At 37.6% G+C, this 72,089-nt stretch overlaps 3 protein-coding genes across 3 annotated transcripts; all 3 read right to left on the bottom strand.

The window, feature by feature from the left end:
- Nucleotides 1-2,031: 2,031 nt before the first annotated feature.
- Nucleotides 2,032-3,887, bottom strand: CXCL1 (C-X-C motif chemokine ligand 1). Its single transcript, XM_007998875.3, has 4 exons — nucleotides 3,698-3,887; nucleotides 3,476-3,599; nucleotides 3,275-3,358; nucleotides 2,032-2,743 (listed from the first exon to the last, which is right to left on the bottom strand). Exons 1-4 carry the CDS (start codon nucleotides 3,795-3,797, stop codon nucleotides 2,728-2,730), a joined length of 324 nt encoding a protein of 107 aa, XP_007997066.1. The 5' UTR covers nucleotides 3,798-3,887; the 3' UTR covers nucleotides 2,032-2,727.
- Nucleotides 3,888-20,867: 16,980 nt separating this feature from the next.
- On the bottom strand, nucleotides 20,868-22,301 carry PF4V1 (platelet factor 4 variant 1). The gene is made up of 3 exons (XM_007998874.3): nucleotides 21,874-22,301; nucleotides 21,432-21,558; nucleotides 20,868-21,306 (listed from the first exon to the last, which is right to left on the bottom strand). The coding sequence occupies exons 1-3, from the start codon at nucleotides 21,962-21,964 to the stop codon at nucleotides 21,219-21,221; spliced, it is 306 nt and encodes a 101-aa protein (XP_007997065.3). The 5' UTR covers nucleotides 21,965-22,301; the 3' UTR covers nucleotides 20,868-21,218.
- Nucleotides 22,302-37,459: 15,158 nt separating this feature from the next.
- CXCL6 (C-X-C motif chemokine ligand 6) lies at nucleotides 37,460-39,051 on the bottom strand. Its single transcript, XM_007998873.3, has 4 exons — nucleotides 38,846-39,051; nucleotides 38,598-38,730; nucleotides 38,408-38,491; nucleotides 37,460-38,071 (listed from the first exon to the last, which is right to left on the bottom strand). Exons 1-4 carry the CDS (start codon nucleotides 38,952-38,954, stop codon nucleotides 38,026-38,028), a joined length of 372 nt encoding a protein of 123 aa, XP_007997064.3. The 5' UTR covers nucleotides 38,955-39,051; the 3' UTR covers nucleotides 37,460-38,025.
- Nucleotides 39,052-72,089: the final 33,038 nt, after the last annotated feature.

Genomic DNA, 72,089 nt, shown 5'->3' with positions numbered 1-72,089 from the left:
TGTGATCTGTTTTTCTGGACTTCTCTCATCGTGATATTGTGGGTCTGCCACCTCCACCATCCCTTAATGTCTCTCTAGTTACTTCTGGAACACCTGAGAGGGTGGATCAGGAAGACTCACAATGACAGAATAGTGTTAGCCACATCTCCTTCCTTCCTTCTCTAGACCCCATGGTAACATTGCTCAAGAAACCTCAGTCACTGTGATCATTGCTGTCTTCTGCTGATGGCTTCTCAAAACTGTGATGTGTTATGTAATATCCTTTTCCTACTTCCTTCACCCTGTGACTACCACACCAAACAGGCTGTATCCTACCTCCTGCTCTAACACTCCCAACAGGAGACTTCCTTGTACTTGCAAGTTTTCAAAGCAATTTGGTGTGAAAAACACAATTTACGTATCTGCTTGATCTAAGACTGAGACTGAGACAATGTTCATGGAGTTGGCCTGAGGACCAATGGCAAGAACCAGGTTTCCAGAGTCTGCATAACATTTAATTCCTGCAAAACTTCAGAAGCCTGATTTTGTTATTATCCTCATCCTGTAGAAAGGAAATTGAGGTTGAGTGAAGTAAAGAAACTTGCCCAAGATCGTAGTGACAGAGCTGGAATTTACACCAAAGTCAATTTGATCCTTTGAAATCTGTCTTTAACCACCATGTGAATAAAAGAATCTCTTTTGTCCTTTTTTGTCCTTTTTATGTTCCCTGTTCCATGATAGCCAGAGCTAAGTAGCCAGTACAGCAAGCTCCAATGTTTGAGGGTAAGGACTTGTCTTAGGTGTGAGGAGTGGTTCTATTGAACCCTTGGGTGCTGCTTGTAAACATTTTCCAGTGTCCTCTAACTTGGGGTTAGGGAGTGAATCCTACCATTTATAGAGTTCCTCAAATGGTTTGCATTTATTTGCTTATGTACAGTTTATAAATATTATTTCTTATCTCATTCATAATTAACTAATAATGTCGGAATTATGAGAAGATTCTTATTTTTAACTTTTTTAGTTGTGAGAAAAGTTCCCAGAGTTTGTTTCTTGCTATTTATGACCTTTATTTGCCCAGCTTCTTGGGACAATCCAGAACTTGATTTCAAGTATTGAGGCTGCCAGCCTCACCTTCTTGCCTCTGTTAGAGGCAGTTACCCAGGACTCAGGATTTCCTGAATGAGTCCTGAATCAGAAGCAAGTACACACCTCATGCATGCATGAACATCCTTCCTTTTCAGGTTTGGAGTGTGCTTTCTTTTATATTATTGGGGTCTTTCTTACTTAGACATGCCAATTGTGCTTCTGTCCTAAAACCTGTAGTGCTGCTGCCGTCCTGGGACAGCAATGAATACAGAGTTCCCCAGAGGACAACCGCTCTATGAGGTCACATCAAAATTCCACTAGAAAGGATGCGAATGAATGCAGTCCAATCTTAAAACCATTGTATTTGGCATATTGCTATAAAGGATTGAAACACTGCTGATCTTAGTAGTAATTACTTATATGTGAAGGTTAGAAAGCTGAGCCCAAATTTCAATAAGATCTTTTCACAGGTGAAGCATTCAGCCACTCACTTCTGCTTCTATTGATGACACAAATGATTTGAGTTTTGAAAAAAGAAATATTTTAGTCACCATTTCACTGCCACCTTTATTAAACTGTCAACAATTATAAGAAATGTTGCTTAACAAAAGCAATGAAATGAGGGCCCTTATGAAGATAATATAAATGTTTTTAAGGAGGTAAATTTGAGTAGCAAGACAGAAAGAAATTTCTTATAAAAAGGGCAATTTATATCAGTGACTCTCCCATTAGGGGCCAGCCCATAGTTTGGTAAAGCATATTCTTCACTAGGTGAGAGCCAAGGGTATTGGCAGCAATCACCACCTGAAATGAAGCATAACTCGTAGTTTCATTTATCTGTATAGCAAATTGAACACCCAGAAAATAACAAAATAAAAATATTGAGAAATATTGATATAAATCACCAGATTTTCCAGTAAAGATAGCCCTTGTTTCCCCCAAAAAAATCAAACGAGTATTTTCTATTTTTAAGTACTTTATTTTTATATTATGTATGAAAACATCAATAATTAAACCCCTTTGTTCTAAGACAGAATCACTGTAAAACTAACATTAAACAAGGCAGTATGCCTTACAAGAAAGACATAAAATGTCCAAGGGATATTTAGAACATTTTAGTTCTTAAAGTTTCAACATGAGAAATGTTGACCACAAGCTAGGAAATCATTTCAATAAATAACAACTGACATTCATCTAAACAGTTACAAAACAGATGCGCACATACATTCCCCTGCCCTCACAATGATCTCATTGGCCATTTGCTTGGATCCCCCAGCCTCTATCACAGTGGCTGGCATGTTGCAGGCTCCTCGAAATATTGACATAATGGCTGAGAACATTTGAAAACATTCTACCTTCAAATTAAATACGAATCCAGATGGAACTAACTTGGGGTTGACATTTTAAAAAGAATGAATATAATGGGACAGTGTGCAAGTAGACTTAATCATACCCTTAATTATTTTATACCTAAAATATTAACATAGAATCTTCAAAACAAACTAATAAATAAATAAATAGAAGACTTCTCCTGAGCAATGCTCAAACACATTAGGCTCAATCCAGGTGGCCTCTGCAGCTGTCTCTCTTTTCTCTTCTGTTCATATAAGGGCAGTGCCTCCTTCAGGAGCAGCCACCAATGAGCTTCTTCTTTTCTTCTGGTCAGTTGGATTTGTCACTGTAATGAGAAAATGGGTGCCCTGAGTAGGTGCTTGGGAAAGCGGATTGCACAACACTCTGCTCCTGTCCTGCTCTTCCAGCCTCTAGAGTTTTCTGAATGCAGCTTCCCCAGCCTGGCAACCAAGTGGCTACTGCCTGTGACAGCTGTACTGTGTGGCAAGGACCTCTAGGCTTGGGATGCTCATTTAGGAATAGGGGTGGAGTGGGGTGGTGGTATCCACTGTACTATTGGATTAAAAACAACCAGAACCTATTGCTCTTTGTCCTACTGGGCCTCAAATGAAGGCAGTTTTACCTACATTCATTGGAACGAAAGAAGAACCTGGGTGGGGACGCCAGGCATTGGGAATATCCTCTGGCACCAGAGCAGTAATTATCGTAAAGGAAACTTTAATTGTGAAAACAATAATCACAATTTCTAGTCCTTCAATTAACCCCTGAGTTTTCCTGATTTTATTTTTAGGGGGCAGATGCCAGTATTTCTGACCAACGGCTCCAGTCACCTGTGTACATAGAAACCATAACTCACCAGTTCAGCATCTTTTCGATGATTTTCTTAACCATGGGGGTTGCGGGGTTGAGACAAGCTTTCTGCCCATTCTTGAGTGTGGCTCTGCAGAGAGAAAAGGGGAATTCCATGAGGCAGGAGGTCGGACTGGGCACAGGGTTTGGGGCAGCGGGAGAGTCGGGGACTCCAGCGGTTGCAGCAGCAGAGCGGGGCGGGACTTACATGACTTCGATTTGGGCGCAGTGGGGTCCTGGGGCCCTCACGTTCACACTTTGGATATTCTTGGGGTGAATTCCCTGCAGGGTCTGCAAACACTGGCAGCGCAATTCAGTGACCACGGACGCTCCTAGGGAAGAAGAGACTCACTGACTGAGCGAGGCTGTCGGCGCGGGGCGCCCACCCCAGCCGCATCCGACCCGGGGACCCCAAGGCGCCAGGACCCACCTGCTGCGCGCCGGCCGGTGGCCACCAGGAGCAGGAGCAGCAGCGCCACCCGCAGGAACCGGGGATTGCTAGGGGCTGCGGAGAGCGCGGCGCGGGCCATGGGGCTCAGCAGGCGGGTCTGGCGGCTGTGCGAGGAGCTGGAGAGCTGACGAGGAGGTGCCTGCGACCCGGGTTCTGTGGGTCTCTGAGATCCGCGAACCCCTTTTATGCATGGTTGGGGCTGGAAAGCCCGAAGCTCCCAGGCCAGGGAAATTCCCGGAGCTTCAGATCCCTGCTGAGTCGGGAAGGAAGGCGATGGCCCCGCCCCCGGGGTGGAGCAGTGGGTGTGCGCGTGGGGTGGGGGGGTCCACTGATGCAGCCCGCACCTCGCCCTCCAGAGTAACTCCGGTGGACTCTGAGACTCTGGGATATTCGCCTTCTGCCCCGGATTCCTGGAGGGGGGCTGAGTGGCAGCCAGCGCTGAAGATACCACCTGAGAGGTGGGATCTTGGGTGCCTAGTGATCCCAGTGTGTGGGGCTGGGAGCGGAGAGGGAGCTGGGGCGGATCCCTGAGAACCACCACAGGGTAGGCGCGACCTCTTTGGAGGAAGAGAGTTATGTCTCGGATTTGTGTCTGGAGGTTGAGAGAAATTAACAAGGTGCTGGGAGATAGGCTGGAACTATATTAGCCTCTCTGCCTCAGCCTTTCTTATTTTCGGATTAGCCTATTTCCTGTACATCTAACATCAGCGCTCTCTGTGAAAGTACAGTCCATCATGTCAGATTCCAGAGAAGAATGTTCTGCTTGTTCCTTGTGTTGCATATTCTCTAATCACACTTAGAACATCTTCTTTACGTCCTCCATTTGGTGGCAACAGATTTTCAGTGTCAAAAGTTGAATCCAGTGTTAGTGTCAGTGGAAACCAGGGCTGTATAGCATGACCTCTTCTTTCCTATCCTGCGTAACTTCCTTCTTCCCTGTAAAATGTTGGAACTTCCAAAATCCCCTGGAAATCTTTTCCCTGTAGGAGGGGTTCAGATTCGATCTAGAAATACAGTACTGGTTGTCACTCCGGACCTCGGAGGGGCTGGGTCCAGCAGGTTCATGGGCTCACCATTCCTCATTCTGTCTTTGGACAGCATAGCACATGACACCGGGGAGTGGGTACCTGGTGTGCAAGCGCCATTCCCACTGAAGCCGCAGACATGCATCCGGATGAAATAGGAACGCCAGATCCCACATAAAGTCACATTCCATTTACTATAGGACTTCCTGGTATTCAATATTGGGCCCCCTTTCTAGAGGAACACATACATGTTGTTTTCTCTCAGGAATTTCAGTCATTTAACCTGGTAGCTTTGTTACTTTTTTCTCCAGAAGTTCTAGAGAACTTATTTTTTTTCATCATTAGGTTTTTAGAGGGTTTAAGTGTGATTTTCCAAGTGGGATTCAGAGCTCTCTGAGACATGGAGTAACCATGGGAGGCGAGGGAAAAAGCAGAGGCCCCAGACCCAGAGGCAAATGTCTCCACAACAGAGTGCTACACAGCCCAGCTCAATAGGTAAGACCTGTGTTCCTAGCCAAGCAGAGAACACAGGCCAGGCTGCCACCTGCATATAGTAGTGAAGCATCGCCTGCAGGTTGTTTAGCCTCTCTGTTTCTACCCCAAGGCAGTTATGAGAAATGAGTCAACATTTGGAAGAGCCAGCATGGATTTAAGTGCCTTGTAATGTTTGTTAAATAAACAAAATGGAAATAGGTTTTCCAACATTGCCTAAACAGAAACTCATCCTGATGTGAATTCACATATATATATATGATATATACATTATATATATATATATTCTAATGGAAAGGTTCACTCCCCAGTGTTTTTTACATTTAAAATTTTCTGTATCAGTTACTGCTTCCCAACTAACCCTGAATGTATACAACACCATATACAGCAGTATGAGTCTTGAAGAAATAAAGGCAGGTCCTGGAAGACGGAATGTTCATATAAACACCAAAAGCTCAGTTTCCAAAATGCCCTTTTGGTTACTGGTGCTCAGGAGTACTGGTGCTCTCATTACAGTAATCTTAGTCAAGGGTAGAAAGGTGTGCTAGAATGCTGTTTCTTTAAAATGGACACTGTATATAGTATATGTACTCCAGTCTTTTCAATTATTTCCCTTTTCACATCTTCCTGATTACTTATATTTCTTAATATAAAGAATAAATGAAAAAGCATTGACCCAATGGAGACCAAAATACAGTGTCCCAAATGTCTTCATCAGTTTCAAACTGTAATCAACGCTGCAAACTTCTAAATTAAAAAAAAAAAATAAGAAACTCAGTTGAGAATTTACAAAAATTGAAATAAAATTTTCTGTATCAGGTTTTCAGAAAGGAAGACAAATATGTACCCTACCAGGAGGTACACTTAGATAAAATTTTATGTGTTACCATTCAGACAGATCATTGGTTTATTTTGTAGTCCACCTTACAATCACTTCATGTATATAAAAAGGGACTTTGAATGTGACAGTCTCCATCTCATTTATTGAAAAGATGTACTAAAGGAATGACTATTTTTAGAAAATACTCTAGTGTTTATCAATATGATTCTAAGAGAGAAATCAAGAAAATTAGAGGAAGGTTCTAACTGGTAGTGAGGAATAGGAAATGACATATAATCTAAAGTTTATTAAGTGTGTGACTAGCTCATGAATAATTGAAAGTTTGTGTGATTACACCTCTTATTATCACTCTTTTTCTGGGATTTGATGGGAAATTGAAATTTCCAGAAACATGGAAATTATTATTTAAAACTTGAAAAATGTATTGTTTTGTTTTGTTTTCTAATTGTAGTTGTAATACATAATCATTTTATAAAGTTCATACAAGCCAAAAAAGCAAGAAGATATTTTTTTCCCTCTAATATCTCTTCATTTTGTCTATGAAACAAACATTCACAGGTCACTGAAAATTTGCTTTTTTTTTTTCTTCAGCAAAGGAGCTAATTTATAAGAGCTTACAGAATTCTGGTAAATAAAAAATATGCTGCTTCCTTGATTATGCTGCTGCATACCAAGGGCAAATTGCTACACCTCTTCACCCGAGGCAAAGGGCAGAGCATTTATTTTCTGCTCTTCTAAGCAGTTTACAAATATTAACTCATTCAGTCTTCCAAACAAGCCTGTACTTGTACTGATAACTATAGTATCAGTAGATATTGGTACATCTATGAGACTTTAAGTTACAAATAAAGGAACTGTGGTGCAGAGAGGTTAAGTCACTTGCCTAAGGCCATACATCCTTGAGCTCGGAAATCAAACCCAGATAAAATGACATTTAACCACTATACTATGATAAAAAACACTCTGTGATACATAATTAATACTTTCAAGAGTAGAATGATTTTTAAAAATCTGTTATTGCCCTAGTTGAATAGTTCAAATTTACATATTCTTAAATGAAAGCACAGCAAAATGGTCATACATCTCCATAGTTCTGTTTCACTAACCGCATATCTCTCCTGTGGCATTGAAATAGCTTGTTATATTTTCCTGAAGTGCCTAATGCTGAAAAATAAAATAGTCATGTGCATATCATGTACCCCCTTGATATGGTGTCACAAGAACAACATACCTCTTTGGTGCTCTTTCAAAAATTAATAGCCCAAGTCTAATCATGAGAAAGGCATGCTTCAAACCTAAATCGAAGAAACTTAAATGGCTGAGTGGTACTCTTCAAAACTGTCAATGTCATGAAAAATAAGGGCAGATTGAAGAACCATCACAGTCCAGAGGAAATTATGGAGACATGACAATTGGCTACAGTGTGGTACTTTGGTTTGCATTCTGAAACAGAAAGAGGATGTTAATGGAAAAACTGGCAAAATCCAAATAAAATCTGGAGTTCAATTAAAAGTAATGTGTCAGTGGTGGTTTCTTAGCTTTGACGAATATACCATGGTATTGCAAAATGTTCACTTTAAAGGAAAGTGGGTGAAAGATACACAGATACTGTATTAACTTTGCAACTTTTTTAAACTTAAAATTATTTCAAAATAAAACGTTTATTTTTTAAAAAGTTTCTCTTTCTGAATTCATTTAGAATACCTCCAAAATTAAATGGCCATGAATGTTTCATCTGCTAGCTTTTAGAAAGGAAATTGAATTTTTGTTTAGTGACTGTTTGCTCAAATACGAAAATCCAAAATATCTACTGCCGAGTTTGGACACTTCATCATGTTTCATAGGATTAAATAGTTTGCCTTCATCATTAATCATGCTGCCCAAATCTCTCATCTAGTTCTGGCAACTGGAGAAAAACGCAAGTGTTTCTACTATAATCATCTCAGGACTCAACCCAAAACTGACGCAATGAGAGCACTCAGGGGGAGCAGAGCTCCACAGGAGCTGCCAAGAGAATGAAGTGAATGAAGCATGTCAAGAAGCAGTGGGCATCTGCAGATTAGACAGAACTTGACTCTTAGGAAAATTTTCATCAGAATCACTTGTTTTTTGTACATGAATTGGAAAGGAAAGAATTTTTTGTTATTTCCTCCTTATTATGCCACTTGTATCAATGAAATCTGCATAAACCAAAAGTCAAAATTTATAAGCACAGTAATGCTGTAGCCTGGAAAAATAAACAAATTCATTGTCTTGTTGAGACAAGTGTTCCTCCAAGCCAATTTTTTTCAAGAGTTGAATGCCACGATTTTACGCAGTCTCTAAATGTATGCAAGCAACGATTCTTGAAGAAATGGAGGAATCTTTAAACATGGAAGCTTTGGTGGCTAAATTCCATTTTCCCTGAGATCACTATGGAAACTTTCATAATTAGCAGTCAAATCTGCATGCTCATGTTTCCTAGATCTGTTTATCTGTCATTGCTGTAGCACTCTGCTGCCTGCAGATGTCACCTGGCAGCTCCCTGCCTCAGCTGCATCAGGTATTTTTCACTCACTAGCCCAGGGTTTCTCTGTTGCTGCCATGGAACATCCCTTTCTCAGGAGAAACAAGAGGCAATAGATACATGTTTTCCCATTTTTCATGGTTTGGGCAGACATTCTACATCATTTCTCAGAGGATACCCAGTAGGATTGAACCCCAATTGCCCATGTCCTCTCTTCCTATTTTACTCTTTCCAGTTCTTGAGTCCTCTGTGTTGGGAACATTTCCCCAAATAAATTACACGCATGACAAGCCCATGACTCAAGCTCTGTATTTTAGGGGAGCCTAAATAGAGGCAGTGCTCCATCCTGAGAAGTGACCATGCTCAAGGCAGGCAGGAACAGGTGGGGTAGTTCTCCTCTGCCCCCACTTACCTAGGAACTTGTCCCTCACACCTGCTGTCCCTATTTCTCTATACTCATCTCTTCCAGTGTAATGACTCTGACTCTGAGCAGAGAAGAATAAGGATGTGTAAATGTGATGTTAGATTTCTGGATCAGTTCACCCCCAAAGTACAAGGGCAGAGTGGGTTCTAGAGTCAGGTTCAGCCTCTCTAATCAGTCTTCCAAAGACTGCTTGTCTGGCACTCTCTTCTCAGAACACACCCTGGATTACCTGCTCTTAGTCTATAGGGTTCAGATAGGATAACCCATCTCTCAGTTCCTTCCTGTATGCCACCCCCGGCCCTAACCTTGCTGATTGATTCAGATGTGGACAAGTGACCAAAATCTGGCTACATTAGAAATAGTTCCTAGAATTTTTGCTGGAACAAATGAAAAGGATGTTCTGAATTCTCACTGCAGTTGCAAAACTGGTAAAATGAGGGCCTGGAATTTTGTAATGCTTGGGGAGAACATGCCTGAGAGTGAATTTGGCCCAGAGAAAAGCATAGGTAAGACATGAAGGGGACCATCTTAAGTATATTGTATGGACACCTAGGTCCTCCAGCTGGCTCTGATTTATTTATGAACTTTTCAGTCATGTAGGCCGGCAGATTTTCTTTCTTTTCTTTTTTCTAAGATGGTATAAATTAGATGTCTGTCTCTTGCCGGTGAAATAGTCTTGCCTAACATCACTCATCTTCCACATTTCTGCTATAGACAACTTTCCTACACAGTTGCTCTAGTTACTTTATTGTTAATGCATCTGTCCATTCATACATTTAAAATTTATCTACCACTCATGATCTGGGAACTAAACTGGGCTCTAAATTGGATTACAAAGAGGGAAAAGACAGACTCTGCTTCAACTGAATTCACATCTACAGAGTGTCACAGAAAGATACGACATGTGTCGAGGTCCAAGACACTCAGCAATGTGCAGAGTTTCATGGGCACTCACAGGAGGGGAGCACCTGACCCTGTTTCGTGGAAGGGTGGGAGCTTCCAGAGAAAACTTTCTGGTAGAGGGTGCTACCTAAGGTGACTTGGGAAGGGATCCACTTCAGAAGAGGCAGACCAAAAAAGCAAAGGAGTGGAAACTGGAAACAGTGTGGTATGACCTGAAAGCAAAAATCAGCATTTTATTTTTTTAACATGGAATTTAACATTTAGATTGATTCAGCAGAAGCATAGGCAGGGCCCGGCCACTGAAGGCTCCTGTTTATCAATCAAGGACCATTTCAAATATCACTTCCATTAAAATCCCATCTTTCCTTCCAAAGGGTTATCTTAGCCCTTGGATGCAAATCGTATTGTGGGGAGCATAGATTTACATACTTTCATACTGGATTATGTGTTCTGAAAGGAAAACTATCATATCTCATTCCTGTTTGCATCCACCAGACTCTAAAATTCTCTCACACCAGTGACTTTCCTAGGTACCCATCAAAAACTATGAATAGCTGGTCCTGAAAGTTCATGAGAAGCTTTGCGCTAAGACTCTGGATGACAGGCAATTCTGTCAGGGAAAAGAAGATGTAAACATGAAGAGAAGTTTTCAAACAGGGAATTATAAGAAGCTAGGAGTAAAAGTATCTAAAATGAGTCTGGTTCATACTAACCACTCAACAAATGTTTGTTGAAATAATGCATGAATCAGTGGTTTCAGGCCACTGTTTTAAAATTAAAATATCCTGAAGTCAGGACATGTGGAAGCTTCCCTTGATGGACTGTGGAATTTCCTTAGTTTCTTTTGCCTATTTTGACCTCTCTGGACCAGAACAAAAGATGCCAATGGACATTTAATGAATCCAGGTATGACAGCTTGATCAGAGCCAGAGTTTGAATTCTATAGTAAGAGCTAGGGAAGGGGATCCCCTACCTGGGAAAGCCAGAGTAATGAGTCTGAACCAAAATCCTTAGAAAGCACTGATGCCTACGTCTGCCAACACATTTAAAGAGATAGATGGGACCTGCATCCAAAGCCAGAGGGCTCGAGCTCTCCCAAGTGTGGAACAGAAGGGGAACAATGTCAGGAATAAAGCCAGGGAGGTCTTGGTCACAGATGGAGCTGGAATATCTGTGTTTGGTTTATAGATCATCTACCTCAGTGCCGATAGAATGATCTGGGTCATTACAGGATCATGATCTAGGCTGTAAGTGAGTAGCTAATAACTATTCTTCCCACACATTTTAAAATTCATCTACGTGTACAAGGCACAGTGATAGGTTTCGTAGAAGAGGTAAAGTTTGATAAAATATGAATTCTAATGTAAAATTATTTATTTAGCCTGTCTACTTTCTCTTACAATGCTATATTATTTGTTTTTCTGTTCCTAGCATGATAATCTGAAGATATGATTAGTCTACAAATACTTAAAATCATTCAGGTAACACTGAGAATCATTTGATATATTAGCTTTGCCAGATTTTTTTTTTTTTTTTTTTTTGAGGAGTGGTTATTTTTTGTTTGTTTTTTGTTTGTTTGTTTTGTTTTTTTGAGACAGAGTTTCACTCTTGTTGCCCAGGCTGGAGTTCAATGACACAATCTAGGCTCACCGCAACCTCCGCCTCCTGGATTCAAGCGATTCTCCTACCTCAGCCTCCCGCGTAGCTGGGATTACAGGCATGCACCACCACACTTGGATAACTTTTTGTATTTTTAGTAGAAAAGGGTTTTCTCCATGGTGGTCAAGCTGTTCTCGAACTCCTGAACTCAGGTGATCCACCTGCCTCGGCCTCCCAAAGTTCTGGGATTACAGGTGTGAGCCACCGTGCCGGTCGGTTATTGTTTTTAAAAAGGTTTTTAAAAATATTTTTGCATCTCCTTTTTCTTTAAGATTGTTTTCTGACCTATCTGGAAGTGGTATTCACCAAGTAATGACATCGTGAGCATACATTTAAAAAAAAAAAAAAGAATTACAGGATTGCAAAGAATAAGGAAATGAAAAGTTTCTCTTGGAAATAATTATGCAAGAAATTTGTTTTGGAGATGAAAAAGTTATTATGACTTTGTCATTCTGAAAACAAAATTTAGGAAATTGAAGGATGAATGTATAAACCACAAATGAAATAGCATACATAGCATAAAAACACAGATTTCAGCAAAGAAAAGTTTGAATCATCATGATAACTTGATGTTAACTATCTTGTTCATAGTATTTTCCAACATTCATTATCCTTCAATTTTTTGGTAAGAAATATTTGTGTTTTCCTTCTTATCTTCTTGATCAGTCCATTTACTTAGGTAATCTTTGAAGCAGATTCTCCTGAACAACACTGATTTCAAAGGGGTTGCTCTACTGGTGTGTGACTGAGCTAGTTCATTGATTGACATTTCTAGTTAATTAAGTAAGTAGTTAATAGCAAACATCTACAATAAAATAATGTTTAATATGTCTATACCATAGCGTCTGTGTGTGATTAGAGCATGTGGATAGAGAGATGAGGGGCACTCTTAACAAAATCCCTAATAGTTACAAATGCAACTCTAATTAAAACATCAAACACATCACTGATGAGGCCTATAGTATTGGTGTGTTATAATATCTATGAATAACTTGGTGAGATCTGTGAGCCTAACAAGATCGAGAGTTGGGAAAACGGTGTCTTTCTTTGATTTTCAGCTAATTTTCTGTTGGCTGAGTAGCTTATCCTTAGCACGTAACTGCACCATTACTTCACAGCACTAACTGCAGATTTATTCTTCTCCATGTAGTTAATATTTGACACACATTTACTTAACACCTACTCTATCAGCATTTTTCTGAAATCCAGAATGAAGAGATGGAATAGGTTTAATCCTTATTCTCTGATTTAAAGTAGGAAAATAGATAAAGGAATAATTACAGTGAAGCTTAATAGTTATCCTGATGGAGGCATGTGTAAATTGCTTTATTGCTTATTTCCTAATAGTCCCTATAGCTATCCCTAGAATTACTGAGAGAAGAAGACTGATTCTCCAACACAGCTGATAAGTAAGAGCTGGCTATTCCAACTCTGCCTTAACTGCTCTGTTTCAAGTTGCATTGCCTCTCACCACAAATGCTGGATAGTGACATAATCCTCATGTTGGGTCTGCTTCAATGAAGAAGTAAATACTTGGCAAATTTAAGTCTAAAGTTTATTTTTTCTTGTTTTCTTTCTTGGAAAAATAGCTAAGCCAGCCTCCTGTATAAAATATACAAGACATCTAGTGTCCTGTATATTTTGTAATCTTATGGACATGATGGCTGACAAACATTGTGGTTTTGTTATTTAATTTTCTTTTAGTTGTTATCAGGAAAATACTACTTGTGTCTGTCATGCTAAATTTTTTCTTAACTAGCTGTCTGCACCCAAGCTTTGGGTTGTGGTTCTGAGCAAGGGAAGAACTGGCTTGTTGGCTGTATTTTTAAAGAGTTGGTTGCTAGCTCAGGTATTGCGGCTTCTGTTGGAAATGTTATGTGCCCTGAGAGTAGAACTCCAAGGAAAGGAAAGTAAACATTTATTTACTAGATTTCAATTCTGAGTCAGAACCCATACTGGATCCTATTATAAGTATGATTTAATCCTTTTCAATACTCTGTGTGGTGGGCTTTATTGTCCTTGTTTTGGAATAAGGGAACTGAGGAGACCCAGGGTCACACAGAGTCAAAGCTGAGATATAACCCAAACTGTCTTACTCAAAAACCCACTGGGCTAATGCCAGCACGTACAGGAATAATGAGGAAAACCCCATATGAGAAGAAGAATTTTGGATAACAGCTAGTTTAGTTCACTGAGTATGTATATGTTGCTTTTATTCAAGCCCTCCTAGAAATCAATGTGTTTTCTGTTCTTAACTCAATTTACATTTGGGACCAAGCTAGGAGGTACACTGCTGAAGCAGATGGGCAGTGAATATAAATGGTAGTCCTAGCTGAAAAGGACCTAGAATCTCAACAATCCAGACAATATCCTATTTGGTGTGACATCTTTACCACAGAAGCTGTTTTCATGGGTTTCCTTGAGACTCCAACCCCAGATCTGGGATGGAGATTGAGATTAAAGGAACACTGTAGACCAGGAGATTTAACTTCCCAGCTGGGCCTCACTGTCATGCCCCTATTGGCTCTCCAAGCATTTTATCTGGAGTGTGGAATCTAATATAGACCGTCAGAGCTTAACTCTTTAATCAAATAACTGGAAAAGTGTTTTTAAACTACACATCACGATACATCAGTAAGTTATGAAATCACTTTATAGTGGTGTGACCAACATCTTTTTAAAAAATGGAGTGTGGTAGGACAGAGTAGAAGAGAACACAAAATATGTGGACACACAGTACAAAGCAAATGTAAGTATCGTATTATGAATTTGTTTTATGTTTGTGTGTGTATATATCTGTATGTGCGGAAATATATACATACATACACTCATACATACACACACACTGAAGGTAACAATCATAGGATTTACAAATATGTATAAGTGAATGCTAGATCACATAGGTTAGCTATTCATTCTCTGGCCAACGAAAACTAATTATATTACCCTAGACTTGGTTTTCTATTTGTAAAATTGGGACCAGAATGCTCCCTAACTGCTTGCAATGCACTTAAAATAATTACTAAGTGTTTTCTTTATGACTGCATACAAATAATTGATACTTTATTGAAAATTAGCACTTCAACTTATAGCCATGTCAAATGATATCTCCAAAGAGAATAAAAACATTGAGTGGCGAAATTACAAATTTTAAAAATTTGTTTCTATTCTTTTGCCTCTGTTTGCTGTTACTTAGAGTGAACATGCATTGTCTTTTACAATGAGAAAAATATGAATATGTATTTAAAAACAAGTCTTCAATATCCTATGCATTACAGAGGAAATTATTTTACCACAAAGTTCTTAGAAGGAAAAAAAAAGCAATAATAACAAAAATGCAAAACAACTTGCAAGGTCCAAATGTTCTTTGATGGTTTTGTTTCATTGATAGATGCCATGACTATGTGGTAAGTCCCTAATTTGTGGATATTTTATGCTGACTACCTCCATCTAGAGGGGAGTTTAAATGCACTGAATCTTTATTACTCCACGAATGTTGAAACAATAACAGGGAGTTGCTGTGTCATTTGGGATTTTCCAAGGAGCAAACCCTCTCTCCCCATGCCCATTCTGATAAATGCAGTAATTTAATATAGTTTGGACGTGTGTCCCCTCCAGATCTGATGTTGAAACGTGGCCCCCAGTGTTGGAAGTGGAGCCTAGTGGGAGGTGTTTGGGTCATGGGAGCAGATTTCTTACGCATGGCTTGGTGCCCTCCCCACGGTAATGAATAAGTTCTCACTCTGTTAGTGTACAAAACTGGCTATTTAAAGGAATCTGGCACCTCCTTCTTCTCTCTTTCTCCCTTTCTCTCACTATGTGACACACTGTATTAGTCAGGGTTCTCTAGAGGGATAGAACTAATGAAATGTGTGTGTGTGTGTATGTGTGTGTGTGTATTCCATATATATTCAACAATCCAGACAACATTCGATTTGGTGTGGCATTTTACCACAGAAGCTGTTTTTCATGATTTTCCTCGAGACTCCAACCCCAGGTCAGGGATGGAGACTGAGATTAAAGGAACGTTATAGTCCAGAAGATTTAACTTTCCAGCTGGGCTGGAAAAAAACGTATATATATACTTATGGGAGTTTATTAAATATTAACTCACACGATCACAAAGTCCCACAACAGGCTGTCTGTCTGCAAGCTGAGGAGCAAGGAGAGGCAGTCGGAGTCCCAAAACTGAAGAACTCGGGGTCCAATATTTGAGGGCAGGAGGCATCCAGCATGGGAGGAAGATGTAGGCTGGGAGACTAGGCCAGTTTCTCTTTTCACGTTTCTTTTTTTTTTTTTTTTTTTTTTTTTTTTTTTTTTTTTTTTTTGCCTGCTTACATTCTAGTCGCACTGGCAGCTGATTAGATTGTGCCCACCAAGATTCAGCGTGGGTCTGCCTTTCCCAGCCCACTGACTCGAATGTAAATCTTCTTTGGCAACACCCTCACAGACACGTGCAGAATCAACACTTTGCATCCTTCAATCCAATCAAGTTGACACTCAGTATTAACCATCACAAATGCCTGCTCCCCCTTTGCCTTCCACCATGAGTAAAAGCTTCCTGAGGCCTCACCAGAAGCTGAGCAGTGTTGGTGCCATGCTTGTACAGCCTACAGAACTGTGAGCCAAATAAGCTTCTTCTTCTCCTTTTTTTTCTTTTTTTTTTTTTTTTAATAAATTACCTCAGGTATTCCATTACAGCAATGCAAAACAGATTAACATATGACTCAAAAGTGTTCTCAGGACAGTTAGACTAAAGTCATTCTGAAGCAAGGATAAATGAGGCACCAGCATTCCAGCATCGTTTGACTTTGCAAAATTCGTTTTGCTCTTTTGACCCTTTAAAAGTCACATCAACAAACTGTTAAATAAAGCTAAGTATGCTGTCTGAGACAGGCAACAAAAGGGAAATCAGCAAAAACAAAATCACGCCACACACATCTTATTTCCACTATTTTCTCCTTCAAAGTTCATTTGTTTTGAACAATTTCATTGCTATTGCAATATTTTGCTCCTTTTTTTTTAAAAAAAGAAAAATCTTTAATTTTGCCACTCAAAACATTCTGGTTTTTTTTTATATACTTTTTATGTATATACACATTTTAAAAAGTAGAATCACAATATATAGTCTTTTGTCACTTACTATGTTTTGGGCATATTTCTCTTTATTTATATATACTTTAAGTTCTAGGGTACATGTGCACAACGTGTAGGTTTGTTACATATGTATACATGTGCCATGTTGGTGTGCTGCACTCATTAACTCGTCATTTACATTAGGTATATCTCCTAATGCTATCTCTCTCCCCTACCTCCTCCCCACAGTAGGACCCAGTGTGTGATGTTCCCCTTCCTGTGTCCAAGTGATCTTGTTCTTCAATTCCCACCTATGAGTGAGAACATGTGGTATTTGGTTTTCTGTTCCTGTGATAGTTTGCTGAGAATGATGGTTTCCAGCTGCATCCATGTCCCTACAAAAGACACGAACTCATCCTTTTTTACGGCTGCATAGTATTCCATGGTGTATATGTGCCACATTTTCTTAATCCAATCTGTCACTGATGGACATTTGGGTTGATTCCAAGTCTTTGCTATTGTGAATAGTGCCGCAATAAACATAAGTGTGCATGTGTCTTTATAGCAGCATGACTTATAATCCTTTGGGTATATACCCAGTAATGGGATGGCTGTGTCAAATGGTATTTCTAGTTCTAGATCCTTGAGGAATTGCCACACTGTTTTCCACATTGGTTGAACTAGTTTACAGTCCCACCAACAGTGTAAAAGTGTTCCTGTTTCTCCACATCCTCTCCAACACCTGTTGTTTCCTGATTTTTTAATGATTGCCATTCTAACTGGTGTGAGATGGTATCTCATTGTGGTTTTGATTTGCATTTCTCTGATGGCCAGTGATGATGAGCATTTTTTCATGTGTCTGTTGGCTGTATGAATGTCTTCTTTTGAGAAGTGTCTGTTCATATCCTTTGCCCACTTTTTGATGGGGTTGTTTGTTTTTTTCTTGTAAATTTGATTGAGTTCTTTATAGGTTCTGGATATTAGCCCTTTGTCAGATGAGTAGATTGCAAAAATTTTCTCCCATTCTTTAGGTTGCCTGTTCACTCTGATGGTAGTTTCTTTTGCTGTGCAGAAGCTCTTTAGTTTAATTAGATCTCATTTGTCAATTTTGGCTTTTGTTGCCATTGTTTTTGGTGTTTTAGACATGAAGTCCTTGCCCATGCCTATGTCCTGAATGGTATTGCCTAGGTTTTCTTCTAGGGTGTTTATGGTTTTAGGTCTAACATTTAAGTCTCTAATCCATCTTGAATTAATTTTCATATAAGGAGTAAGGAAAGGATCCAGTTTCAGCTTTCTACTTATGGCCAGCCAATTTTCCCAGCATCATTTATTAAATAGAGAATCCTTTCCCCATTTCTTGTTTTTGTCAGGTTTGTCAAAGATCAGATGGTTGTAGATGTGTGGTATTATTTCTGAGGACTCTGTTCTGTTCCATTGGTCTATATCTCTGTTTTGGTGCCAGTACCATGCTGTTTTGGTTACTGTAGCCTTGTAGTATAGTTTAAAGTCAGGTAGCGTGATGCCTCCAGCTTTGTTCTTTTGGCTTAGGATTGTCTTGGCAATGTGGGGTCTTTTTTGGTTCCATATGAACTTTAAAGCAGTTTTTTCTAATTCTGTGAAGAAAGTCATTGGTAGCTTAATGGGGATGGCATTGAATTTATAAATTACCTTGGGTAGTATGGCCATTTTCACAATCTTGATTCTTCCTATCCATGAGCATGGTATGTTCTTCCTTTTGTTTGTGTCCTCTTTTATTTCACTGAGCAGCGGTTTGTAGTTCTCCTCGAAAAGGTCCTTTACATCCCTTGTAAGTTGCATTCCAAGGTATTTTGTTCTCTTTGAAGCTATTGTGAATGGGAGTTCATTCATGATTTGACTCTCTGTTTGTCTGTTACTGGTGTATAAGAATGCTTGTGATTTTTGCACATTGATTTTGTATCCTGAGACTTTGCTGAAGTTGCTTATCAGCTTAAGGAGATTTTGGGCTGAGACGATGGGGTTTTCTAAATGTACAATCATATCATCTGCAAACAGTGACAATATGACTTCTTCTTTTCCTAACTGAATACCCTTTATTTCTTTCTCTTGTCTGATTGCTCTAGCCAGTATTTCTTACCAAAAAAAAAAAAAAAAAAAGAAAAGAAAAAGAAAACTTATCTCCAAAACAACAACAATAACAAAAAACACCCTCTGTTAAATTGTTTACTCAGGCCGGGCGCAGTGGCTCATGCTTGTAATCTGAGCACTTCGGGAGGCTGAGGCAGGTGGATCACTTGAGGCCAGGCGTTTGAGACCAGGCTGGCCAACAAGATGAGACCAGTCTCTACCAAAACCACAAAAATTAGCTGGGGGTGGTGGCACTTGCCTGTAATCCCAGCTATTCAGGAGGCTGAGGCATGAGAATCACTTGAACCTGGGTGGCGGAGGTTGCTGGGTGACGGAGTGAGACTCTGTCTTACAAAAAGAAAAAAAATTCTTACTCAACACTCCAAAGTAACTGGAATGGTGCATTAAGAGAAATATTGATACCAGTAATGTAATACTATAATAGAATTAATAGCCCTTCATTTTTAAGCTCAGACTGTGTATAAGGAACTGTGCCAAATGTTTTGCATCTATCCTCTATCTAGTTCTTAAGATAATCAATCCATAAAGTTAGACACTCATAATGTCCTCATTTCACATATATGAAAACTAAGGCACAGAGGAAAAGTGAGTGTGGCACAGCCTGGGATGCCAGGTTAAGGACTTTGGACCTTGAATATTTTATTCAGGGAAATGAAATATTTGGGTTTTGGAAATATAATTTGGGTAGTAGTGCATAAGTTGTACTGAAGATAAAAAAACACTAAGTGGGCAAAAACTGGTTGGGAGACCTTTTTTCATTCACTCTCCCCATAGATACTCCAACCCTGCAGAACTATGAACTGTTGTTCAAACATGCAAAGGACTTAAAATGATCTTGTGTCTTTCTACTTGTTATTTATCTTGAGGCAGTTCCAGTCTTCCCATTGCCCGCCCCGCCCATCCCCCCAACAAATTTGTACTCCACCTTTAACAGCTAGTTCATGGATTTTGCTAACATGCCACTTTCCTGTGTGAAAGACAGCACAATGTGAAAGCAAGAGCAGGGAGTCAGGAGTCAGAATGATCTGCTCAGCCTCTGACAAGCTGTGTCCTTCCAAAGACTGTCACCTCATCTCTATAACGGGAATAATACTATCTATTATCTTAATTAATTTATTATCTATTAATTTTGTTTATTTTAGTTTGTATCTATTATTTTGTATCTATTAATTTTGTTTATTTTAGTTTGTCATCCTAGGTATCTCCCTCCTTTCCAGCCCACCGCAGAGATTGAATTATACCATCTGTATTTTATCATAGATCTTAATCCTATCTGTACACCTTGTCATATTAAGTCAAACTTGCATTAGCTCATGAACAAGGGTCTGTAGCTTTCTCCTGCCTCAAGTAGGTTCTGCCTTCTGGTCCTTGGTGGTAGGCTGAATAATGCCCCCCACCCCTGAGATCCTTGTGTTCTACTCTCTGGACACTATGAATATGTTGCTTAACATGGCGAATATATATGTATCTATAAATAGATAGATAGATATAGATATAGATATAGATATAGATATATAGATATACAGATGTATTAGAGAACTTGAGTTGGAAAGCGTTTCTGAATTATTCAAGTGAACCCAATGTATTCACAAGCCTCCTATGAGAGGTAAGAGGGATATAAAAGGTAGAAGAGTCAGCAGAGACAGAGGAGAAGTAGAGGTCGGAGTGATGCAGGTTGAAGACTGGGAAAAGGGTTATGAGGCAAGGAATGCAGGTGAAAAAGAGGAGGAAGTAGATTCTCTTCTAGAGCCTTCAGAAGGAATACAGCTCTGGGGACAGCTTGAGTTTAACCTTTAAGACTTACTTTGGACTTGAGACCTCTAGAATTACAAGACAATAAATTCGTGTTGGTTAAGCCACTGAGTTTGTGGTAATTTGTTACAGAAGCAACAGGAAACTAATATGCCCACGTTACAACTCCTTCATTTATCCCCAGTATAGAGCAATGTCTTCCTAAAGGATGAATGAAAATATTACCTCACACTTCTCCTAGTTTCCAGAATCTTAATATCTTCAATGTTAAGGAATTTGTGGGGATAAAAGCAGAGTGTTGCTTATTTACTTCATTTTTTTTAAAAAAAACAAGCTGTGGAGTAATGCTTAAGAGCTACTAATATTTATTGGCAAGCTAATTTTAACATTCAAGGTAAATATGTAGCTATAAAGTACTGCAATCATATAAATGAACAAATACGTATCAGCTAACATATAACACTGAACAGAATCAGTTTTTATTAAGCCAAGTTTTCCTTCACAACGCTTTTTGCTTAAAATTCTGGAAATTTTAAAATATGAAATTGTGATGTGTCAGCATTATTTTTGCAATATTGTTAAGAAATAGATTGATACCACAACTTGATTTATTTTCTTAATATAAGAAGGATAATACAAACATCAGAAGATTCTTTCACAGTTAGATTGAAAGTGCACACTCATGCAGCTAGTAGCTAACGCTCCAAATGTTTCTTAATTATTTTCTTGTACAGCGGGGCTTGCAGGTCCAAGCAAATTTTCCTTCCATTCTTCAGCGTGGCTCTGGCAGGGAAAAGAGAAGAGGTGCGCCTTTCAGTCCTTGGGTTTGCAAATGGCATTAGAAGGGGGAGGAATGGGCAAAGGAGGCACGGAGTGGGGGCACTGACTGAGGTAGTGCGAGGACTCACATCAGTTGGGCAGTGGGGCAGTGGGGTCCGGCCTTGATCACCTCCAGGCTGGTGATGTGCCTGGGACAGATCTGGGAGGTGGTCTTCACACACAGGCACTGCAGGTCCCCGTCTTCTTCAGCTTCAGCTGAGGGGGAAAGGGAGGGTGTAAGAGAGGAGGAGGGGACGGAATGGTGACTCCATGAGTAGACAGAGGTACTTTAGGGACTTTTTCCACTACCTTCAGCCTTCTTTTCATTAGCCATAAATCATACCTCTCTCAGAAGTTGTGCTGATCAGGTGGCGAGGTGCCCCTGCAGCCTGCCACTGTACCCGCACACTCAGCACGCTCGCGGTAAGTGTAGCTGCGATCATGATCCTAGAGGATTCCTCCCCAGCCCCAGAGCTTCCCGCATTCCCCCCTCGCCGCTGCTGGCCCTTCCAGTCTGGTTTCTGCCCTCACCGCTGGCGAAGGCGACCACAACTGACAGGAGCAGCAATGCCAGGAACAACATCTCCGGGAGGTTGGCGCGGGACCTGGCTGCGGAGCTCATGTTGCAGCAGAGGTTCCAGCAGGATCCTAGTGCGCAGGGAAAGTCGGGCTGGGGTTCTGCAGGCAGTGAATCCTGGCCTCACCAGTCTTCTTTTATCCTCCGTCCCTGTTCTTCCAGTCCGGAAGCCGGGGGTGGACAGCGAGGAACTGTAGTGCAGGAGCTAAGACAGTGCTGTGAAGACTCGGACTCTGGCCAGCCAAGATTATAAAACAAAAGGCTGGGGGCAGCTGCCTTGACTGGGAGCTGTTACAAAAATGCTTACCTTCAACCCTAGTTTATATACACTTACATTTGTGGAGTTAGAAGCACTACTTGCATCTTAGAAGAGAAATGTTTTCTGTATTGTATCATAGTAGAGCTCTCTGTAGTCACCATGCAACTTACACAGCAGGGGGCTTCAGGACCCAGACAGTTCTTGTTTCCTTCTCAAGAGCTGCTCATGTGCTCCTGACTTCAGTATTGATTACTTATTGATTACTACTGAGTTTGGCGGCTGTGTGTTTGAAGAGTGTGTTGTTCGCAATTGTTTTCTGATACTAATAAGTTTAATTTGGTCTCTAGGCATTGACTCTTCTGAATTTCACCTGCATGTGGAAAACTTCCCTAGTCTCTGGATGGGATTCACCAGGCTCCACCGACAATCACCCAGTATACTCTAGGATGCAAGGTCTATTTTCCGTAACTCTTAGTAAAAATTGCAGAAAAATTGCAGAAGTAATAAAATATATTTTATTTTTATAAAAACTTAGCTTCTGGATGTTTCTTCATTGTTCCCATCCTGAATAATAGTCCAGAAGAGAGGACAAGGAGAGTTTGCCAGGCCACGTCTTCCGGTACCTGCTGTCTTCAGTCTGTGCCAGTGACAGGGTGAGATGGGCTGCACTGTTGGTGGGGAGCAGTGATGCTCTCTGCAGGAGGATTCAGGGCATCTGGGAGTTGAGTGTGAGAATGATGGGAGGTGACAGTGGAGGGGATGCAACAGAATCCCACATGGGAAAGGGGAAGAGATCCATATCGACTGTCTTCCCTTCTCTAAAAAAGAATGACTTTGGCTCTTGATCAGGGCAAGGTACACCCTTAACCCAAAGCCCGAGGTTCCCTGTCACACTGACTAACAGTGGTGAAGGGTGTCAGGGACCCACTGGATGGAACTAGCTGATATTCTAATGCTTAGAAAGCCTGCATTTTTGTAGGAATATGCAATTCTTTCTCCTACTCTCCCAACACCTGCCTATTCAGCTGGCTAGGACCTATTCATATTTCTGGTATCAGCTTAAATATCACTCCCTTAGGTGGACCTTCCCTGACAGCTATATGTAATCGTGTTCCCTTATTGTTCTATCTTGCAGAACTCTGTTTTTCCTATTTCTCACAGAATACACAAACATACACACACATATATTGTAGATATATATATGTGTGTGTGTGTATCTCTATATTTATAAGTGTTTAAAATGGTTTTGTTTCTTAAATGGAAAACACTGTGACATTAAATATCATAAAGTTTATCACTATTTCAATGTACTGGTAGGGACTCAATGCAAAGCAGCTACAGTAGTGAAGATAATGTGTTGAAAATGATGATGACGAGGCTTTGACATGTTCATATGTCTACTCAATTGGAGCAATTAGAGCGTATAATTGGAACATACATCTATATTGACATGTGTCACATATGGTCGCAATTATTTGTCCAGTAGTCTGCCTCTCCCACCAGATAGTGATCTCTTCAATAACAATTCTCTGTGACTTATATACAGTCATGCACTACATAACAATGTTTTGGGCAGTAATAGACTGTGTATATGATGATGATCCCATAAGACTATAGTGGAGCTAAAAATTTCCTATTGCCTTGTGACACCATTGCTGTTGTAAAATCATAGCAAGCGAATGTATTATTCATGTGTTTGTGGTAATGCTGGTGTAAGCAAACCTACTGTGCTTCTAGTTTCATAAAAGTATATCACATACAATTATGTACAGTACATAAAAATTGATAATTATAATAAACAATGCTGTATCTGGTTTGTGTATTTACTATATTGTACTCTTTAATCATTATTTTAGAGTGAACTCCTTCTACTACTACTGGAAGAAGAGTTAACTATGAATCAGCCTCTGGAAGGCCCTTCAGAAAATATTTCAGAAAAAGACATTGTTATTTTAGAAGACGACCACTCCATGTGTCTTATTGCCCATGATACGAGAAATGAATGTGGAGGACAATGATTGATGATTCTGACCTCATATAGGCAAATTTGTATGTTTGAGTCTTAGTTTTCAACAGAAAAGTTTAAAAGGAGAAAAAAATTAAAAATTAAAAAGTTTTATAGAATGAGGATAGAAAACAAAAAATATATTTATAGCTGTACAATGTGTTTGTGTTCTATGTGAAGTATTACTATAAAAGAGTCAAAAAATTAAAAGAATTCACACATTTATAAAATAAAAATGTTACGGTAAGCTAAGGTTAATTTAACATTGAATAAAAAAATATTTTTTAGAAACTTAATGTAGCCTAAGTGTATAGTGTTTATACAGCCTGCGGGATTGGACAGTAATGTCCTGGGACTTCACTTTACTCATCACTCACTCACTGACTCACTCAGAGCAACTTCCAGTCCTGCAAGCTCCATTCATGGCAAGTGCTCTCTACAGGTTTACCATTTTCTATTTGACCATACTTGTACCATACCTTTTCTATGTTTAAATATGTTTAGGCACATACATACTTATCATTATATTACATTTGCCTGCACTATTCAGTACAGTAACATACTGTACAGGTTTGTGGCTTAGGAGCAATAGGCCATAACACATGGCCTAGGTGTGTAGTAGGCTATACCAGGTTTGTGTAAGTACACTCTATGATTTTTTACACAATGAAAACAATTGCCTAGTGATGCATATCCCAGAGCGTATCCCCATCGTTAAGCAACATTTGACTGTATTTTTAAACATCCGGTATACAACTCAATGGCTGTTGCAGAACACATTGTAATTCCTACATTTCCATGGAACTGAAAATTAACAGTGTAGAGAATAAATAAAAGGGATGGTTTTACGTTTCAATGGACAACATAGAAGGTCTGTACAACCTTATCCCCAGATTTCAACACTGGCAGCATACAGGAATTCAGGCAGCAGCGAGTGGCAATTAAACTACCCTTTCTCTGCATCTAAATAGAATAACTCAATAACTGCACACAAAAGTAAGAGACACTTGCATCTCATGAAGAATAAATGTAGTGCCAACACTGTGCTATGTCTCAGTAGCTGGCCTTGACAAGTTTCAGTGGTAAAACACAAGAGATATGAGTGAGATGCTTGAGCTGCTTTGAATAATTAGGAAAAAAGCTAAAGAGAAGAATTGCAATTTGCATTTACTGCTTTATTACATGTTTATGTATAGTTTTGGTTAACTGTTATTTAATATATACATTTATTTTAGAGACAAAACACTTTAAGGTATTGAACCTATGATGGTGAGGAGATAAAGAAAGCATTCCTTAATAGCACAAAAGTTGTAAACTACATGCTTAGTACATGAGTACTTCCCCAAAGTCCATGTACAAGTTGGAGTAGGTGAACTTATTTATTCTCCTATAATCATTATAGTATGTACAATATGCTATCTATTTATTAAGTCCTATTTTGTATGCCAATAATACCATGTTATATGTAATGTAATCTCCTCATTTGAAGAAGAAGAGTTGAGAAAAGTGGCATGGTGCACTATTGAGAGCACAGTTTCAAATCCCCACTCTGTCTCCTGCTAAGTAATCTAATATTGGGGCAAGGTTTTAAATTTCTTTCAACTTTCTTTTTTTGTTGTTCCAGAAAATACCATAGTTTTCTTAATAGAATATCTGGATATGTTTTCACTATATATTTTTACTCTACTCGTGGAAAATATATTCACTTTAAAGTAAATAATCACAACTTACAAAACTTACACTCAACAACTTTATTATTTTCAGCACTGGAAAGCTAAAACAAACATTAGAAAAAACTTTCAGAGAGTGTTGTAAACAAGACATCCTAGCACATTGGAAAACTCTATTACATCCCTAAATAGTTTAACAAAAATTTATTGAGCAAATATTCTACACTGGGCTCTGTATGAGTTCTTATATCATTGAGCATTATAAAGTCTGTTAATTATCATGGGCATGTCTAGACTAACAGTAAAACAGAGCAAGAAAAATCAACAAAAATGTGTTTGGAAGGAGATTCTCAAATAAAGAGAGCAAAGCACTGTGCAATGGTTAGCCAGGAATTAGGGAGTAAACCATATACTATGTTGAAACTAGGCTTGCTTATTTTCATCTTTCTGTCATCTTTTAACCAGCCTTCTCAGAATAAAATGTGATTTTTGACACAGAATGGAAAAATACCTGAATTTTAACACAGTAAGAGTAGGTATCTTGGATAAAATAAGAATTCTAGAAAGCCTTTAAAATCTTGACCTTCCTGGGAGGTAAACAGGTTTGGCAGAAAGTGAACAGATTAAGCAGCTGACCCATCACCTTCCAACATTTTCTGGACTATCTTCTTGATTCTGGGAGCTTCTGAGTCCAGGCATACATTTTTCCTCTCATCTTTCAGCATGACTCTGCAAGAGACAACAGAATTATCTGTTGAGAAACAGAAAAGAATACAGATGGGGATGGAGGTGAAGGTGGAGGGCTTTCCTCATGAAGCAATGACACAGAAGCAGGGACTTACAGCACTTAGACTTTGTTGCAATGGGCTCCTGACTTGACCACTTCCAAATAATGAATGTTGGTGGATCCATCCTAGGTTAGCCCTAATTCCTGGCTAACCATTGCACAGTGTTTTGTCCTTTTTATTTGAGAATCTCCTTCCAAATACATTTTTATTGATTTTTCTTGCTCTACTCTACTGTTAGACTAGAGATGCCCATGATAATTTACAGCAAATAAATGTGGACGTTTGGGATGACATTGCTGGGATGAATTCCAGAGGCTGACTTCACACACACGCAGTGCAGTTCAATGTACAAGACACTGTCTACACATCGAACTGGAGTAGAAAATGTGATTAGTGGTCATGAATACTTCGCTCAGTTCCTTATTTGTAAATTGACAGTAATTGTACTTCTCTCATAAGGCCATTGTGAATATGATCTGTAAAGCTTTAGTAAAGTGCCCAGCAGAATGCTCAGCACATGTGAAGTGCCCCCTCTGTGTGCCTCCTCCAATTGGAGCTGTTAGTATAATGGCACTCTCCAGACCCAGGGCACCAGCTAGTCTTTCTCTCAGACACAGGTATAGCAGAAGCAGCAACAGGTACAGGCAGCAGGTCTCTCCCTCTGCTTTTCCCTAAGTTTCTCTTACTTTGCCCATTGGTTCAGGAAGGCAGAGCAGTCAGCAGCAGTGACAGAAGCAGCAACACCTGCAGGGCACGAAATGGTCTGGCACTGTTACAGGAAGGGGTGGCATTGAGTCTGAGGCTCATGATGGAGAAGGTTGAGCTAGAGTTGTTTCCAGAGCCAGAAGACTTGCACATGAGAGTGAGCTGCTGCCTACAAGTCTGCAGATAAGTGGCTTCTCATGCTTTGAAGATGTCATTTATATCCTATCCCTCAAAACCAGAAAGGAGGAAGAGGTAGGGAAGGGAGAAGTGAGGGTATGTGGTGATCCACACATAAGCCTGTCAAGCTGTGCCCAACCCAGAGAAAGACCAGACAGGACAAAATTCCTACTAAGTTTCATGTTATGCATCACTTCACATTCCCACTCTTTCTTAGTACCTATCTCCCTTGCACATATGTAAGAACTCTACTTAGGAAGGTAAGAACTACGCTGAAATACCACATGCATTTTCTTTGTATGATTAGGTAACAATATGTCCTGACTTTCCTATAATGCAGTGTACAGGCTTAATGGACTTTAGGAATACCCAAAAGCACAAACTTGTGGCCCTTGAAAGACAGAGTTATCTTTTCTTTCTAGTAGCTATGGGAAGTAGATATTCTTTTCCTGGTTGTTGATAAATATTTGGATTAGTTTGGAGTATGTGAGTAAAATAAGAGCCAACTACCATAAAAGATGTACTTTTGATTTTAGCTTATGGGCTTCTTTCTGTCTTCCAAACGCATTATCTTTTGTAATTTCATCCAGAATCTATAAACAAAATGCATCCTCCTTTGTATTATAAAATAAGCTACTTGTTTCTGCCACGTCAGTACACTTTAAAAAGCAAGACCCACCATATTGACTTCTTCCTTTCCTTTCAATCTAATAGAAAAATAGATATCTTTTGTGGTAAACAATTCATACACTACAGATATATTTGAAATAAAACATTCTAGTTCCTCATCATCATTACTCCACATTACTGCTCTTCAGTGGTAACCATTGGTAAGAATTTGGGATTAGTTTTCTATTCTATGTAGATTTATATGCACACATTTATACATATACAGAGAGAAACACGTTTAGTACATAAAGATACATGTATACTATTCACAGAGGTATACGAAGGTCTTTTCTATATAAATGGGATCCCCCTATATAGATTATTATACAATTTACTTTTATCTTTCAAAATATCAGTTCAATCACACCATTGCACTCCAGCCTGGGCAACAAGAGTGAAACTCTGTCTCAAAATAAATAAATAAATATATATATATATATATATATATATATATATATATAAATCAAAATATGGGTTCAGCATCCTTTTATGCTACTTCGATGTAGTTTTGCCCCATTCTTTTTAATGGCTACATGACATTCTATAGTAGGAACAATAGTTACTCAACCTCTGCCTTGTTTATGATCCTAAGGATGTTTTGAACTACTAGAAGCTGCAATCACGCCGGGCACGGTGGCTCACACCTGTAATCCCAGCACTTTGGGAGGCCAAGGCGGGCAGATCATAAGGTCAGGAGATCGAGACCATCCTGGCTAACACAGGGAAGCCCCGTCTCTCCTAAAAATACAAAACATTAGCTGGGCGTGGTGGCATGCATCTGTAATCCCAGCTACCCTGGAGGCTGAGGCAGGAGAATCGCTTGAATCTGGGAGGCGGAGGTTGCAGTGAGCTGAGATCGCGCCTTTGCACTCCAGCACTGATGACAGAGTGAGATTCCATCTCAAACAAAACAAAACAAAACAAAAAACCAACAACAACAACAAAAAGAAGCTGCAATTGAATCTTTGTTTCTGAATTCTCAGGTCCTGATTAAAAAGCTTGGTGGGAAATATTGCACATAAACTAAGCCCCACAGAGATACAGAAGTATACCTATAGCTCACATGTTGGATTGTATATTATTGTCTGGATCACTGTCACATTTATAAGATTTGCTTGTTCAATTGAATTAGACATTTTAAAGGCAGAGGCATGTCCTAGGTTTCTCTGAATGTCTCATGTATCCTGTTGCATGTAGGATAATGCAAGATAAAGTAGGTCCTAAGCAGTGTTAATAAGTAAATCAACAAATGTAAATCCCATGAAGGAAGCTTTCTCTTTTTTGTTCTAATTAGCTACGAACTCCACATGACCAATAGAACGTGTGGCATGAAAGTGTCATTTGGAAAACTGGCAATAAAGAACAAGGCAGATACAAGTGGTCCCAGCTATAAGCAGTCTTCGTGCTACAACTATGTATAACTCTTAGGATGTTATTTAAACTTCCCATATTCTTTTCTTACTTTTCCTAACTGAATTTTATGAACAATTATTTATTATTTCTGACAATTCTGCATGTTATTGTGAGGTTCTTCTGCTAAGCTCACTTAAGTGGGTGCAATCAGAAACAACTGAAATGACTGAGATTTAAAAATGGCCTCATTCACATGGGAAGGGGTTGGTGTCCGTTGCTGGCTGAGATTTCTGCTACGGTACCTGCATCTTTCTCCTCCTCTTTTAAGTAGTACTGTTTTACCTCTGAGAAATAAGCAGAAAGTAAAGAGGGAGAGAAGGAAAAGGGAGAGAAAAGGAGAGGAGGGAAGGAGAAAGAAGAAATAAAATAGAAAAAAAGAAAAAAGACAACACAAAGCACAAGCCCCATCACTTGAAGGAATATTTGAAGGAATCCTCAAAATATTAAATATGCAAAATTGCTTTCTAGCCAAAAAAAATGAACGTAGTAATATTTCTTCTGACTTAAGTTTTTAAGTCAGTTTTTCTTGTTTAATAGTTTCTGACTATGCCGACTTAAGTTGTTAGGTCCTGGGTTTTTTTCTGTTTTTGTTTGTTTGTTTGTTTGTTTTTGGTTTTTTGTTTGTTTTGTTTTGTTTTGTTTGTTTGTTTGAGACAGAGTCTCGCTCACTGCAAACTCCGCCTCCCGTGTTCACACCATTCTTCTGCCTCAGCCTCCCGAGAGCAGCTGGGACTACAGGCGCCCTCCACCACGCCCGGCTAATTTTTTTTTGTATTTTTGGTAGAGACGGGGTTTCACCTCGTTAGCCAGGATGGTCTCGACATCCTGACCTCGTGATCCGCCCGCCTTGGTCTTGTTTTTTAATGTATCCCTTATTTTTCTCCACCTCATTTTTTTTCTTATAAATTAGAGTTTAGCAGTACAATATAATAAACTAAAATGATTTTTCTCCCTGTCCCAACACAGAAGTTTCTAGTCTTAAGCAAGCTTAAAGGAAGCGGATAAGCTGAGAGTTCGGGTTCTTCTGAGAGTTGAGATGTGGAGTCAATTGCAGAGATAAGCTCAGCAGGACACAGAATGAGGAGAGCAGGCTTCTTTCTAGTTCCTCCTGTGAGATGACTTTATAGCCTTTACTCATTATTGATATTGAGATATTGTGAATTCTCAAATGAGATACATTTTCATTCAAACATAAGATCAAAACAATTTCCAGAGCAAGAGATAAAGGTTTCTAACACTATTCATAGTATCTTTCATTTTCTGTTCAACCCCCTAAACACATTGCTGAGAATATTTACTAGCTTCACTGGACACTTTTTTCTTTCCATATTTAACGCTATTTAGTTTTTTTTTTTCCTGTTTCATTAGCAAGAATTTTTAAAAGTCACTAATCCTTTTGAGGAAACTATATGAAACGTCTTCTGAAGTAATGATGCTGTTTGAATTCGTTGATACCGGGAAGGAGGTAGGCATGGGGCACAGTATCATCAAGTCATTGTCTTAATCAACAAATGTGGTTTGTCACAGACAATACATTGTCAGCAAGGTTCATGAGGAAGTATTAAAACATTTCTTGAGTCATTACAATTTCATAAGGCTATTAGTCAGCATTTGATATAAAATAGCTTTTTGCTTGTTTTCATTTATTTAAAAATATTGATTAAGCATCTATTCTGTGCCAGGCATTATGAAGTTCTCATTTTTGTGTAACTTAGTCATTTAACTATTTCTTTTTAAAGAGAAATCTAAAATATTTGTGTAAAGTAATAGGATATGTATAATACTCTACTATTATTACTACTATGATGACTGTAATTGTTAATTACTGTTACTATCATTTGCCTTATTCCCTTTGATTTCAAAGATGAGAAGCACAGTATGGAGGGCAAGGTGTACACAAATGGTTAAAAGATATTTTCAAATAAGTTATTCAGTTAAAAGCAGTAAGCTTATACAAAATTATAAATCTGAATGAATACTAGGGATAAAAACAATTGTCAGAGGTTCTTGAATATTAAAATAATTTGACAGCCTTTTTCAAGAAGCTTACATTGTCACCATGGGTTTTTATGTGTGTATGTGCTAAGAAATTTTATCAACTCTTTTCCCTTTCAGTCATGAAATAAATAGCAGAGCCATTCAGTCAACAAAGAAGTTTTCTAAGACCCCAAACAGAACTTACCTGTTAGCTATTTTAAAAGAAAATATCTAGAGACATCAGAGGACCACTATCCATTGAAATTGACATATTATTCCTGCCTTACATAAAATATTTTGAGCTGACATTTCCCAGATCCTTATTTTAAGTACAAAGTTAATGAGCTATCAATCATAAAAACAATTTGAACAGAGCTAGAGCTAGTAAAAATTTTGGGTCAGTTTGTTAAAGTATTTTAACCAATAAATTGAAATACTAGTCAATAAAAGATTTTCTATTAAGTGCTGAAAACAAATGTGCTTTATCTGTGACTCTCAGTTGATAAGAATCATTCAGCCCTCTGGCACTCAGGTTAATGGAGGTTTTACTGTCTTCCAGTGAAGCCTGAGGTGTGGGTGGGGAAAGAGTGGGGGGAGTGGGGCTGGGGAACTATCTTCCTGGGTACTGTTACATAGAAGTGCTGCAAAATTTTGCAGGCCCCAGAATTTTCATTTCAGTTTATGTTAATCAGTATAATTTATTGAGTCTCAAATGTATGACTGTTATCCAGTTTCACTACACATTCATTCATTTGAGGAAATTTCAGTACGATGTTTTCCCAGAGCCTACAAACACATTCAATTGTTAGCAAGTACCGTTTGATCCTCTTTTGCTGTGTAAGAAGTCAACCTTAAACTTAGTGGCTTAAAACAACAATTTATTATTTCTGATAATTCTACATATTAATGTGAGATTCTTCTGCTATGCTCAACTAAGTGAGTGTAGTCAGAAGCAACTGAAATGGGTGAAAATCAAAACTGGCCTCATTCCTGTGGGAGGTGGTTGGTGTTGGCTGCTGGCTGAGATTCCTGCTAGGGTACCTGGGTCCTTCTCCTTCTCTTTTAAATAGCGTTATTTTACTTCTGAGGAATAAACAGAAAGGACGAAGGGAGGGAGAGAAGGAAAGGGGAGAGATGAGGAGAAGAGGGAAGGGGAAAGAAGAAAGAAAATAGAAAGAAAAAAAGACAACACAAAACATAAGCCCCTCCACTCTCCACCTTCTTTCTTCTCCTTTTCCTTTCTCCTAGTCCCTCCTCCTCTTTCTTTCTCTCTCCTTATTAGAAAATCTTTGTTTTGTGGGAAACAGTATATTTGCTATAAAGAGACCTTAACTCAGACTGAAAGTTCTTCATTTTTATAATTTCCATATTTATAAGGATCTTGCATAGGGTCAGGTATGTAACAAGATTACCAATAAAGGTTAATAAATTGATATTTGATTGATGAATGTTTATATAAAGGAAAATACATCATAAATTTTGATAGTTACCATGTACTTGACAAAAAATGGAATATAGTTTTCAAAAGCTTCTATAAAAAGACTCATAGAAAAATTTTAAGAGTGCTAAAAATTAATCATGCATATGTAAAGAGAATATAAATAAATTTAGAAAAAAATAAGGATGCTTAAACTACTAAGTTCTCAGTTTTCTCGTTTGTAAAGGGGAGTTTGAACTAGCAGTCTTGGGAAACAAATTATTAATAATATTTACCAGGAATCTACTTTGTTCCAGGGTAGTGCCTGTGAGACAGATATTATACTGATTTTACAGATGAGGAAGCTGGGGAAGATAGATGTGAAACAAACTGTCAACCTCACATAGCTGGAAATACACAAAACTAGATTTGAAATCCAATTGCTCTAATTTTGTACTGCACCACAAAATATAAAGAAGTATAATTAGCTTCTCTTGCTGGAAATAAGTCAACTAGTTTTCTCTTTAACCCTAGAGTTAGATTAAAAACAAACACCATAAATTTATGTGTTAGAGAAACGTCTCTACTAAAAATACAGAAAATTAGCCAGGCCTGGTGATGAGCGCCTGTATACCCAGCTACTTGGGAGGCTGAGGCAGGAGAATGGCGTGAACCCGGGAGGCGGAGCTTGCAGTGAGCGGAGACCGCATCACTGCACTCCAGCGTAGGCGAAAGAGCGAGACTCCAACTGAAAAAAAACAAAACAAAACAAAACAAAACAAAACAAAAAAAACAGTGGATTTTCCAGAGAAGAGTCCTTGCAATTTATCTATGTTCAGGAACAGGACTTTGAAATTTGTAGAAACAAAATTATACACCTAAACTCTAGATCTTTCTGCGTTCTTATCTCACTCCACATATTTGATGTATGAACAATCCTTCTTAGGAATATAATGTTAATTTTGCTGACTCAGGATGAACCAGGACTGTCAGCCAAAATCCAAATCATGGTACATTCTCCTCCTCTTCCTTGATTTAGTCAGGGAGGCAACTAGAAATCCCCAAGTGCTCCTTTCATCTGGTAAATTTCTCATTTTGTGACATACAGGAAGGTATTTTGAAGTTATATACAACATGAGAGTTATGCACAGCAATTATTTTGCTTAAGCAAGAATTAAAACTATGATAGAAAAATAAAGCCACTAGTCATATTTTATCATAGATCTTGTCATACCTTCAGGAATTGAAGGATTATGTGAATGCGTCACACATAGAGGCAAACAGGAAAGTCTGGTATAATGAAAGACATTAATTATACATTGAAAATTGTCTGAATTGGAGCAGTAACAGAGTAGATTTTAGCTGAGCATTTGTTCAATATCAAGTGATTTTACATAAGATAGAGTTTCAGACAGATAACAGAGTGAAAATAGTATTTAGGGGTTAGTATGAAGAAACTAGAAGACATATCCCTAGGATATTTAGATTAGATTAAATTTCCCGAAATATATTAGTCCTTGAGTTTGCTAGTAGCAAGATCAACTAGGAATGGTCGGAAGAGTGAAGAGTAGCTGTCAGTTAGTTTCTTAGATTACTCTTCTGTAATATACTGTAATCTATTTTCTGTATAGAGTGACCATTTGTAGAATGGGACTGACAACTAGGATTGCAAGGATATTAGAAACCATGTTTCATTCTATTTCTATGAACAAACTAAACTTACAAGTCTTGTTTCAAAAAAAAAAAAAAAATCAGAGCTTGATGATTTAAAAAAAAAAAAAAAAAAAAGGAACCATTGAGATCAGCCTGACCAACATGGTGAAACTACATCTCCACTAAAAATACAAAAAATTAACTAGGCATGGTGACACTTGCCTGTAGTCCCAGCTACACGGGAGGCTGAGGCAGGAGAATCACTTGAACCTGGGAGGCGGAGGTTGCAGTGAGCCAAGACTGCGTCACAGAACCCCAGCCTGGGCGACGGTGAGACTCGGTCTCAAAAAAAAAAACCACTAACCAGTAATGTTTATTTCTTTATGAATCTTATATTTCACCTGTACAAAGGGCATTTAGTATTCTTTAATCTTTTATAATCAAGCATTTTTCAGTAAGTATTTTGGAGTTAATATGACATAGCAGGGATTGTTTTAAACACTGAAATTTAGAGGTCATTTTTGTAATTTGGTTTGCTTTCTAGGGTTTCCCCAGAATTACTGTATCATTCATAAGTTCAAAAAAAAATACCATTTGAGAGAGCAAAAAGAGACCACAGAAGTTTAATGCATTTTAAAAAATTAGAGATATTTTGTACTTTTTTATTGTTGAAAAAATGTTTAGAAAGCCCATCTCTGAATCTACTTTTTAAGTTTTTTCATATCTTTGTGTCTCTTTCTTTCGTTCTCTCTGTTATTTAAATATATCAATATATAATAATTAAAAATATTAATCTAATTTATATTTTATATATAAAATATATAAATTTTTATATTTTTAAAATATATTTTATATATAAAGAGAGAGATAAAACATACAGGAAAGCCTAGGTTAGATATACTAAAGTGTACAAGTACATGCCAATATAAGCATATATAATACATTAATTCAGCCACAGGGTGAATGTGTGTATACACATACTAATTTGGTTAGTCTTCTCCTTTTCATTTTCTTGGTTTTCCTAAGAACAGGTATTTTATATGAAAAGACACTTTTAATACTAGAGAGACAGAGAGACTTGTTTAACAAAATCACTCATTTGTTTAAATATACACTATGTGCTAGGCATTGTACGAGTAACTGAGATAAAGATGATAAACATTGTCCCTGCTCTCATGGAACTTACAGTGAAGCTACAATAGACAGACTCTAAACAAATGACCACATGCATATACTATCTATAAACTCTAAAGTCACCTTCATGAGAAAATGTTATGAATAAAATGTACGGAGTGCTGTGAGAGTATAGAAAAGGGATCTTAATCTGGGAGGAGTAAGAGTTACAAAGATTGCCTCAAGAAAATGATAGGTAAACTACCCCCAAAGGAAGGAAAGATGAGAGGTAGCCAAGTGAAAATGAGGGGTGGGTGGATTACCCATGCTAAAGCCCTGTTGGATTACTTGTTGACAAGAAGGAGAAAAGAGGGTAAACAAATTACAATTTAATCAAAATTTACCATGAGCCAGATTATTGATTTTAGTATAATATCTGACAACATGAGGGTCAGGATAACTTATTAATTCATTAAGTCATTCTATGCCCCACACATTTGGAATGCAGAGTTGAATGAAATATGGTTGATGTTCTAGGAAAGCTCTGATACAGTTAGATGAAGAAACCTATAAACAAATAAAAGCAATAGAATATATTTGTTATAATTCAGATGTCTAGAAGATGCTATGAGAATACCAAGATGCAAACCACAAGCTTTGTTGAGTATGCCAAGGAAAATTCACGAAGGAGATATTGCTTGAACTGAGTTCTGAAGGATGAATCAACCTCCTCTTCTATGCAGGAAAACGTAAGGGCTTTCCAGGTAGAGGCCCTAGTAAATACAAAGTCATGAGCCTGGGGAAAGAACATGTCCAGTTAGGGAACTGAACGCCTGACCATAGTGAATGTGAGGCACAGGGAAGTTGAAATACTGACGATCCGGAGTGAGATGAGACAGAACATCGTTCATTGTGTTTAGCAACTTTTATTTCATGTCTAGGAAACAGGGAGTTATTTAAGAATTTAGATAGGGAAATCTTATCCTATTTGTGTTTTCTGAAGACCCCAGAAGCTATTGGTGCTGTGAAGGAGTAACTGGAAGGGGGCTGAGCATGGAGAAAAGTTGAACCAATGCAATGGTATTGGGGAATGAGGGCCCTCTCTGCCAGCCAGAGATGAGCAGAGGTAGTATTTTGAATAATGTAGAATTAAAGGTAAATAGTAAAAGTAGAAGGAGGAGAAACAACATGAGTGGTTTAGAAATCTTTTATTGTTTCTCCAAATGACAGTACAACTACCAAAAACCAACGTGACACACTGTAAAAAATGAAAGTGCAATTTTAATATACTGAATGGTCAAAACCTTTAAAAGATCCACAATAGACATCTAAAAATCTTAGCAATGCTATATATTTTTGGAAGACTAAATGACGAATTTATATTCAAATTGTTCAAATTTGTTTTCAAAACTTTCAGAGCACAGATCATTGTTAATTTTGCTTTTATTTAAAAAACCAAGAGAATACATTTCTATGTAAATTAGCAATCAGGAATTTACCTGTTTTGGGGCTTCTTCATCTATCTAAAGTGTACATTTAGTGACCAGAATTATAGTCATCCTATAGTGAATAAATAGCATACAAAATCAAAGTTTAATAAGTAAATCATGACATTATGCCATACTAAGAAGACATCAAATGTCTAAAATTACAGGAAGAGAATATGTTAGCCCTTACAGAACTTAAATTTTTAGAAATTCTGAATAAGGAAATATATTCTGCACAGATAACGGTATGACACACTCAGCGTTCTAATACAATACAACTTAAATAGCATCCTAGGGTAAAGAGTAACATATTCCCCAGGAAACAGAGCTAAAATATTTCCTATTTTATGAAAAGAGTGAGTGAGGACAACAGGATACCTCCCTCAGCCACATACTAATAAAACATTATTTCCATATGAAATCCACAGCCTTTTCGGTAAGACTTTAAGGAATATGATAGAAATACAATAGTTATCTTCAATTCAGTATTCATTGAAAAACTAGTAACCAGTGATTCTTTGCTTACAATATGGTCAGTTGCCAAAGAGTTCAACAACTTATCAGGTAAAATAACAGTAAATAGCAGAAATACTATGCTAAACACTTCATTAGCTGAGCTGTAAACTTCAGGGACAAGCGTAGGCTTCCCCCACACTCTTCAAAATAGGGAATCCATGTAGAAAACGGACTGTTGGAAAAAACCAACCCTTTCTTCTTATCCTCACTGGGTCCAGGGATCTCCAGAAAACTGCTCCGCTGAAGAATGTGCAATTTTATGATGTATGGTCCTTTCTCTTACTCAGTTTTTCTTGTTTTCCACTGTTGAGAAAAGAGTTTTATTAGTATGACCAATTCCCACACTCCTGTCTACTACATTTGGTTTTCAAAAGTGTTTGGTGGGGAAAAAAATCAGTAAAAGCAAAGAGCCCACAAAAAATAGATGTCAGTAATGAGCTCTGTGTCATTGTTCAGGCATGTAAGATTGGTGATAAAGGTCTCCCCAGAACATTCCAGAAAAAAAAGTTTCCCTATTCTTCTTAACAACCTTATAATTCTAAGCATGCTCTAAATCCTACAGAGAGAATAAGGACATTGTGAAGTATATGCTTTCCAGAGAAGATATTAAAACACCACAAAGCTCAAAGGGACAAATACCTGTCCAATATTTTCTGGATGCTTTTCTTTACAAAAGGGGCTTCCGGGTCCAGACAAACTTGCTTTCCATTCTTCAGGGAGGCTCTGAAGTAAAGAAAAAGAGCATGCAATCATGAGCCACAAAGGTTGACGATCCAGGCTGGAGGACTTGCCTAAGTCACAGTGAACACAGCAACACAGGAGAACTTACATCACTTCCACCTTGGAGCACTGCGGACCTACGGGGAACACCTGCAGTTTACCGATCATTTTGGGGTTTACTCTCGGCGTAAAGTGTAAACAAGTGCAACGCAGCTCTGTCAGCACAGCAGAGACGGGACCAGCTGGGAAAGAAAGAAAGACATTTTTATAGGGCAGGTTGCTGCAAGAGTTTCCTGGAATGCAGCGGCCCGCAAAGGCTGGGATGCACCGCTGTGCCGGAGTGCCAGGCGCTCTCACCGCTGACGAGGGGCCCCGGTGGCGTCAGCAGCAGCAGCAGCGCTAGCAGCGCGCACAAGGGGCCCGAAGGACCCGGGACACTGGCCGCGCGGCTGGACTGGAGGCTCATAGTTGTCAAGAGAGCTCTGTGAAAGGTCGCGGGTTCCTGAGTTGAGTGGAGGCGCGGAGATTGGAGGATACAGAGCACTTTGGTTTCCTCGTGCCTTCTGCACTCCTTTTATCTGCATTCACCCCTCCCCACTGGCAGGAAACTCAGGCTTTGGGATGCTGGGGAAATTCCCTGAACTCAGGGGGCAGTGTGGAAAGAAGGGGTTGGTAGAGGGGGGCCGGAGGATGGGAACTGGTGGGGTGGGTGGCTGGGAGGAGCTGCCTGCGGCCCTAACCGGGGGGACATTGTAGCCCCGCCCCGCGGTGGAGAGAGGTGTGGCTCCAGCCAGTAGAGAGCAGCGATTCAGCAGGGCCTCATCCCCTGGGTCTGAGGGGGTTAGGGAGGCTGGCTTCTCTGAGGCAGACAGCTGTCTGGGAGATGCTCCTCCTCTCCAATTAGAGAGAAAAGTTGGAACCAAAGTAGCGGGAGCTTTGACTTGAGAAAAATTTCTGAAAGTCAATCCTTTCTAATTATTATTACTATTATTGTTATTATTATTCAGGAAATGTTATTCATTATTATTGCCCTAAACTGAAAGTCCTTCCTCTTCTTGCAGGCAGGTCATTTTAGGTTTCTTGAATGACTTTTCGATTCTCTGGATTTCAGCCAGCTTTAGAAGCCAAGATAACGTGACTAAAGAGGCTCTATCCCTACCTGAAGTCAGTTGCCTGAATTGGCCCCAAAGTGAAATCCGTTTAATAGAAATTGTATACTTGTAGCTTAGCAAGTATATGTGTGTTGAGGCAGTTTGCTAAACAAAAATATCTCCAAAAATCACCCAGCAAATTGCCATGGAAGATACCTTGCTGTTGGCAGTTGCTATGCTATTGAATTGAAAGAGGTTTTGGTCTTCTTGGGGGTGAGGTGTAGTATGGTGAGCATAGACTAAAGCTTGCCAGGGAGCCCGGGCCTGCCCCAGCTCTGGTCCCACCCCCAGGTGTGTATTTGACACCATTTGGAGACGCGTTGGGAGGCTGATGAGTTTGAGGGGCTCATGTGAAAGCCTCTTCTAGAGATTTACATCAATTTGGCAGCATAATAGCACCCAGTCTGTTTTCCCCAAACAACTTCATGGGGGGAGGAATTCTCCCCACAGGCTTCTGGAACCACCTAGTTTCATGATTACTGGTGACCAAGGCTGCTTCCGCAGACCTGCTCTAGTCCCCAGTGAGCCCTGCACTGCCGCCTGAAATTGAAGGGTGAAGTAGCTTCCAGCTTCTCCCTCTCTCCTTTGTTATCTGTGGAGGAGTTAAAATACTGAAGGTTTAAGGGTCTTCTACTGTCTTGCTCCATGGCAGGCATGAGTATGGCACTGGAATGGCACATAGACTTTCTTTTACAGAAGTCTAACTACATTCTTTTCTGGCTGGTTCTGAAGAACATTGTCCTCAGGGCAGGCCAGCAAAGGTAATCAGTAAACATGATGGCGTTGAGAAACCAGTCATGACACACAACTCTTTTGCTTGTTCCTTGTGGCACTGGGGAATTTTATTAGCTTCCTCTCCTGTAACCTCCATTGGTGAGCAAGAAAGAGGTGTCATAGACCTTTACAATTTTTATTCTGGAAGGAAACAAGAAATTCACTGGCTGAGGAAGCCTGGGTGGTTTGGCCCTCACTTTGTGGGAAACTAAATGAGAAGTCCTCACAGCTTCCTGACATCATCAGCATCATACCTGACTCAGCAAATGGAATTCTTCATCTTTCTGGGGAGTGGTGATCTGTAGAAAACAGCCTGCAGATTTAGTATATTGACATTTTAAAGATTAGAGTGTATCTAAAGACAAAAGATAAGTCTTGCTGAAATGGCTAAGACAAAACTTCAAAAATGTGACTAAGATCCTAGGCAATTACAACTTAACCACAGGGAATAAACCACAGTATAAGGCTTTGTTTAAAAAAAAAAAAAAGTTTGGTGATGACATAGGTTATTGACTTTTAAACTCTCTCTCCTTGTCTGTATGTGGGTTAGTTCTGAATAAGCTGTTTTAACCATAAATGAACATATGAATTTGTTTTTGGCACCAAATGGTAAAATCAGAGAGGAATCATGAGGCAAGATTGCCAGTTCCTCCTGGTGGTCTTGTAAGTGTACATGCCTCACCTGCTTTGAGCTCTGAATCAATTCACAAAGGATTATTTATAGAATGTAAGAAGAAAACATATTTCTGCAGTCGATAAGCAAGTAATACAAAGTCCCCAATAGAAGTGGGTTGTTGGGTTACCTAACCTAATCAGGAAGCAATGTGTCACTTAACCTGGCTTCCCATGAAAATCAGCCTGGGTCATTGTCCATGTCTGGCTCCTATCTAGGCATTCTCTGATCTAGGAGGGAGCATGAATGACGCAAAGATCCCCTGAGGTTAAGGTGGAGAGCACGAAGAACTATGACAGACATAGGACTTTAAAAGTCATTGCCCCCTTTTCACTAGTTTAAAGGAAAACCATTTGTCTTACCTGTACTGTGTCCAGCTGGTAGAGAAAAGCTCTGTGTTAGTTTTGTTTCCAACAATAAGGGAACAATTCATCCAATGCCATTTGCATCCTGATGGCCTGAATATTTTACTGCCTGTCAAAATTAATCATATTTTAGTCATTGTACCACAAAGTAATATAATATGAATGAAAATATTCCAAAGAGTTTGTGGCTTTCAAAACACTTTTATGCTCATTATTTCTTGAACTTCACATTTATTCTTTGAGGCTGATAAAAAAATATATATATATCTTTCCCAGAGAATGAGTTAAGTAGTAGAAAATCCAGAATTGGCAGTTAAACACCAGAGAACCTACCCCAGTGATTTCTAATGGTTTCCAGATTACAAACCACTTTCTTCACAGTTGCTGGCAAGCACCTCTCAGTGGCTTTTCACAATCCGGGTAACCACTTTATTATATTTCCCAGCAACCACATTCTAAGCTATTGAGAACCTCAGTCCATTCACTCCTATATTTGGGACCACAGTAATATCAAGGGTCCAAGAGACTTCCAACATATTCAACCTGAAACCCCTTTCTATATCCCTCACTTTCTTCAGGGCAAATTCAAAGTCCTGTATTTGAAAAGGCTTATTCTGACAAAGCCAGAATAGAGTATTCCTTGCACCTTTGCTCTTTGAACATCTAGTGTACTTAAAATAACCACTGCATGAGGCAGAGTTTAATTACTCCTTAATTTTACTTTTATCTCCTTTGCGTCAACTATAACCTCCTTAAAATCAGTGATGATGTCTTACAATTCTCACACAACCTCACATAATTTCTTAGTTCAAAAGCAAACAGTCTGTGAGTACTTGATGATGGATAATGATAACAACTTTTTAATTTTACAGTGTTCTTTACCTTACATTACAAGAAGATCTTAAAGAGAAAAGAATGAGGCTGTTTACTGCCATTAACTCCTCTATTTTTTTAAACTTTACAATTTTGAATTGGCTGCCTCCTATGTGGAAAATTATTTCTGGGTTATTCTTAGGGAAACTTAGAATGATATCAATGATATTTTCTGTCTTTGAATTCGAACTATTCAAAAGAATGTTCAGAATCTAGCAAGGCACTTGATATTAAAAGAAAAATATATATACAACTAATGTATCAACCAAATTACATAGTTTCTGTGACATAGAGATTGTTGGAGATAAATGGCAATGGAAAAATCTGATTACATTATATTGCATTGAATGTTAACGGTTTGTGTATGTCATTCTAAATTGATTTTTTCAAACAAACTAGAGAAGCCTTTAATTATATGATTTAGTATTTGGCTTAGGTTAGGCGTTTTCAAATGTTCTAAGATTTTATTTTTTATATTCACCATTCTTTGTATTACCTTTAAGAAATGCTATATATTTGTAATAATTAAGGATGTGGACACGTTATTATCAGGTTAAACGTATCAAATGTATCAGTACAAGGAAGGCAATAAGAGTTTAAGTGGAGGATAGAGTTACTTGCATGTATGCAAAGAAAAAGGAAAAAACACCAGTAACTCTTGAGTTTACTTTGCAGTATGAAGGCAGTCTGTCTCTTTCTAAATTGAGCTGGTAGTCCAATGAAGAAGTAGCATCATCTCGGTAATAACTTTGCTCCAGGGTTGCTTCACCTTTGTTTTGAAATGCCAGGAATATTTTTCTTCCTTTTGCCAATGATCTAATTTTCCTTGCTGCTCATTTCAGATTATATATGTTTGAGGACTAAATCGGTGAACCTTGACTTAGTCCGTATTGAGCTAGATTTCAAGTAATCAGAGCTGGGCTTCTCTTTCCTAAGTCCAGTGTGGATGGGGCAGCTAGTTATCTGTTGTCCAACTGTGCAAACGTTAGAAAAGTTTTTGTTGACAACAAGAGTTGTTACCTAGGATAAAAAAGATAAGAATTAAAGTTTTAAGTGTTTCTAAAAGCCTTAAATTTTTCAGAAACAGGAAGTCTTCATTACTTTCTCCAAAAATTTCTTCTGGGTTAAGCAAAGATATATATATATATATATATATATATATATATATATATATATAAAACTTTGTATTTATATATATTTATATATGTATATTTGTACATATATTTATATATATATTTATTATACTTTAAGTTCTAGGGTACATGTGCACAACGTGCAGGTTTGTTACATATGTATACATGTGCCATGTTGGTGTGTTGCACCCATTAACTCGTCATTTACATTAGGTATATCTCCTAATGCTATCCCCCCCAACCCCCAGCCCACAACAGACACATGCACACGTATGTTTACTGTGGCACTATTCACAATAGCAAAGACTTGGAACCAACCCAAATGTCTATCAGTGATAGATTGGATTAAGAAATTGTGGACATATACACCAAGGAATACTATGCAGCCATAAAAATGGACGAGTTCATGTCCTTTGTAGGGACATGGATGAAGCTGGAAACCATCATTCTCAGCAAACTATCGCAAGGACAGAAAACCAAACATCGCATGTTCTCACTCATAGGTAGGAATTGAACAATGAGATCACTTGGACACAGGAAGGGGAACATTTTTTTTTTAATGTTAGATATTTTAAATAAGTTTGAGAAAGCATTTCTATACTACAAAAGTCCTTTATGTAAATTAGATTTCGAGTTTCTGTGCTAAATAATGCTTGTTTGAGAATAATTTCTGATCACCATTACCTTCACAAGTTGTATTTTTCAGCAGATATTGTCCTTTGTATTACTTCATAATATATTTAATTCTCATTTAATATATAGTAGAACCTCAACATTGCCGTTTTAATAGGAACAATTGTAATGTATTTGTATATGTGTGATTTTTGTACTTCCTAGACATTCAAACCGTCTTTTTCCTTCCTTGTCACTGCTCAAAAAAATAGCTAAGATGTAACTTTTGACAAGTATCCAAGACAATGTTTATAAACTTAAAGGACAAACACAGGCACACCACCACTACCACCAGCGCCATCACCACATTGACAAAACAAAGATCAAAAGAGAAAAATAAGAAAAATATGTATCTTAGAGTTGATTTTTTGCCACTCATTCATTCAATCTGATTATGAATTTCCAGTGAATAACAATTTCATGCATATTTTAAATGTTGTTTTTCAGTATAAGAATTGGGAATTAGGAAATTGCTCACATTGACATAAAAGGTGTTGCAATGCCAAGCCAAAAGTCACAAAATCCTAGAAATTCTGGCTAATGTTGGACTATGAGTTTCTTACTAGCCTTTTGGGATTTTAAAGCATGACTTCCTCTGAAGAGTAAATTGACCAAATTGCTTTAACAAAATGTTTTGCTTTGAATCATTTTGATTTCCAAAAAATGTAGTATTAGTAAATCAGACTGGAAGTTATTTTCTTTGGAACACAATAGATTTCTGACATTAGAAACAGTTTTGACTTTTTTTCTCTAATTTGAATTTGAGACCAGACTGATGAATGCTATGACCAGGGATTATGTCATAGAACAGGAAAATATAGTGGTGGCTCATGTATTAGAAATAGACCACAATGTTGCTATGCACAAGATCGTTCTTTGTAGTAAATGAAAGTTGTGGAATTTTTATACTGAACTATATCCAGTCAGCTTTCTGTGATGGTTTGAAAAAAATTGCTTAAATTCAGGCATATACAGATTAAAAATCAAAGAATGGAAAGAAAAACACCATGCAACCAGTACCACATGAAGTTTAGAGGGGCGTTATAAATATTCAGCAAAATAGACTGCAAGAAAATCAGTATTATCAGAGATACATAAGCACATTTCCTAATGATAAAAGGTCAATTAATAGAAAAGTTATAAATTCGTATATGCTTACTAAATAAGCTTTAAATTACATGAAACAAATTCTAATTACATTAGAATTTACAACAGGTTTATCTTCAATCACAGTTAGAAATTTTAATACCACTAAGTAACTGATAGAAGTAGACAAAATTATCAGTTAATCTACAAATGATTTGAATAACACTTGACCTACCTAAAAAAGAACATGATAATTATTTCTAGTCTCAGTATTTCAACTCTATTTTATGCTAATGGTTATAGGCAGTGAAGTAAGTTTTAAAAAAGAAATAAAGACATACAAATGAAAAAGGAAGAAATAAAACTGTCCTTATTTGCAGATAAAATTATCATTAATACAGGAAACTAAAAATAAATTATAATATATCCTGAACCACTAAGTGAATTTAGTAAATTTAAAAGAAACAAAGATAATATGTAATACTCTATTTTTATTTCTATGTTATACCAGCAAAATATTTGAAAATAGAATTTTTAAAATACCATTTACCATAGCATCAGAATTATAAAACACTTAAGAATAAGTTGAACAAAAGATGAACAAGAATTATATACTGTATATCACAAGACTGCAAAAAAAGATAAAAACATCTAACTAAATAACAAAGTATCAATATAATGTTTACAAGTTAGAAAACTCAAAATTGCTAAGCTGATAATTCTCCCCAAGTCAATATGTACATTCGATGCAATGTTAAATAAAAATCCCATTAAGCTGTTTTTGAGAAATTGATACATTGCTTATACCATTTATATGAATAAGCAAAGACTTATAATAGCTCAGACAATTGTGAAAACGAAGAACAAAGAGAAACCACACTATCTGATTTCAAGGCATAATACAAAACACATTAATAAGAACACTTGGAGTAAGGAGAGGCAGACAGACCCATGAAACCAATTAAGTACAGGAATAGATACAGATATGTCATCAGTTGAATTTTCATAATGGTTCCTAGGAAATTCAATGGACAGTAATATTTTGAAAGGAAATTATTTTTTTCTAAGCAGTAAGTCTCAACAGTGGGCTCAAAATATTCAATAAGCCATGCTGTAAATAGTTGTCAAAAGAGTTTTACCATTTCATACTCCCACCCACAAAGGAAATGTGCCCTGACTACTCCATATCCTCATCATCGCTCTTTTTAAAATTGTAGCTACTGGTAGGCATTTAGTAGTATCCTGTTAGGCTTTTAATTATTATTTCACGATTACTAATGATGCTGAACACCTTTCAAGATGCTTGTTTGCCATTTGTAAATCTCCCCTTGTAAAGTGTATTTTCAATTCTTTTGCTCATTGAGAATGCACACGGTTATGTAAGAATTTTGATGGAGATGTACAAAGAAATTAATGTTGCCTTTATGCCTGTGAACACAAAATCTATTCTGCAGCCCATGGATCAAAAAGTAATTTTGACATTCAAATAGTATTATTTAAGAAATACATTTTGTAAGACTGCAGCTGTCAGAGATAGTGATTCCTTTGATGGATCTGGGCAAAATAAATTGAAAAATTTTTGGTAAGGATTTATCATTCTAAATACTGTTACCATTTGTGATTCATAGAAGGAAGTCAAAATGTCAACATTAACAAGAGTTTGGAAGAAGTTGATTTCATCCTTCATGGATAGCTTTGAGAAGTTCAATACTTCAATGGAGGAAATAACTGCAGATGTGGTGGAAATAGTTAGAAGTGAAGCCTAAAGATGTGACTGAATGCTACAATCTCATCGTAAAACTTGAACAAATGAGGAATTACTTCTTATGGATGAGCAAAGAAAGTGGTCTCTTGAAATGGAATCTACTCCTGGTGAAAATGCTGTGATGATTGTTGAAATGATAACAAAGGATATAGAGTATTACATCATAAATTTTGTTGATAAAGCAACATCAGGAATTGAGAGGATTGACTCCAGTTTTGGAAGAGGTTCTACTATGGATAAAATGCTGCCCAACAGCATCACATGCTATAGAGGAATCTTTTGTGAAAAGCAGGGTTGATCAGTGCCACAAATCTCATTGCTGACTTCTTTAAAGAAATTGCCACAGTCACCTTAACCATCAGCAGCCACCTCCCTGATCAGTCAGCAGCCATCAACATTGACGCGCGACCCTCCACCAGCAAAAATATTATGACTTAGTGAAGGCTCAAATAATTGTTAGCAGTTTTTAGCAATAAAGTATTTTAAAGTTAAGGTATTCATATTTTTTAGACATAATGCCATGGCACACTTAACAGACTACATTATCATGTAAACACAACTTTTATATGCACAGGGAAACTAAAAAATTTTGTGACTCACTTTATTTTGATACTCATTTTCTTGCAGTGGTCTGGAACCAAACCCACAATATATCTGCGATATTCCTGTAAATAAGTAGGGCCTTGAAAAACGGATTGTCCATGTGTCATATTTTGGAAAAAAAAGTTGAGCAAGATTTAAAGAAATAGACAGTTATGATTACTTCTTCATCCTCAATGGGTGACATGCTGAATGCTGCTAAGGGTAGATATTCAATGGTGGCAACAAGAAAGCATTATAATTTTAGTGCTCCTTTGAATGGAAGTGGATTATTTGCTAGTTTTAGGTTAGGTGCTATGTGGCACTGTGGGAGTAACAAGTTGATAGAATATGCTGACTCTGCTCCTGTGGGTAAGCAGGAGGAAAACACATTAGTTAGTGTTTCAAAATATGATCCTGTTATGTAAGCCTGTCCCAAAATTACAATAGCTGATTCCTACAATCCATCAACTTTGATTCCAGTATTGACAACGTGTTTCACGAAGTTTAGTTAAATCATTTTTTTGTTTTATATTCAATTGGCAGTCTCACATTTGCATTTGATGTCTTCTGCCATTTTGGGCCAATCAATTAATCAATCAGTCAGTCTAACCTGGACTCACATTAGTTTTCTGGGGCAAAATTAATTCTGGTTTATCTGTATAAGATTTCGGTTTTTTCCTGGAATAACTCAGTTTTTACCCTTCCGAAGTGCTTTTCTATTGCTCTCTCCTATCGTCTGTTATGGTTCAGATTCTTTCACTGTGAGTTTCTGTAAGAACATTCTTTAATGAAAAAGTTCTGCATGCTTTTTGCCATATGATTTATAGTACAGTATGAAGTTACTGTTAGTAGAACTGCCAACTCCCTGTTCCTCCAACTGTCTTTTGCTAGACTCTGGTAAAGGCACAGGTAAGAGAGGAAGTCATTAGTTCATACTTGCAGACTGCTGGGGACATGTTCTCTCAGATAACATATGTGGTTACTTTCCTTAGCACAAGAAATTCTGGCATTTTGAAACATGAAATGTTACATTTTTTAAAATCTATATACTCTCATTCTTCTTATCCTGACATAAGAAATTTTCAAAGTCTCAAAATTGATACTAGGATGTAAACTAAAAAAATCTGCAGAATCAACCAATGTCAACCCAGGATCTTTAATCAAGTAGGCACCAAAAGCTTAAATCACATGCCTCCTTGTACCTTGCCTACGAACTATAAGAAGTTAAAAGGACTCTGTCTAATTGAAAAGCAAATTCTGAAATAAGAGACTCAGAGTAGCTAAAACAATCTTTAAAAAGGAGTAATTTAAAAGACTCATACTTCTCAATTTCAAAATTACTACATAGCTACAACAATCAAGGCTGTGTAGTACTGGCATATGGTAGACAATATATACCAATGCAAGAGAATTGAGAGTCCAGAAATAAAACCATAAATTTTTGATCAGTTGGTGTTCAACAAGGGTACCAAGATAAATAAATGGGAGAAAGAACAGTCTTTTAAATAAACAATGCTTGACAACCGTATATCAATATACAAAAGAGTGAAGTTGGACCACTACTTCACACCATACACAAAATGGGACTCAAAATACATCAGCAACCTAAATGTAAGTGCTAAAACTATAATAGTCTTAGGAAAAAAGATAGGCTTCGATCTTTGTGATCTTGTATTGGGTAATTATTTCTTAGATATGACACCAACAACCAAATATAAAACAAAATGGACTTCATTAAAATTTCAAAAAGTTGTGTATCAAAGGACATTAACAAGAAAGTGAAAAGACAGCCCATGAAATGGGAGATAATATTTTCAAATTATATACATGGTAAACACCTCGTATCCAGAATGTATAAAGAACTCTTACAGTGCAGTAACACAAAGACAAATAACCCTATTAAAATTGGGGAAAGTATTAAAAATATACATCTCTTCAAAGAAAATATACAGATGACCAAGAAGTATGTGAAAAAATGTTCAACATCAATATTAACTAATGTATTCTTCATTGTGCTTAAGGAAATACAAATCAAAACCACAACGAGATAACATAAAGTATTTCAAGGATGTGGAAAAATTAGAACCCTCATACATTTCTGGTGGAAATGTAAATAATGCAGCAGTTTTGGGAAACAGTTAACAATCGCTTAAAATATTAAACATAGAGCTTCTATATGACCCAGCAATTTCACTTTTAGAAATACAACAAAGAGAATTGAAAATATATGTCAATACTAAAATCTATTTATGAAAACTCATAGCAACATTATTTGTAATAGCCAAAAAGTAGGAATGACCAAATGTCCACAACTGATAAATGGATAAGCAGAATGTGGTATAAGAGTTCTTTATATTATTACAATGGAATATTATCCGCATAAAAGTACTGATTTATGTTACAACATGGATGAGACTTATGCTAATTTCATTAAGCACAAAGAAAACATTATGTAAAGTAAAAGAAGCTAGATACAAAAAGCTATGTTTTGGATGACTCCACTTATATAAAATGTTCTGAATAGGCAAATCAATAGGACAGAAAAACTAGTGGTTGCCAGGGGTTTGGCAAGGGAGGAATGGGAAGTGACTGCTAATGGGCATGGGTTTGGGGGATGCTTGTAATATTCTGGAATTAGATAATAGTGATGATTACACAACTTTGTGAACATTTTTTTTTTAACACTAAAGAGAACACTTTAAAAGGGTGAATTTTACAGCATGTGAGTGTAATCTCCATGAAAAAATAATTCCTGGGTGCTGTCTCAGGACCACTACCAAATTAGGATGAGAGAGTGAGGTTGCTAGGAATCTGTATTTTAACAGGTTCTCTAGGAGATTTTTCTTTTGCACACTAATGTTTGCAAAGCATTTCTTTAAAGCATTAAAAAAGTCTGTCTGACAAATGCTTAGAATGTTCTTTCTGGCCTGTTTTTCTCATCAAGCCTTCAGAATATACTTCTGCAGTGCTTCATAAGTCTATAATATAATAATAATAATGATAGTAATAGTAAGTATACCATATCTGTTGTTACGGTTTGTCCCTGTGTCCCCACCCAAATCTCATCTCGAATAGTAATCTCCACATGTGGAGGGAGGGACCTGGTGGGAGGTGATTGAATAATGGGGTTAGGAGGGTTGCTGGGATGGGGGTGGTTTCCCCCATGCTGTTCTTGTGATAGTGAGCAAGTTCTCAGAAGAGCTGATGATTTTAAGTGTGGCACTTCTCTCTCTGTTTCTCTCTCCCCACTACTGCTATGTAAGATGTGCCTTGCTTCCCCTTTGCCTTCTGCCACAATTTTAAGTTTCCTGAGGGCTTCTAGCCATAGAGAACTGTGAATTAATTAGACTTCTTTTCTTTATAAATTACCCAGTTTGGGGCAATCCTTTATAGCAGTGTTAAAATGGATTAATATATGTGTCAAGCAAATTTTTAAGAAGTCATAGAGTCATCCAGATCACAGCACCTCATGCCTCCCAATTTCTTTCTGCTGATTCAATGCCACATAAATTATTTTATTTTATTTTGTCTTGGTCAGCTCTTCTGTTCCCTTCAGCACAAATCTGAACCTTCCCTGGTCTAGTCTTTTCAATTTCTCTCTCTCTCTCTCTCTCTCTCTCTCTCTCTCTCTCTCTCTCTCTCTCTCTCTCTCTCTCTCCCCCTCCCTCTCTCCCTCCTTCCCTCCCTCTCCTTTCTCCGTCTTCTTCTGCTTCTCTATGTCTCTCTTTATCATTGTCTGGTAGAAACTTTCTCAATTCATTTCTCCCTTCCTTGTAGAAAGACTCTTCATTTGCACCTAGCTTTCTCTATTTTCATTTTATTCATTCAAATACTCCATTTCTATTTACTGAGAACCTTCATTGTGCTAAGTGCTCAAGATACATGAAGAACAGAGCAGTACAGGATCTTGTCCTCATGGAACTATTCTCATTTTTTAGTGGGAGAGATAAAAATAAAACAAGCAAAGAAACAATATAGAGACTATGGTAGATGCTATGAGTCACAGTAACTTCACCACTTGATCAAAAAGATCATGGGCTGGGAATGCTTACCTTAGAACAATGGTCACTAAGAAGGTGAAATTTTAAGCTAAGACCGGAAGAATAGAAATGACACACACCTGCAGTGAGCATAGAAATGAGGGTTCCAGGCAGAACACACAGCAGGACAAAAGTCACAAGAAGAACAAATGCGCTATGTTTTCATAACTAAGAGTAGCAGCTGATGGCTGGAACTTAGAAAGAGGGAGAACGACATGAGTGAGATCACAGAGGTCAGCAGGAACATGGTCATGCAGAAATTTCTAGGCCAAGATGTAGAGTTTATAACTTATTTTATTTGCAGTAGAAAGCAATTCAAGGATGTTTTGTTACAAGAAAGTATGATCTGTTTTGTTTTGTTCTGTTTCGTTTTGTTTTTTAAATCTGACTTCTGTGTGGAAATGTAGTAGTGTCAACTTTGGATTAAGAAACTCAAGTTAGGCTGGGCATGGTGTCTCATGCCTGTAATCCCAGCACTTGAGGAAGCCGAGGTGGGCTGATCACCTGAGGTCAGGAGTTTAAGACCACCCTGGTCAACATGGCAAAACCTCGTCTCTACTAAAAATATAAAAATTAGCCGAGCATGGTGGCATGTGCCTGTAATCCCAGCTACTTAGGAGGCTGAGACAGGAGAATCACTTGAACCCAGGAGGCGGAGGTTACAGTGAGCTGAGATAGTACCACGGCACTCCAACCTGGGTGACAGAGCAAGACTCCTTCTCAAGAAAGAAAAAGAAACTCAAGTTAGAGGGCAACTCCAACAACCTTGGTGAAGGCTAAGCAAACTATCAGAATGGGCCAAGTCTGGTCTGCCCTATGTCTTTGTAAATAAAGCTTTAATAAAACACAGCTGCAATGATTTACACACGTTTTACATATGGCTACTTTCACACTGTAATGACGATGTTGAATAATTGTGACAGAAGCTGTATATCCTGCAAAATAACAACAACAAAATTACTTTCTGGTCCTTTACAGAAAGTTTGTCAACCCTTAATCTGGATGAAAAATTATGATGGATTGGGTTAGGATGATATCTACTGAGACACAGAGATGATGAAAGAGTCTCTATATATTTCACAGTTACAACCTCCAGGACATATGGATGGGTTTGGATACTGTCAATGGAAGATTCAAGAATGTTTCCTTGTTGTTTGACAGAAACAACTCTGTATGGGGATGCCATTGATTGAGATGTGAAAGAATGGGGAAATACATGTTTACATAGCAGTGGAATAAAAAAAAATCCTCTTTTAGACATTTAAAATTTTAAATACCTCTGAAATATCCAAGTGAAAATATCATGGAACAAGTTGTTTATGATTCTAGAACTCAGGGAAGAAGTTTGTGCTGAAGCTATGTGTGTGAGAGACATCACATAAGGAATGACTTATGGATTCCACCTAGAGAGAGAGCTCACATCATGGCCTCAAATGGTGCATTGAGGACCCCAATATTTAGTGATTATCAGTCTCACGGTGTTTTTCCTCATGTTCAAGTCATTTTCTTCTTCCTGCATTACCCAACTCATTTTTCATCTTCTACAGCACCTGGCTCAGTCCTTCATATCAATTTTCCCTCAATCTTATAACAGCCCTGCAAAATAAATGCTATTACTTGTATATACATATGAGGAATAAAAGTCCCAGAGAGATTAATCAACTTGTTATAGATACTGTAAATGGTAGTTTTTGGTTTCAAGGCCCATAATCTTTTCACTCTGTAACTTTGCTTCCCAGAGAAACTGCTGCTTATCAGTGGGATGTCTAGGAATAACTTTTGGTTGTTTTGCTGCTCACGCCCTCCTGAGGAGCACCTTGTGCATAAAAACCTCACAGAACTGGATTTCTCCAGGGAGACATTGAAAGAGACTTCATGCACGTTCTTTGACCCTAACAGTCTGCTAAAGACAATGATATAATCAGTTAAAAATAACAAATGACAATTTTAACATAAAAGAAATGTATTTTTAAAAGACACTCAGAAGCTCACAGAATTTTTAGGAGGGCCAGAGAACAAGTCTCAGAGGATGCACATCGAGAACAATGCCCAAATTCATGCAGCAGAATCAGACTGGTGAAGGTAACATAAGCTTTTCCCACAGGTCACAGACACCATGGCTTGCATCGCTGACACTCAACATGCAACACTGGGCAGTGGATGCTTTTATTATAGCTGCTGCAGCAGCTGCTGCTAAAACAAGTTATAGCTGCTGTCACTGCCACTACCTGCTGCTACAGTTACCCATCTAGGTGGGTCTCACCATAGATCACCTTCTTCATTTTGTGTTGAAACCTATCAGGGACTTCTGATACATCTCCCAAAACACTTATTTAAAGGCATGAGAAACTGCACTGAGTAAAGGTGGTGTTTTCCTTTTCCTCTTCATCTATTAGTACCTGTTGATATCATCTTAATTATAAAACACTAATTTTGTAACAAGCAAACAAATTCATCTTGATTCATATGGAGGTCAAAGCTACTGGTTTTATAACCAGCCTTAAATAGACAATTAAGAGTTTTATAATCAATAGATGTTTACATGCTGTTTTTCAGAATTCTTTTTGAATTCATGATGTATTTGGATAATGGGATCTTGTAATAACTGTCTTGCCCAATATTTACCAATAGTCTTATTATGCAACAGATGTCCTAATGTTACTAATCTCTAACAAAGCAATTCTCCAAGATTTATTCTAACACTTCCATGAATCACTGATTAATTTAATAATTTGTCTTGTGAATAGCCAACATTCACTCTATGTAGAGAAAGTACAATAACCTTATCCATGAATGACTCAATATATCCTACTAATATATATGCAATGAAACTTTCTTCAATTAACAGCTATTTGTATTCAACTCATGAGGTCTTCTAAGAGGATATGTAAGAGGAAAAGATATTATTATTTTCTTTTTGTTTCCACCTCTAGGTTCTGGTAGCCAAGTTGATTAATTTTTCCTAGCTTTCTCTTGGAATAATGTGCCAAGACCTTGGACTAGACCTATCACCGCTATTGCTGCTGTAGTTCATGTTGGGTCTCTATGAAATAGAAGATTCATATCCATCTGTTTCTTTAATGTAACAATTTCTGCAAAGAATTTCAATCTCTTCATAATATACCCTCAGTTGAAAGGCACTAGAACTCAAATCATAAAGGTTTATTTCTGTTAATTAATCTATTAATGCATTTGTTACAAAAACATTATTGATCACTGACTCTGTATGAGGGACAAGGCTGTTCTCTCATAACATTAAGTGACACGAGAGAGAAAAAATAATCAGAAAAGATCTTCAAAATTGTCCTTTCTTCCATTTCCACTTGATTTCCTAATAAAGGCTTGTCTCTTAGAAAATAAACTTTGGTACTTCTGAGTCTGGTTTGTCATTAAGAGACGAAAGTCCTTTACCATTTGTGTTCCTATGTTTCTTCTCCAGTTCATAGAGGCCATTTTTCTCTTTATTCTCATTTAAGTTTTTTTATTTTTTAATTATTATGGGTCAATAATAGGTGTATATATTTATTGGGTACATGTGATGTTTTGATACAGGCATACAATGTGTAATAATCACATCAGGATTATCAATCTATTCATCACCTCAAGCATTTATCATTTCTTTATGTTAGGAACATTCCAATACTACTCTTTTAATTATTTTAAAATGTAAAATAAATTATTGGTGGTTATAGTCACCTTTTTGTGCTATTAAACACTAAATCTTATTCATTTTATCTAACTGTATATTTTTACCCATAAACTATACCAATTTCCCCCCACCCCTGCTACCCTTCCCACCTTCTAATAACCATCATTCTACTATCTATCACCCCAAGTTCAATCGTTTAAATTTTTATTTCCCAAATATAAATGAGAACATGCAAAATTTGCCTTTCTGTATCTGGTTTATTTCAGTTAACATAATGTACACCAGTTCCATCTATGTTGCTGTAAACGGCAAGATTTCATTTTAGAGGCTATTTTCTTAGTTCCAAACGGTGGTTCCTTTGGTGAGTAACTAAATTGTTTCATGGTGGTAACAGAGACCTAAGTATGTCACTGGGATGTTTGTTTTATATGGGGTAACGATATGTAGACTCTACTTAGGAAAAGAACCCTGGTCACCAAAACCCTCAAAGCTTTCAACGTGGGAGCCATAACCTCAACATGGTATTATAGCCACATCAATGCCTATAGACAAGGCATGAGCTGAGGCCCCAGGGCTGACTTTGAGGTCTTCTTTTCTCCTTGTCTTAAGCCTTGAATACGGTTTCCCTTTTTTTTTTCATTGACAAAATTCCATCTGCTACCACCAAAAATTAGGGTTGTGGGGTGATCTCTTAGCACTCACCTAATCCTTCATAGAAACATTTGACTGCAGCTATCATCTGTTCTCACATTTTCTAAATGAACCTCATCTGCCAGAATCAGCCCTATTATTCCTCTCTCCACTGTTCTCAGAAATAGCATTTTCAGAGTCAACACATAGGTTTTTATTTTCCCCTGTATTTTCATGGATATTTAAGAATTTAACATATGCATCCCTTTTCCTATTCATTTCCTTTCCCTTCTCTTTCCTTTTCTGCTCTTTTCTACATTCAAATGGCCATTCAATAGACTTTAATAGTAAGATCACAGTTTCTAAGGTATTGAGTGTCTTTGATCATTGAACAACCTCCTGAGCAAGAATGTATCAACAGATATTTATCAGTCTCCTTTCGTTTCAATTGATCGTTTCTGCTCCCCTCCTCTAGCCTCTTCCCAGAAAGATGGAGTTGTTGAACAACAGCTTGGTTTTTGCTGCATTCAGGCATTTTATACACATTGAGATCTATCCAATCACCAGTCCCACAGGTACAGCCTGACCTTCAGAGAAGTCTTCCTTGGAAGCTAAGAAAAGCCTGAGATTTCTTGCTAGAGAAAAATTCCTCTTTTTGGTTTGTCTTTAAAATTGGTTATGGTAGGTGCTGACTTATCTATTACTTCCCAGGTATCTTCTTCCCCTGCCACCTTGGACAGTTCCCACAAACCTTCTAGACTTTACACTCTTTCAAGTGTTATGTATTCATCTGAGTGCTCTGTACAGGAAGAAAGGTGTTTTAACAAAGTGTAGAGTGAAGAATCGTGTGAGAGTGGGGTTGTAAATGGAGTATCCACCTCATACTCATTGAACAAGGTTGGTTCCGATGTATGGGACTGCTGATAGTAGATTTGTGATTACTGTTGCTCCCCAGAATGATATTTGGCCTCATGGGAGTACGTAGCCTATAAAGGCTGTTGCTATAGTTATGAGTAGGAGTATAATGCCAATATTTCAGGTTTTTAGGAGAAGGAATGAAGAATGCTCCATCATCTCTATGTGTTATTATGAAGACCAGTTGATATAGGAGGGGTCAATATAAATCCTTTAGTCTTCATAGTTTGTAGAACCCCTTAGCTCACAGTTTGGCAGCAATAGGAGAAGTGCCCCTCCTGATTCTATCTAGAAATAGTGATGTCTGAAATGGAGACATCTTTGACTCTTCTTGTCTCCTCAATGTCTTAAAAATCAATATCATATGACCTGGAAATACACAATGTTTAAAACACTAAACATAGCGCCATCTCCCCAGGCTATAAGACGTTAGGTGGACATTTGGTATGTGAGATGTTGTTAAGTTAAAAAGTTAGTTAGTTCCTAGAAATGAGACATAAATTTATATTCTCTCACTCCTAAACAATTTTTAAGGGCTTTAATTTCCTGGTGGTGGAAACCAAGTTGTCCCAGTTATGTCTGACTCATCAGAACCCAGGGCTGCACCACCTGGAGATCACCCACTGCAGTAATGTGTTTCATGCTTGCCTCCATCCCATCCTTCCATCACCATTCCTTGCCTCAGTGTCTAGGTCAACACTGCCTTGCATTTAAGATTAAACAGCACCAGAGACTTGTACCCCTCATTTATTCTTAGAGAAACTTCATTCATTTTCTTCTTTCTCCTCTTTTTATCACCAAAAGACCTACCAGGGGAGTGGATCCACTCAGCTGTGAGTCAGGGGCTGGACCTCATCCTGCTACAGGCCTAGCTGATTGCTTGATGTTTGTATTAGTCCGTTTTCATGCTGCTGATAACGACATACCTGAGACTGGGCAATTTACAAAAGAAAGAGGTTTAATTAGACTCACAGTTTCACATGGCTGGGGAGGCCTCACAATCATGGTGGAAGGCAAGGTGGAGCAAGTCACATCTTATGTGGATGGTGGCAGGCTAAGAGAGCTTGTGCAGGACAACTCCCATCTTTAAAACCATCAGGTCTCATGAGACCCATTCACTATCATGAGAACAGCACAGGAAAGACCCACCCTCATAATTCAGTCATCTTCCACTGGGTCCCTCCCACAACACATGGAATTATGGTAGCTACAAGATGAGATTTGAGAGCCAAACATGTCAATGGTACTAGCAACCAGCTTGAGCTGTAGCAGAAAAAGGTCAGGCCCCAGACTTTTGTGTACACCACAGTTGCCCACCATAACAGGAAGTTGGGTTAGGCCTTTTTCTCTGCCATGGACAAGGCGTAGAGGAGGTCTTTCTAATATATTCACTCTACTCATTTTCTTTTCTCTTTCTGAGCAGATACTTTTCCCTAGAGTCTGATAGCAGGTGTGATTTAAAACTTGAATTTTACAAAGAAATATTTGCTTCATGTTCAACCATGACATTTTCTGCTTCAATTTCTGATTTAAAGATTAATTTGTTACTGGTCAACCTATCCAAAATTGAGGCCTTCAAAAAACCCCTAATACTTAATGACGGAAGCAAGGATGGGCTGCATGTTGATTTAGCAGTATGAGATGTCGGAGTGCCAAATCAGAGATCTCTAGTAAAAACAATATTAATGCCAAACCACATTTTCATGACTGAGATCAATCGTTTCTAAGATAGGTTTCACCAACTCGGTGCTTTACGCATGTTGATACCTGTGGCATAAATCTTGATGTTTAACATCTTGGTAAATATTAACATTGTAAATTGGCTCCAAATTTATTTAAACATGCTTATAAATCATAGAAACTCTAAATAATATGATTGGATGAGGGCTAATATTTAGGAGATTTACTAATCTATGTATATATACTGGGGAGGTGAGGAAAATATAAATAACAAAATATATTAAAACATTTTCTAACACAGTTTTTGATCTCTTCACTCTAATTATTATGATTGAGTGTAAAAATATAATTGTATATGTACAAAATGCTATAATTCCCCTGTTATGTCACCAAACGCTTGGATTATAAAGAGAGAGATTTCTCACTTGTGCCTTTCTTCATCATTTAATGGTCATGTCGACTAAAGTGGGAATTGATTGCCTCTGGCAATTATTGCTGATGTTGAATATAATTGTTCTGAACCATCTTTATGCTTCTGGAACACACAACACTGGATGATGGCTTTAAAAGATAACAGGATGTGGTGTAGCATGACACAGTAAATCCCCTGCTGAATCAGGCTTTTTGTTTTTCTCAATTGTCTTCCTCTTTTTATCTGGTACTTGATCCTCTATTCACAAAATGTAAAGGTATAACTAGGTCAACACTAGAAAGATAGTGACTGTTGGTATTCTACTTGCCTCTTATTGTAAATAAGCATTTTAACAGTCAAAAAATATCTTCCTTTTCTATACATTTGTGGTAGAGTAAGCCCAATGTCTTGGCTTTTATGAACTTCTTATTTTGTCTTTATTTCATAATCTCATACTAGCCAGCTCTACCCTATCACATAATAATAAACAACAGCTAATATTTTATGATAACTACCTTGTACCAAATGGTTTTTTTAACGAATTCTCTTCGTTTAATCTTTTCAACAACTTTGTTTTCCATTTCTTGATAACAAAGGCTAAGAGAGGTTGCGTGAGTTGGCTGGGTCCACACAGGAAAGTGAGGGAGGTGAAATTCAAAACTGTGCCATCTGACAGCAATGCCAATACAGCTTACCATGGCCTGCTATTCTTCCTTGCTTCTCCTAAGGTCCACTTCACATATGTACAACTTTGCCTACCAAGAAAAGGAATGAGGAATTTGTCTTTTTCTAATGGGAAGCAGGCATGTCAGAGATTGCATTGTGCACTTTCCAGGATCATACCACCTACCTCATTCTCTTTGCCACCCCTGTTTCACTATCTCTATATGCCATTCATTTATTCATCCCTCAAATATTTATTGAGCTTCTACTAAATACCAAGCAATGCTAAAGGCACTGAAGATATAGCAATAAGCCAAGCCAAGTTTCTCTCTCAAGTAGTAGTCATTTTATTGTGGTTACAGTTGACAGGTAATAAAACAAAGATAGGTGTGCCTGTGTATGTGTACGTATTTATTTTATGCAGGGTGATTGAAGGACTCCTACAATGATATCAGAGCAAAAATCTGAAATAAGTGAAGGAAAAATCATGCAACTCCAGGAAAAAAAATATTGTCTTTAAATATTCCAAGGTAAGTAAGTAAGGCTTAAATATTCCAAGGTAAGAGTTTTGTTGCTATATTGAAGGAGAGTGTGACTGAGCAGTATTAACAAGAAGTAGTCAGGGGTTGTAATATTGGAAGGTTTGTGTCTATAAGAACTTGGGTTCTTTTAGGTGACCTACAAAGCCATTTGGAGAACTTTTAACAAAAGAGTAAAATAATCTCCTTTTCTTTTCAAAACTTTTTTCATATGCTGTGTCAAAAACAGAATAAAGGGAGGCAAAGAAAGATAAAGAGTAGTATGAAGCCTGTTACAATAGTTCAAGTGCAAGATGATGATGTCTCAGTCTAGAATGAGAGCCATGGAACTGGTGAGAAGTTGCAGGGTTAAGGGTGTCTTTGAAAGGTATAGATGACAGGACTTCCTGGGGAACTGGATGTAAGGCATGACATAGATGGTATAGTAAGGATGGTTCTGAGATTAACCTGAGTAAGTGGAAGCATGAATTTGCCATCACTGAGATAGGAAAACTCAAGCAAAAGAAGATTAGATGGGAAATGGCTGGGTATTTAAGTTTAATTTTGTTCATGTTAAGGTTAAAAGTTTTTGTTAGATCATACAAGTAAATACGTAAATAGTTGGATATAGGAATGTGTAATTCAAGAAATAGTTTTGGGCTTGTATCATATAAATTTGAGAGTCATTATCGCATGGATAGAATTTACACAAAAGAATTGGATTATGTCACTTGGGGAAATAAGAATAATAAAAAGGAAGAAAATCATCCTCTTAATAATTTCCTATTCCTCTTGCATATCAGAATCCCCATGGAGCTGTAAAATACATACATATACCAGAACTCCGCCACAGACCCATTGTATCAAAATCTTTGAGATTAGGGCCCAGGAATCAATTTCAATCAGCTTTCCTAGGTGATTACTTGTGTAGAAACTGACATGTATTTGCGAATCAACATTATAAGCCATTATTTTGTGTTATAGTAGGAATTAACTTTTAACGTTGAGAAAACACTTCTTTCCATATCCACTGGCATATACCCAAAACCAGGATATCGTTTTCCATTTTCTGGATTAACTCGGCAGTTTCCTACCTGTTTTACTCACATCTATCCTTACCCCTATCTTTTGCATAATTGGCTCACATCATCTTCAACGTAATCCCATTGCTTTCAAAGGCAACTCTCCTTAACATGTCCAGACCCTACCTGGCTTTAGCCATCCTGTCTCTCTATCCTCATCAGGCACGAGGCTTCTCCTTGTTCTCTGCACTGCCTCCACCCACTGGCCTTCCTTCAGTCCCAAGGACACATCTACTTCCTCCTGTGCCTGGGTTTTGCACTTGCTGTATCTTCTATTTTCATGTCTTTGTCCATTTTCTGCTTTCTTTCACCTAATTAACCCTTACTCATCTTTTACATCAACCCAGTCATCACTTCCTTAGAGAAGTCTTCTCTCTGACTAAGGTAAATCCTCCCATGGTAGTAGATTATGAAATAAATTTAGAAATTTATGACCAGAATTTTTTAAGGAAATAGAATGAAATAAAAATGTCAGAATAGATTACACCAATAAGAATAAGCATTATCTTATAAACTTCTCTTTCTGTGTGGACTAATAGGACAATGTACTCATCTTGTAATATTTTTACAGGTGCACTATTGAGAATGTGTGTGTGTGTGTGTGTGTGTGTCTGTGTGTGATTATTAGCTATTGTCTGCCTTTCATTAGACTGGAAGCCCCGTGAAGGCAAAGGACTATGTCTGCTTGCTCTTCATTTGATCCATAGTTCCTAATCAAATGGCTGACCCTCAGTTAAGCACACAAAGCATAGTTTGTAGAAAGGAGGAAAGAAAGAATACAGTTATAAGAATTAGTACTTGGAGCAGGGTAATCCTGTACTATCATATCATATAGCATGACCATAACTAGCTTTGCTAATACAAATTCTGTAAGCTTGTCAATCGCATATCTGAAAACAATTAGATTTCTCATGGTGTTTATTTATTTTTAATAATTTGTAAATAAACAATTAAATGACTATTTACAAATTTTAAGTGAAATGCCTTACAAAAAGTGAAATGCTAGGCTAAGGAAATCTGATATTACTCCAGATGGCATTATTTCATAAGAAGAGCTTCAGAAATTCAAGCCTTCCTGAGGTCCACAGTAGAAAGAACACTTTTTCCCCCCTGGAAATTTATGAAAAATTTAAAAATAATTTTAGAACTAAAAAATTGGCATTCCCTCTCTACTTGGGTGTACTTTTTTCTCCCCCTATGAAACTCTTTCACTCACTCTTATAGTTACTCTTTTCAGTCTTTCTGCTTTGTCATTATTTTTCTGTTTCAAGTGTTAGAAAATCTAACCTTAAGTAACTTTGTAAGAAAAGGAAATTAAATGATTATTTAATTGATTATTGCAGTTTTAGAATTTGTTTCAAGTGGAGCTGAGAGTCCAGGACCCAACCACTGTCAATCACCAAACCCTGGTTTTTTTGGCTCACTCTCTTGACGCTGGCTCCATTCTCAGGCTCCATATGCCTGCAGGATAGTGGCTGTGATCTTAGTCCTTATATGCTCTTGAGTTCATGCCAGTAATTTACCAGCAAAACTCTTCTTTTGTTCCATGGAAGTCCAAATCTGTCCCTGAGCCAGCCATTGTCATCAGAGGAATGTGACAGTCTGATTGGCTAGACCCAAGTCACTTGCCTAGAGTGAACTCAACTTTTCAGAAAGTGCATGGACTGAGAGTGGGTCAACATACCTCCTCTATGGTCATCAGAAGGAAAGAGCATCAAAGACAATAGCCACAGTAACTTCTTATATGCTATACCATTCTTAAATTATGTTCCTGCATCCATTTAGGATATAGTTATAGCTATATAAATTCTGCTTTTCATACCAAGTTTTTATTACCTGGTTTTACTAAAAGTTGTGTGTGTAACCTGCCATCTGAAGTATATTCTAAGTGACCATGAGGTTATAAATTGAGTTATACTTTTAACTGGGATGAAATTCTGATTTCACTGGTATTGGAATAAGACCTTTGTTTCAATCCTTATTTTATACCTCTTTTCTTGGGAATTATACAGTATTTTAGTTTTTAAATAAAATGTAGTTGCCTTGAATATGGGATCAGATGTATTTCTGGGAAGAGGGAGAATAGCCCCAGAGAGGAGGAAGCAAAGAGAAAATCATAAGAATAATAAGAGGAAGGAGATCTTAAATTCCCAGAAAAGATAAGTAACTCAAATTATAGACTTCTGTTACTATCAAAATATAATTTTCAAAAAAATTTAAACTCATGGTTTTGATATATAACCTAGAGGGATGATAAAAGCTACCTCCAGGGACAGGGGGGAGAGAGAGAGAGAGAGAGAGAGAGAGACAGAGAGAGAGAGAGAGAGAATGTGTTTTCATGCCCACATAAGATAGAAATATATAATCAGTGCACAAAAAGAATACTGGAACAAAATTGCAATACTACATAAAAAATGATTAGTATCCAACAGGAAAATAATTATAACATTTGAAGTTGTCTTATCTATGAGACAGAAACAATTTGAATCACTAATGGACACAAACAATTTGCAATTATCAATCCTCTGCAACTTAACATCTAACTTTATACAAGCTGGACATAAGCAACATTAAACAGAAAATTTGGACTAACCAAATTGAAAATATAAGAACAGTGGGCCAGTTGATGTGGAAAAGAGTAGGAGTGGAGTCCTCTTAGGAGGCTGACTTTAAAACTGTATGCCTCACCAATTGAGTGGTCTATTATTGGGGGATTGCTAAAGGTTTTCAATCCATAAACAGACATTTTAAAGAAGATGCTTCAAGTACATTTTGTGGGTGACCTAACAAATCAATTCATATTAATAAAATATACCTCTAAATGTGTCATCCACTTTCCAGAAACCTCCAAACTGAAGGTGTGATGAATCAGTAACAGGTGAAGAGAAGAAAATATTCAAGGTCAGGGAGATGGGTGTAAGTTCCAGCAATTTTTAAGTTGCATGTCTGGGACACCTACTATTGAATTCATAGATAACATCATTCCTTGTATGTCATGATTTAATAGCTTAGAACTGTCTTGGTACTTTCCGTTGTCCTTTCTGTTACTGCTTAAGCCTTGCCTGACTTCCTCATAAGGTTGAGAATTTCCTCCGGGCTTTATAATGATTTGACAGCAGACACAAGACACTTTGTGTTATGGTTGGCAGTTATGGTAACCATAGCCACAGTTCAGTTGCAAAAAATCACACCTATAGCCTCCATTCTCACAATCCATTTCCAAAAGCATAAAAGATCTATTAGGGCCATAGACAAATCTGATGTTCAATTAAATGTACTTTGAGTTGGGAAATTCTAATAAAAGTCTTCAGTACTTGTAGGAATATGGTAAATGCAGAACTAGTTCTTCCGTGTATCATATTGATAGTCTTCCCAGAGGAGTAAATCTGACTCTGAAATTGTGCAAATGTTCAATTTTTGTTAATTTTGTTAAGAAATAATCCAGTGTTTTTAAGCCATAGGATACTATAAACTGAAAAATAAATAAAGGAACACACAAAATAAGTTTCTCTAGCAAGTCTGGCATCCTGGAGTATGAAGATATTTTCTTATTAATTCTTCTAATCTATGAGGATACCTTTTCATTTAGTCATTCTTCTTCAATTTCTTTCATCACTGTGTTATAGTTTTCCAGGTACAAATCTTACTCCTTTTTGAAGAAATTTATTCCCAAATATCCTATTGTTTTTGATGCTATTGTAAAAGGCTTTGTTTCCACTTTTTGCTGATGAGGTATAGAGAAGCAACTAACTTCTGCATATCGATTTTTGTGTCTTGCAACTTTATTGAATTCATTTATTAATTCTAACAGGTTTTGGTGGAGTATTAAGGTTTTCTGTATAGAAGATCTTGTCTTCTGCAAATGGAAATAATTAAAATCTTTCCTGATTTGAATGCCTTTTATTTCTTCCTCCTATCTGCTTGCTCTGGATAGGATTTTGATTACTAGGTTGAATAGCAGTGGCAAGAATGGTCATTCTTGTCTTAGTCCTGATCTTAGAGCTTCAGCTTTTTACTATTGAGAATATGTTATTTGTGAGCTTGTCACACATAGCATTTTCTATGTTGTAGTATATTTCTTCTATACTTAACCTGAGAGTTTTTACCGTGAAGAAATGTTGAATTTCTCTTAAACGCTTTTTATGCACCTATTAAGATGATCATGTGACTTTTATGTTTCATTCTGTTAACATAGAGAAACACATTTATTGATTTACACATGTTGAACTATCCTTGCATCTTACGGATAAATCCCACTTGATCACAGTATATGGTTCTTTTAATGTTGAAATTCAGTTTGCTAGTATCTTATTAAGGATTTTTGCACTTATGTTTATCAGGGATACTGGCTTACAATTTTCCTTTCTTATACTGTTCTTTTCCAGCTACAGTATCAAAGTAACGTTGCCCTTGTAAAATAAATTTGGAATTAGTTCTTCCCCTTCAGTTTTTTTGAAAGTTTTGAGAAGAATTTACTGTATTCTTCTCAAAATGTTGATACAATTTAACAGGGAAGCCATGAGGTCCTGGGCTTTTCTGTGTTGAAAGATCTTTGGTTAGTGATTCAGTCTCCTTACTCGTTATTTGCCCTTCCAGATTTTCTATTTCTTTATAATTCACTCTGGATAGGTTGTATGTTTCTAGGAATTTATCTATTTATTCTAGGTTATTTAATTTGTGTATAATGGTTCATAGTAATCTTTTGTGATTCTTTGTTTTTGTGTGATATCAGTGTATTGTCTCTTTCACTTACAGTTTTATTTATTCAAGTCCTCTCTCTTTTTTCTTTTTTTTTCTGGATTCTCTATTTTATTTCATTTTTCTTGCCAACTTTTATTTTAGGTTCAAGGAGTACATAAGATGGTTTGTCACATGGGTAAATTGTGTGTTATGGGGGTTTTGTGTAAATATATTTTTGTCACCCAGATGTTCAGCTTAATACCTAATAGGTAGTTTTTCGATCCTTACCTTCTTCCCACCCTCCACCTTAAAGAAGGCTCCGATATTTATTGTTCCCTTCTTTGTGTACCTGTATACTCAGTGTTTAGCTCCCACTTATAAGGAAGAACATGCAGTATTTAGTTTTATGTTTCTCTGTTAATTTGCCTAGGATAATGGCCTCCATCTCCATCTATGTGGCTGCAAAAGACATAATTTTGTTCTTTCTGGTGGCTACATAGTATTCTATGGTGTACATGTGCCACATTTTCTTTATTCAGTTCACTATTGAATATTTAGATTGATTCCTTGTCTTTATTATTGTGAATGGTACTGTGATGAACATACATATGCATGTGTTCTTATAGTTTCTATAGTAGAATACTTTACAATTCTTTTGGTATATGCCCAGTAATGGGACTGCTGGGTAGAATGGTAGGTCAATTTTAAGTTCTTTGAGAAATCTTCAGACTGCTTTCCACAGTGGCTGAAGTAATTTATATACCCCTAGCAGGGAATAAGTGTTCCCTTTTTCCTGCAGCTTCATCAGCATCTATTATTTTTTGGATTTTTAAAAATAGCTATTCTCACTGGTGTGAGATGGTCTCTCATTGTGGTTTTGATTTGTATTTCCCTAATGATTAATGATATTGAGCATTTGTAATATGTTTGTTGTTCACATCCATGTCTTCTTTTGTGAGGTGTCTGTTCATGTCATTCACCCATTTTTTTAATGGCCTTGTTTATTGCTTGTTGATTTAAGTTCCTCATAAATTCTGGATATTAGACCTTTGTTGGATGCATAGCTTACAAATATTTTCTCCCATTCTGTGAATTGTCTGTTTACTCTGTTTATAGTTTCTTTTGTTGTGCAGAAGCTCCTTAGTTTAATTAGGTCTGACTTGTCAATTTTTTGTTTTTGTTGCAATTGCTTTTGGAGTCTTCATCATGCAGTCTTTGCTACGGCCAATATCCAGAATATTTCTTAGGTTTTCTTCTAGGGTTTTTAAAACATAATTTTCAGTTTTATATTTAAGTCTTTAATCCATCTTGAGTTGATTCTTGTATATGGTAAAAGGAGGGGGTGCAATTCCAATCTTATCCATATGACTAGCCAGTTATCCCAGCACCACTTATTTAGTAGGGTGTTCTTTCCTCATTGATTGTTGTTGGTAGCTTTGTCAAAGATCAGATGGTTGTAGGTGTTCAGCTTTATTTCTGGGTTCTCTAACCTGTTCCATTAGTGTATGTGTCTGTTTTTGTACTAGAATCATGCTGTTTTAGTTATTCCAGCATTGCAGTATAGTTTGAAGTTGGGTAGATGCTTCTGGCTTTGTTCTTTGTTTCTTTGAACTGCTTTGGCTATTTGGGTTCTGTGTTGGGTGCCAAGGTATTTTAGAATAGTTTTTGTTTGTTTGTTTGTTTGTTTTCTCTATTTGGATACCTTTTAGTTTTTTCTCTTGCCTTATTGCTCTGGCTAGGGCTTCCAGTACTATGTTGAATAGGAGTGGTGAGTGTGGGGGTTCTTGTCTTGTTTCTGTTCTCAAGGGGAATGCTTCCAGCTTTTGCCTGTTCAGTCTGATGTTGGCAGTGGGTTTACCATAGATGGCTCCTATTATTTTGAGGTATGTTTCTTCAATGTCTAATTTGTTGATGCTTTTAATGTAAAGGGATATTGAATTTTGTTGAGTCTATTGTTTCTATTGGGGTGATCATGTGATTTTTGTTTTTAGTTCTGTTTATGTGATAAATCACATTTATTGATTTGTGTATGCAGAACCAACCTTGCATCCTGAAAACACAGTCTACTTGATTATAATAGATTAGCTTTTTATATACTTCTGGATTTGATTTGAAAGCATTTTATGAAGATTTTTGCATCTATGTTCCCCAGGGATATTGGCCTAAAGTTCTTTTTCTTTTCTTTTCTTTTCTTTTTTATTTTTTTGGCTTGTGTCTCCATCAGGTTTTCATTTCAGACTGATGCTTTCCTCGTAGAATGAGATGGGGAGGAGCCCCTCCTCCTCAATTTTTTGGAAAAGTTTCAGGAGCATTGGTACTAACTCTTCTTTATACATCTGATTGAATTCAGCTCTAAATCACTCTGGTCCAGGGCTTTTTTCTGGTTGGTAGGTTTTTAATTATTGATTCAATTTTGGAATGCATTACTGGTCTCTTCAAGAGTCCAATTTCTTCCTGGTTCAATGTTGGGAGGTTGTATGTTTCCAGAAATTTATTCATTTCTTCTAACTTTTCTACTTTATATGCACAAATATGTTCATAATAGTCTCTGAGGATTTTTGTGTTTCTGCTTGGTCCATGGTAATGTCCTGTTTGTCATTTCAGATTGTGTTTATTTAGTTCTTCTCTCTTTGTTTTTGTATTAGTCTGGTGAGTGGTCTATCAATCCCATTTATTCTTTCAGTGGAACAACTTTTGTTCTTGTTGATCTTTTGCATAGTTCTACTCATCTCCATTTCATTCAGTTCAGTTCTGATTCTGTTTATTTCTTTTCTTCTGCTAACCTTGGTGTTGATTTACTCGTTTTTCTAGTTTCTCTAGGTATGATACTCAGTTGGTAATTTGATATCTTTCTATGTTTTTGATGTAGGCATTTAGCACTATAAGCTTTCCTCTTATCACTGCTTTAGCTGTGTCCCAGAGATTCTGATGTGTTGTATTTTTGTTTACATTTGTTTCAAATAATTTGATTTCTACCTTAATTTCTTTGTTTACTCCAAAGTCAATCAGGAACAGGTTGTTTAATTTTCATTTAATTCTATGATTTCAAATGATCTTCTTAGTATTGATTTCTATTTTTATTGTGCTGTGGACTGAGAGTATGACCGGTATGATTTCAGTTTTTTTACATTTGTTGAGAATTACTTTATGGCCAACATATGATCAATTTTAATGTATGTGCCATATGAAGAGGATAAAACTGTATATTTTGTTGTTTTGGGGTGTAGAGCTCTGTAGATGTCTGTTAGGTCCACTTGATCGATATTTAGTTCAGGTTCTGAATATCTTTTTAAATTTTCTACCTCAATGATCCATCTAATATTGTCAGTGGGGTGTTGAACTCTCCCACTATTATTGTGTAGTTACCTAAGTCTCTTCATAAGTCTCTAAGAACTTGTTTTACAAATCTTGGTGCTTCAGTGTTAGGTGTATGTATACCTAGTACAGTTAAATCTACTTGTTGAATTGAATATCATTATGCAGTGCCCTTCTTTGTCCTTTTTCAAAGTTGTTAGGTTAAAGTATGTTTTGTCTGAAATAAGAATAGCAACCCCTGCTCTTTTTTGTTTTCTTTTTGCTTGGTAGATCTTTCTCCATCCATTTATTTTGAGCTGAAGCCTGTCCTCACATTAGATGGGTTCCTTGAAGACAGCATATTATTGGGTCTTTTTTTTTTTTTTTTTTTTTTTTTTTTTTTTTTTTTTTTTTTTAACAGAGTCTTGCTCTGTTGCCAGGCTGGAGTGCAGTGGCGTGATCTCGGCTCAGTGCAACCTCTGCCTCCTGGGTTCAAGTCATACTCCTGTCCCAGCCTCCCAAGCAGCTGGGACTACAGGCATGCACCACCACAGCTAATTTTTGTATTTTTAGTAGAGACGAGGTTTCACCATGTTGTCCAGGATGGTCTCAATCTCTTGACCTCATGATTCACCCACCTTGGCTTCCCAAATTGCTGGATTACAGGTATGAGCCACCATGCCGGCCAAGTCTTGCTTTTTTATCAAACTCACCATTCTATGCCTTTTAAGTGGGGCATTTAGCTAGTTTACATTAAGGTTAATAGTGACATATGAGAATTTGTGTTTTTAGCTGGTTGTTATGTAGACTTGATTGTGTAGTTACTTCACAGTGTCAATGATCTAAGTACTTAAGTGTGTTTTTTTTGGTGGCCAGTAGCAATCTTTCCTTTCCATGTTTAACACTCCCTGAAGGACCGCTTGTAAGGTAGGTCTGGTGGTGATGAATTGCCTTAGCATATGTTTATCTGAAAATGATTTTTTTTCACCTTTACTTATAAAGTTTAGCTTGGCTGGATATGAAATTCTTGGTTGAATTTTTTTTTTTTTTTTTTTGAGGGTGCTGAATGTACATTCCCAATCTCTTCAATCTCTTCTGGCTTGTAAGGTTTATGTTGAAAGGTCCACTCTGCCTAATGAGGTTCCCTTTCTAGACTATCTGTCCCTTCCATCTAGTTGCCTTTAATATTTTTTCTTTCACATTGATCTTTGGGAATCTGATGACTATGCATCTTGAGGATGGTACTCTTTTATAGTATCTTGCATGGGCTCTCAATTTTCTGAATTTGAATGTCAAACTTTCTAGTGAAGTTAGGAAAATTTTCATGGATGATAGCCTCAAACATATTTTCCAAGTTGCTTGTTCTCTCTCCTTCTCTTTCAGGGATACCAACGATTCATAGGTTAGGTCTCTTTACGTAATTCCATATTTCTCAGAGATCATTTTAAAATTTTTAAATTATTTTTTCTTTATTTTTGTTTTATTGAGTTAATTAAAATAACTGGTCTTTGAGTTCTGAGATTCTTTCCTTAGTTTGGTCTATTTTGCTGTTAGTACTTCCGATTGTGTTATGAAATTCTTGTAAAGAGCTTTTCACCTCTATTAGACAAGTTTGACTATTTCTTTAGATGGCTATTTTGTCTTTTATCTCTTGAATTATTCTACTGGATTCCCTGGATTCCTTGGAATCTGTTTCAACTTTTTCTTGAATCTCTATGATCTTTGTTGCCATCAGATTCTGAATTCCATGCCTGTCATTTCAGCTACTTCATTCATTTCAGATAAAACCATTGCTGGGGAGCTAGTGCAGTCATTTGAAGGTAAGGAGACACTGTCCTTTATAGGTGCCAGAGTTCTTGAGCTGGTTCTTTCTCATCTGAATGTGCTGATTTTTACGTAACTATGGTATAATTTGAATATAGTCAGTTGGCTTCATTTTTGGATGTTTTTAGGTGGCTGAGGCTTTGTGTAGGGTCTTTATTTGTGGCTGAATTGTTGTCCTTTCTTTAACGTGGGGATATACTAGCGAAGTATTTTTGGTGTTGAAGTTTGGACTGTGATCCAGTAGATGGTGCCTAAGTGTAATGACTGGGATAAGCTCTTGCTCAGCCATGTCACTATTAATGTATTTTCTTGTGTTTGCAGCTATGCTCCCTTTCAGTGCTCGGAGAGTATGAGCTCCTCTTCCACTCAAGTGCTGGTCTCAGATCATGGGTTGGCATTCCCAGGCTGCACACCACATCCCTGGGGTCAGCTTAAGCTTTTTGTTGTATTCTCATCTTGGGGATGGCAGGAGCAGGGACCTTGGCAATAGCATTGGTAGATAGCCTTTCACTTGTCTCTCAGGGATTCCCCCCAAGAGAAACACAATTCCACTGCTAATCAAAACAATCAGCCAGGGGTGTGGTGGCTGCATTGTGGGCCCAAGACAGGGGGACCTTGTCTGATTACTAACAGGGGGTCTCACAGGGAAGACAGTTTGCCCTTTTCTCTGTAGGATGACTGTAGCATGTTGGAGGCGAAAGTGAAGCACTCAGGCTTTGTTTTTTCCCCAGTATTGTGTCAGCAAGGGTGGGTATTGCTGTAGCAGCAGTAGAAAGGGAGTTGTCAGTTGCTTCTGCAAGCTCCACTGCCAACAGACAGAAAGCTACTGCAAAGGGAAATGTTCAGTAGAGGGTAGGGCAGCTGCACTGCCATCCCAAGCCAGTGGCTTTGCCTAGTGAAGAGCAGAGGATCAGGGGCTCAAAGTGAAGAGAAGGCTCCACTCTGTATGGTGGTTGCATCATGCTGGAGGTGCCAGCAAAGTAATCATGGTCTTTGTTCCTTAGACTATGGGCCACAAAGGTGGTGGTACCATTGCAGTGGCAATGGCAGAGAGCCTGTAAATTGTCTCTGAGAACTTTACCCCAGAGAAACCAGAGTCGTCACCGACTGACATAATCAAGTAAGGGTAGGATAGCTATG

Source organism: Chlorocebus sabaeus, chromosome 7 (genome assembly GCF_047675955.1).
Source record: "Chlorocebus sabaeus isolate Y175 chromosome 7, mChlSab1.0.hap1, whole genome shotgun sequence".
NCBI lineage: Eukaryota > Metazoa > Chordata > Mammalia > Primates > Cercopithecidae > Chlorocebus > Chlorocebus sabaeus.
This window is presented reverse-complemented; position numbering and strand designations above follow the sequence as displayed.

Bases quoted from the DNA above. Each gene is read 5' to 3' on its own strand.
- CXCL1 (XM_007998875.3), bottom strand. From the start codon at position 3,797: ATGGCCCGCGCCGCGCTCTCCGCAGCCCCTAGCAATCCCCGGTTCCTG. The intron at 3,600-3,697 runs GTGGGTCCTGGC...CTTCTTCCCTAG, and splicing joins CACCGGCCGGCGCGCAGCAG to GAGCGTCCGTGGTCACTGAA. The intron at 3,359-3,475 runs GTAAGTCCCGCC...TTCTCTCTGCAG, and splicing joins TGCGCCCAAATCGAAGTCAT to AGCCACACTCAAGAATGGGC.
- PF4V1 (XM_007998874.3), bottom strand. From the start codon at position 21,964: ATGAGCTCCGCAGCCAGGTCCCGCGCCAACCTCCCGGAGATGTTGTTC. The intron at 21,559-21,873 runs GTGAGGGCAGAA...TTTCCCCCTCAG, and splicing joins TGTGGTCGCCTTCGCCAGCG to CTGAAGCTGAAGAAGACGGG. The intron at 21,307-21,431 runs GTGAGTCCTCGC...TTTCCCTGCCAG, and splicing joins TGCCCCACTGCCCAACTGAT to AGCCACGCTGAAGAATGGAA.
- CXCL6 (XM_007998873.3), bottom strand. From the start codon at position 38,954: ATGAGCCTCCAGTCCAGCCGCGCGGCCAGTGTCCCGGGTCCTTCGGGC. The intron at 38,731-38,845 runs GTGAGAGCGCCT...TTTCTTTCCCAG, and splicing joins ACCGGGGCCCCTCGTCAGCG to CTGGTCCCGTCTCTGCTGTG. The intron at 38,072-38,407 runs GTATTTGTCCCT...TTTTCTCAACAG, and splicing joins ATCCAGAAAATATTGGACAG to TGGAAAACAAGAAAAACTGA.